The sequence below is a fragment of the Eleutherodactylus coqui genome, chromosome 3 (genome assembly GCF_035609145.1).
Source record: "Eleutherodactylus coqui strain aEleCoq1 chromosome 3, aEleCoq1.hap1, whole genome shotgun sequence".
Lineage (NCBI taxonomy): Eukaryota > Metazoa > Chordata > Amphibia > Anura > Eleutherodactylidae > Eleutherodactylus > Eleutherodactylus coqui.
Window position 1 is genome coordinate 137,867,724 of NC_089839.1, and position 72,089 is coordinate 137,939,812.

Sequence of the window (72,089 nt, forward strand, 5' to 3'; positions counted from 1 at the left end):
GGACAGGTCTTCAGAGGGGGAGGCAAGTGCAGCAGCAGGGCAGGTTGGAAGAGGCAGTGCGGTGGCCAGGGATAGAGGCAGGGCCAGACCGAATAATCCACCAACTGTTTCCCAAAGCACCCCCTCGCGCCATGCCACCCTGCAGAGGCCGAGGTGCTCAAAGGTGTGGCAGTTTTTCACTGAGAGTGCAGACGACCGATGAACAGTGGTGTGCAACCTTTGTCGCGCCAAGATCAGCCGGGGAGCCACCACCACCAGCCTCACCACCACCAGCATGCGCTGGGATATGATGGCCAAGCACTCCACAAGGTGGGACAAAGGCCGTTCGCCGCCTCCGGTTTGCACCGCTGCCTCTCCCCCTGTGCCCCAACCTGCCACTGAGATCCAACCCCCCTCTCAGGACACAGGCACTACCGTCTCCTGGCCTGCACCCACACCCTTACCTCCGCTGTGCTTGGCCCCATCCACCAATGTCTCTCAGCGCACCGTCCAGCCGTTGCTAGCGCAAGTGTTGGAGCGCAAGCGCAAGTACGCCGCCACGCACCCGCACGCTCAAGCGTTAAACGTGCACATAGCCAAATTTATCAGCATGGAGATGCTGCCGTATAGGGTTGTGGAAACGGAGGCTTTCAAAGGTATGATGGCGGCGGCCCCGCGCTACTCAGTTCCCAGTCGCCACTACTTTTTCCGATGTGCCGTCCCAGCCCTGCACGACCACATCTCCCGCAACATTGTATGCGCCCTCACCAACGCGGTTACTGGCAAGGTCCACTTAACAACGGACACGTGGACAAGCACAGGCGGGCAGGGCCACTATATCTCCCTGACGGCACATTGGTTGAATTTAGTGAAGGCTGGGACAGAGTCAGAGCCTGGGACCGCTCACGTCCTACCCACCCCCAGAATTGCGGGCCCCAGCTCAGTGGTGGTATCTGCGGCGGTGTATGCTTCCTCCACTAAACCACCCTCCTCCTCCTCCTCCTATGCTACCTCTGTCTCGCAATCAAGATGTGTCAGCAGCAGCACGTCGCCAGCAGTCGGTGTCGCGCGGCACGGCAGCACAGCGGTGGGCAAGCGTCATCAGGCCGTGCTGAAACTACTCAGCTTAGGAGAGAAGAGGCACATGTCCCACGAACTGCTGCAGGGTCTGACAGAGCAGACCGACCGCTGGCTTGCGCCGCTGAGCCTCCAACCGGGCATGGTCGTGTGTGACAACGGCCGTAACCTGGTGGCGGCTCTGCAGCTCGGCAGCCTCATGCACGTGCCATGCCTGGCCCACGTCTTTAATTTGGTGGTTCAGTGCTTTCTGAAAAGCTACCCACACTTGTCAGACCTGCTTGGAAAGGTGCGCCGGCTCTGCGCACATTTCCGCAAGTCCCACACGGACGCTGCCACCCTGCGCACCCTGCAACATCGGTTTCATCTGCCAGTGCACCGACTGCTGTGCGACGTGCCACACGGTGGAACTCTACGCTCCACATGTTGGCCAGGCTCTATGAGCAGCGTAGAGCTATAGTGGAATACCAACTCCAACATGGGCGGCGTAGTGGGAGTCAGCCTCCTCAATTCTTTACAGAAGAGTGGGCCTGGTTGGCAGACATCTGCCAGGTCCTTGGAAACTTTGAGGAGTCTACCCAGATGGTGAGCGGCGATGCTGCAATCATTAGCGTCACCATTCCTCTGCTATGCCTCTTGAGAAGTTCCCTGCAAAGCATAAAGGCAGACGCTTTGCGCTCAGAAACAGAGGCGGGGGAAGACAGTATGTCGCTGGATAGTCAGAGCACCCTCCTGTCTATATCTCAGCGTGTTGAGGAGGAGGAGCATGAGGAGGATGAGGAGGAGGGGGAAGAGACAGCTTGGCCCACTGCTGAGGGTACCCATGCTGCTTGCCTGTCATCCTTTCAGCGTGTATGGCCTGAGGAGGAGGAGGATCCTGAAAGTGATCTTCCTAGTGAGGACAGCCATGTGTTGCGTACAGGTACCCTGGCACACATGGCTGACTTCATGTTAGGATGTCTATCTTGTGACCCTCGCGTTACACGCATTCTGGCCACTACGGATTACTGGGTGTACACACTGCTCGACCCACGGTATAAGGAGAACCTTTCCACTCTCATACCCGAAGAGGAAAGGGGTTCGAGAGTGATGCTATACCACAGGACCCTGGCGGACAAACAGATGGTAAAATTTCCATCCGACAGCGCTAGTGGCCGAAGGCGCAGTTCCGAGAGCCAGGTAGCAGGGGAGGCGCGGAGATCAGGCAGCATGTACAGCACAGGCAGGGGAACACTCTCTAAGGCCTTTGACAGCTTTCTGGCTCCCCAGCAAGACTGTGTCACCGCTCCCCAGTCAAGGCTGAGTCGGCGGGAGCACTGTAAAAGGATGGTGAGGGAGTACGTAGCCAATCGCACGACCGTCCTCCGTGACGCCTCTGCTCCCTACAACTACTGGGTGTCGAAGCTGGACACGTGGCCTGAACTCGCGCTGTATGCCCTGGAGGTACTTGCTTGTCCTGCGGCTAGCGTCTTGTCAGAGAGGGTGTTTAGTGCGGCTGGGGGAATCATCACAGATAAGCGTACCCGCCTGTCAACCGACAGTGCCGACAGGCTTACACTCATCAAGATGAACAAAGCCTGGATTTCCCCAGACTTCTCTTCTCCACCAGCGGACAGCAGCGATACCTAAACAATACGTAGGCTGCACCCGCGGATGGAAGCATTGTTCTCTATCACCATCAAAAACGTGGACCTTTTAGCTTCATCAATCTGTGTATAATATTCATCCTCCTCCTCCTGAAACCTGACGTAATCACGCCGACCGGGCAATTTTTCTTAGGCCCACAAGGCTCAGTCATATAATTTTTGTAAACAATTTTTATACGTTTCAATGCTCATTAAAGCATTGAAACTTGCACCTGAACCAATTTTTATTTTAACTGGGCTGCCTCCAGGCCTAGTTACAAATTAAGCCACATTAACCAAAGCGATTAATGGGTTTCATCTGCCCTCTTGGTTGGGCATGGGCAATTTTTCTGACGTACATTAGTACTGTTGGTACACCAATTTTTTGGGGCCCTCGCCTACAGTGTAATCCAATAAATTTTTTGCCCACCTGCATTAAAGCTGACGTTACATCAGCTGTGCTGGGCACTGCAATGGGATATATTTATGTACCGCCGGTGGCTTCCTGGCACCCACCCATGCTGTCGGTCCACACGGAGTTGTAACTGCATGTGTCCACTTCTAAAGAACCCCAGTCTGACTGGGGCATGCAGTGTGGGCCGAAGCCCACCTACATTAAACATGACATTACCTCAGCTGTGATGGGCAATGCAATGGGATATATTTATGTACCGCCGGTGGGTTCCAGGGAGCCACCCATGCTGTCGGTCCACACGGAGTTGTAACTGCATGTGTCCACTTCTAAAGAACCACAGTCTGACTGGGGCATGCAGTGTGGGCCGAAGCCCACCTGCATTAAACATGACATTACCTCAGCTGTGCTGGGCACTGCAATGGGATATATTTATGTACCGTCGGTGGGTTCCAGGGAGCCACCCATGCTGTCGGTCCACACGGAGTTGTAACTGCATGTGTTCACTTCTGAAGAACCCCAGTGTGACTGGGGCATGCAGTGTGGGCCGAAGCCCACCTGCATTAAACATGACATTACCTCAGCTGTGATGGGCAATGCAATGGGATATATTTATGTACCGCCGGTGGGTTCCAGGGAGCCACCCATGCTGTCGGTCCACACGGAGTTGTAACTGCATGTGTCCACTTCTAAAGAACCCCAGTCTGACTGGGGCATGCAGTTTGGGCCGAAGCCCACCTGCGTTAAACATGACATTACCTCAGCTGTGCTGGGCAATGCAATGGGATTTATTTATGTACCGCCTGTGGCTTCCTGGTACCCTCCCATGCTGTCGGTCCACACGGACTTCACAATAGGGAGTTGTACCTGCCTGTGTCTACTTATAAAGAACCCCAGTCTGACTGGGGCATGCAGTGTGGGCCGAAGCCCACCTGCATTAAACATGACATTACCTCAGCTGTGATGGGTAATGCAATGGGATATATTTATGTACCGCCGGTGGCTTCCTGGCACCCACCCATGCTGTCGGTCCACAGGGACTTTACAATAGGGAGTTGTACCTGCCTGTGTCTATGAATTAAAAACCCCGGTCAGGTTGGGGCATGCAGTGTGGGCCGAAGCCCACCTGCATTTAATCTGACGTTAGCTCTGCTGTCCAGGGCACTGCAATGGGATACATTTATGTACAGCCGGTGGGTTCCAGGGAGCCACCCATGCTGTGGGTGCACACGGAATTCCCATTGCGGAGTTGTACCTGCCTGTGACTATTTATAAAAAAAACGCGGTCTGACTGAGGCATGCAGACACCTTGACAGAATGAATAGTGTGTGGCACATAGGTTCCCCATTGCTATGCCCACGTGTGCAGCTCCTGATGGCGGTGGCACAGGATTATATTTCTTATTGCTTCTGTACAGCATTGTGTATATCGCCCCGCCCCTTTTAAAGAGGGTCGCTGCCCAGCCGTGCCAACCCTCTGCAGTGTGTGCCTGCGGTCCCTCCTCATGGCAGACGCACTTATAAATAGACATGAGGGTGGTGTGGCATGAGGGCAGCTGAAGGCAGCGCAGGGACACTTTGGTGTGCGCTGTGGACACTGGGTCATGCGCGGGGGGGGGGGGGGGGTTGGGCAGCATGTAACCCAGGAGAAGTGGCAGCGGAGTGTCATGCAGGCAGTGATTGTGCTTTGTTGGAGGTAGTGTGGTGCTTAGCTAAGGTATGCATTGCTAATGAGGGGTTTTCAGCCGCTATTGTGGCCTAATAGTGGGACCTGGGAACTTGAGATGCAGCCCAACATGTAGCCCCTCGCCTGCCCTATCCGTTGCTGTGTCGTTCCCATCACTTTCTTGAATTGCCCAGATTTTCACAAATGGAAACCTTAGCGAGCATCGGCGATATACAAAAATGCTCGGGTCGCCCATTGACTTCAAACGAAACTAAACGAAACATCGAGCATCGCGAAAATTTCGTCCCGAGTAACGAGCACCCGAGCATTTTGGTGCTCACTCATCTCTACTAAAGACATTATGATTTAAGGCTCTACAGCTCCGATGTTGGAACACACCCGTCAGGGTTCTCTTACTGTATATTGCAAGCCTCTCTGCTGTTGTAGCCTATCCAACGTGTCACCTCATGCAGTACTGGCTTTAGCCAGCATATAGCGCTGTTGTATAACATCAGAAAAAGAGTAAGACCCCCTAGCAAAACCAGGATACAAATTGGATTAGAAAGGGTTAAAAATTATAAATATGAATACCCCCTAAGGGCTTACTAGTATAGCAAGTCCCCCTGGTCTTTTAGAAGTTTTAATAATTACAGCTTTACGTGATTTCTTGGTCAGCCCAGAGAAAATATCTAATAACTGTATCAAATGTCAAAAAGAAAATAGGAGATCCATATTTGACTTGTGGGAACTAAACCACAAAACTAAACAAAATAGTTCTGACTGCAATCCAGAGACGAAAGCAACTCCAACTATTAATCAGAATCACGGTAGAGAACCTACCAAAAATACCAAACCTACCAAAATAGTAATTTAAAAATGTATTTTTAATAATATTAGTTAAAAAGTATTGGACCTACTGACTTAAACACAGACAAAACATAACCTAACAACTCTAGGCACACATCAGAATTGGAAATAAAGGAAACATACAATTTTGGTGCATAAGACTTGAGAAATTATCAACGGCTGACTTTAGTTTCCTCAGATCCCTTTTTCATTATCTATGTATGACATCTAACTCTATATTTATAATGAGCATTGAAACTATTTTATAACTGACGCCTATTTTGGTTATACAATATAACTGAGTATCCACCGCCTCAGCAAGGATAGTTTTTGCTAAGATACCATCCACATCTTATTGATATATATATATATATATTGTTTTTGACCAAAAGTCTATTACAAATTGGTTCTATATTATGAGTATCGCTATATTGACGGAGGCTAACGAAAATTTGGGACTAACACTAGTATGACATCTATAAGATATCAACCTGGGGTTTGATGCCAAACCAGGTTTCCATTTATGTTTTGTCTGTGTTTAAGTCAGTAGGTCCAATACTTTTTAACTAATATTATGAAAAGTTAATTTTTAAATTACTATTTTTGGTAGGTTCTCTACAGTGATTTTGTTTACACAGAGGAACCGATCTGCCTCTGTGATTCAACTATTAATCAGTGTTCATGAACTAGCCTATATCTTTTTTTTTTTTCTTTTTTAATAGTGGGACTATATTAAGTATAAAATAATTCAATAGTGATGTAGAAATAAAGACCCTCCGATACATAATAGTTGGGGTGACTGGACAAAAAAAAAGTCACTTAAGGGAAGAATTGATTTCCCACAGTTCATTTTAATTATGGGCTAATAAAAAAAGATATGATCTGCATATGATATTAATTTTTATTTTCCTTTGCTGCATCTTTTATATTTTCAAGTTTTTAAATGCTGCTTCTTACAAGGCAAAAGGTTCCAACACAAACCGCAAAGAACACAATGGACAGTCTCTCCTGGTTCCCCTTGTTAGAGTAAAGTCCCTTGAAGCAGCCCTATTTATATTTAATTTGACACGTGCATCCAACTACAGAATACCAATCCATTTCTTAAGTCTTGGGCAAAATACAAAGCTAGTGAGCACAGTTAAAATAGGTTAATTATCTTGTTCAGTAAGGTTAGCCAAGTTGGGTTGATTTTATAAAGCTGAAAGCCAAGATATTACATGTGAAAAATGTCATTGACTGAAGTCGAAGTGACTGACAGTAGCTCAGCATCTCTATTAGTGTGTGGAGGAAGCATAGAGAACTCCCACCACTCTATTACAAAAGATACCTCCATTTGACCAATTATAGCTTTATAGCTAATAGCTTCATAGTTTGGAGATAGTTGACAGTCTAGTTTTTGAAGATATTGAATGGTAATTTAAATCCACAGGTTTTTGCTCTTCTGACTTGTAAGGCATGCAGCATATTTTTTTTAACTTTTTTTTAAATTTCATTTATTTATGTATTTAATAGTTTTTCTACAATTCAAAGAAAAATATTCTGTGGCAAAGATACTGTGCTGTAACAATCACCTAGATATTTTTTTAGGTCAAAGTTTCTATTTCTGTCTGAGAAATAGAAAGCAATACAAACAGTAGTATAAATAGATGCCTGAATAGTTTGACTTGTCAAACTGCTCATTTGTCTAGGGGAAAGTCATTGGGGAATTAAAATGGTCAGTAAACACAGAACCCATGCTACTAGGACGGATTACATCAAGACTGAGAGCTGAGCCTTCCTTTATGCTCTGAAATCAGTAATGATTTCCTGCAGTACTAACCTCTCTAAAAGAGAAATACGACAGCAGTACGTGTATATATCACTGCTGAAGTTATCTCAGCTGTGTCTGTAAGCCGGGGGAATGGAGCTTTTACACATATGCAAAGAGGCAGAGGCATTAGGCGCAGCAGCGTGGAAATCTTAAATTGTCAGTGTTCAACATGGTGGCCATTTTGAAAGCCAACATCTTGGAACCAAGTCAATATTTTCAAAGGGAATGGTTGCCTGTGGCATATGTATCTGATAGATAATTTGATGACAAATCTAAATCTGAACTTAAACGTCATGTACCTTTATTTCTGCTAAAGTTATTAACACTTTTTCAGTGACATGGAACACAACAACGATTTACTACAGAATATGTTTTGAATCATTGAAGCTATCCTCTTCTCTTAAAGGGGTAGTCCCGCGATGACCAGTTAAGTTAAACACTTCTGTATGGCCATATACATGCACTTTGTAATATACATCGTACATGAAATATGTGCCATACAGAAGTTATATACTCACCTTCCCAGCGCTGGAGTCCCCGTCTCCATGGTGCCGTCTAATTTCAGCATCTAATCGCCCCATTAGACGCGCTTGCGCAGAAGGGTCTTCTCCCTTCTGGTCGGTCCGGGCATGAGCGGCGTTCTGGCTCCGCCCCCTTCTATGCATCATCGCGTAGCTCCACCCCATCACGTGTGCCGATTCCAGCCAATCAGGAGGCTGGAATCGGCAATGGACCGCACAGAGCCCACGGTGCACCATGGGAGAAGACAACCCCTTTAATCACAATACACTGAAAGCAACATCTCAGCAGAAATGCTTGCACAAGCATCAAGGATCCGCGGTTACATGTGCATCACACTCTGGACTTCATTGTGTAAACTCTGGACATGATATCACCCCATAGGTAGAAGTCCAAGGGGGTAAGATACAATGAATCTGGGGGCCACTTCACTAGGCCGCAATGCCCAACCCACCTCTGGGAAACCACTGATCCAAAAACTCAGACATGATGTCCATAAGGTGAGGAAGCACCGTGCTGCTGGAAGAACAATGGTAATGTGCCATCTGCGTTGCACAGTGACAGGAACACCTCATTCCATAACAATTTCAGACACTTGGCAGCAGAAAGGTTATCATTGATGAAGAATGGGCCCACTATCTTTGAACCCCACACACTGCACCACACCATGGCTTTCTGTGCACCAACCATCTTGGAGTGATCTGTTCAATTCAAGTTTGTGTCAGATCAGTAGTGAAGGTTTTGCTTGTTCACCTCCCTGTTCATGTGTGTTTACATCCCCTTTTTGGCAGGTCCAACACAGAATCTGTTTGGCATAATTTGGCAAGCAATTTGCCAACTGTTCCATGGTGGATGGGTAACCTATTAGGGTGCTGACTAAAATCTGCTGCAAGACTTGTGTACTGCTCCCCCTGGAGATCAGCACAATCTCTGTGCTCTCCTCGCGTGTTACTCTTGCAGCTATATCTATGTGTGTACTATGGAGAAATTTGATAACATCTTTAGCAGAAATAGTGCTATGTTACATTTAAGCAAAAATTTGCATTCCTTATCAAATGCTCTATCAGATACATATGTGACATGCACCCCTTCCCACTTGGAAATACTGACTTGGTTCCAAGATTGTGACTTTCAAAATGGCCGCTGTGTTGGATACTGCCCCTCAGAGCTTTGCTTCCTACCCCTTAGCAACATGCCACACATAGGATGGCATTCCCAACCACAGTTTTCTATATCTTTTGACTAACTCACATATATATACACACACACATATATGTTGTTGTTGTTAGCCGTTTAGTCGTTCACGACCCTCGGCGACCCTAAATTCAAGCTGCCTCTACGCTTTTTGGTTTTGCACTGCTTCTTTCTGTTGTGTGATATCCATGCCAGTATCCCCTTTGACAGTATCATGCCATTGTGTTTTTTGGCAGCCATGTCTTTTTTTGTCACTGATTGCTACCATGAGGACGATCAGGGACCACGGATGGCAGTGGCATGGTTCGCCGCGGCTTTCTAGGATGGTGTTGTGCCCACGTTCGGGTTGGCAAGTGGCGGCGCCGTGTTTCGGTGTGCGGGTGCAGCGTGTGGCGCGCGCGCATGTGCTATGAGAGGCGCGCGTGCCTACTATGAGAGGCGCACGTGCTCTTTCTCTGAGTTATAGTGACTGGCTGGGAGCTCCAGTCAGCCGGCGTGATTGGTCTCCGCCCAAGGGGCGGAGACTCCCGAGTATATTCTGTCAGCTGCTGATGGCAGTTGCCAGTTATTGGTTCCATTTCCTGTGTGTCTGACTTCGGTCCTGCTCCAGTGACAGTTACCTTGTCTCGATCCAGCTCTTCGTGTTGGTTTGTTCAATCGGCCTAGCCTGTCAGTACTCGTAAGTTGTCATCTGCATAGGTACGGCAGTTCCTTCCTGTCCTGCCACTAGGCAGCGTAGGGTCAGTGTTGGCGGCCTGGACCTGTCCACCTTTGCGGCTACCTCCAGGAAGAAACATTGGCGTGGGGGAGGGTCAGGGAGTCCCGTGCGTACCTGTGCACCCTAGCACTGTAATATAATAACTGGCCCAGAAAGAATTTTCCTGCAGCTTTTTGAGGTGGGATTCATGGTGTGAATGGAGTCCTACAACACGATTATCGGTCAGATTCGTGACCTGGCCGGGATGGTTCAGGACCTGTCGTGGCGTCTCAGTCACCATGAGCAGCGGTTGGTTGTGCCCGCTGATCCAGTACCTGAACCTAAATGCCCATCATCCGAGGTGTTCTTGGGAGACCAAAAAATTTTTTTGTCTTCCGGGAGGCTTGTAAGTTGTTTTTTCGCTTGCGGCCTCGTTACTCTGGGTCCGATCCCCAATGGATGGGGATTGTTATTTCTCTGGTCAGAGAAGGGCCTCAGTCGTGGGCCTATTTACCGGCTGATTCCACTTGTCTGCAGTCGGTAAACTCTTTTTTTTTCATTGAGCTCCGAAATATTTTTGATGAACTCGATCGTGCAGGTTATGCAGTCAGTAAGTTGTTGGCCCTATGCCAGGAGCATCAGTCGGCAGAAGAATATTGTTTTAGTTTCAGGCAGTATTCAGGTGAATCTGCATGGAACGACTGTGCGCTCAAAGACTTGTTTTTGGTAGGCCTGTCTGAGGCAATAAAAGATCTATTGCTGTCCCATCCGTCACCCTCTATGTTGAATCAGGCTATGGAATTGGCAGTCAGAGCTGATCGTAGACTCAGGTCTAGAAGGAAAGCTAAGCTAGAGTACCATCAAGAACATGGTGCTAAGTCTCTGGCAACTTCTACAGCCTGTACCCCATTGTCAACCCCTAGAGTTGATGGTATGGAAGTGGACCGGTTGAGTCCTGAAGAACAGAGGCGGTTCCGGGTTTCAAACCAACTCAGTTTCTACTGCGGCAAGGCTGTTCATCGCATCGCGTCCTGCCAGGAAAGGCGGATACGAAAGCAGCAAGAAAACTTCAGCTCCTAGGTGACTCTCGGGAGAGTCATCTAGGAGGTCAGGTACTCCCTAAATTACTGGTGCCTTGTAGTGTGTCTTACAAGGCTTTTCATTTATTCTGGGTCGGCCGCGAACCTTATCCATTTGCAGTTTATAAGACCACTGTTATCAAGTTTTACCGCGTTAGGTTTGCCGATCCACTTTATCAGTATCAATGCAACCCCTCTGTCCGCGTTGGAGGACACCAGAACTTCGGTTCATGGTGGGCGCATTACATTCGGAGGTTATTTCATTTCTGGTCATGGAGAAGATGTCCGTAGATATCGTTCTGGGATTGCCATCGCTAAGGACGCACAATCCTCAGTTCGATTGGACTACTCTGGAGCTAGTTCGGTGGGGAGGGTCCTGTCAGGATCATCTAGTGCCTGTTAGATTGTGCTCCACCGTTACTATTAATATTGCGGAATATTTACAGGATTTTCAAGATGTGTTCTCTAAAAAGCTTTCTGAGATATTACCCCCACATCGCAAATGGGACTGAAGGATTGATCTGGTCTCGGATAGTCCCATCCCTAAGGGGGCCATATTTAGTCTGTCAGGTCGGGAGCATGAGGCTCTTAAAACCTATATTTCAGAGGCTTTCGCCAAGGAACATATCAGACCACCAAAGTCAGCAGCTGGAGCAGGCCTATTTTTTTGTTGAAAAGAAAGATGGGTCTTTGCGATTTAATTTTATAGTCACCTGCCAGGAGATAAAAATGTAAAAGCTAACACCCTCTCCCGCAGTTTCGGGAGTCCGAAGGTTAAGGACTCTTGTCCAAAAGGCATCCTCCCACCCAGTGTCGTGGTGGCAGCCCTAACACGGAACCTTCCGGCTCAGCTTCAGGAATATCAACAAGAAGCCCCGGAGGGGGCCCGGCAGGGAAGTTATTTGTACCAATGTCTCTGCGGTTGTTGGTTCTGGAAGAGTCTCATTCCTCCATTTTTGCAGGGCATTCAGGGGTCCAGGGGACTCTTGAACTATGTTCCTGATTCTACTGGTGGCCCGACATGGCACAGGAGGTCCAGGAGTTTGTAAATCGGTGTTCAGCTTGTGCATGAGGTAAGAGTTGCCGTAAGAGCCCTGAGAGACTGTTAATGCTGCTTTCAGTACCTGGTAGACCATGGTCGCACGTGTCCATGGATTTTGTCACTGACCTGCCTCTGTCACAAGGTTGTTCCACCATTTTGGTAGTTGACAGGTTCTCGAAAATGGCCCATTTTGTTGCTTTGGAAAAATTACCATCTGCTGCTAAATTAACGAAGATTTTCATTAGAGAGATTAAAAGATTGTACGGAATACCAGTCAATATAGTTTCGGATCGGGGGGTGCAATTCGTGGCCCAATTTTGGAGGGCCTTCTGTCAAAACTTGGGAACATCTCTGTCTTTCTCATCAGCGTTTCATCCGCAGACGAATGGGCAAACATAACGTAAAATTCAAGACCTAGTACAATACTTGCGTCTTTTTGTGGGCAAGAGGGTCAGTCAGTGGGTAGAGTATTTACCGAATTTGCCATAAATAATCGTACCAGTTCTGCGACGGGGGTGTCACCTTTCTTCTGTGTGTTCGGTTGGCATCCCCAGTTTCTGACTTCCATTCCAGTACCTACAGCTTGTCCCGCTGTTGATGTTGTTACTAGTGAGTTGCTGGAGGTCTGGAATGGTGTGCACAGGAATCTGGAGGAAGCAAGTGGTCATATGCAACTACGTAGTTGTAAAAGATCCACTGTGTTGGAGCAATTTGAGGTCGATCATAAGGTCTATCTGTCCACAAAGAATTTAAAATTGAAGCTTCCCTCAGTAAAGCTTGCGCCGCGTTTTATTGGTCCCTTTTCCATAACGCCAGTCATTAATCCTCTAGCTTATGAGTTGGATTTACTGAGTTCTTGGAGGGTGCATAGAGTGTTTCATAAGTCCCTTTTGAAGTTATTTGAAGTTATTTATCCCTCTCGATCTAGCTCTGCCTGTGTTCTGTGGCTTTCCTGTCGTGTTGGTTTATTCTATCGGCCTAGCCTGTCGGTACTAGTAAGTTGTCATCTGCATGGGTACCGTTCCTTCCTGCCCTGCCATAAGGCAGGGTAGGGTCAGTGTTGGTGGCCTGGACCTGTCCACCTTTGGGGCTACCTCCTGGAAAGGACATTGGCGTGGGTGAGGGACAGGGAGTCCTGTGCCCTGCATACCTGTGCACCCTACTAGTACTGTAACACTGATCTCTCCAAGCATTATAGAATTTTCTAGTAACTCTGTTCACATTACATGGCCAAAATATGTGCGTCTAAATCTGGTCATCTTGCCCTCCAGTAATATATCGGGTCTTATACAAATTAGGACTTCTCTGTTTGTTGCTCTTGCTGTCCAGGGTATTCACAGCAGCTTTCACCAGCACCACAGCTCAAACGCATCAATCCTCCTTCTCTCAGCTTTTTTCCCAGTCCAGCTTTCCCATCCATACATGGATATGGTAAAAACGGTGGGTTGTACTAACCTGCGTTTAGTTGCTATACCGATATTCCTACTTTTCCAGATTATATTCATGTTTACCATTGCGCTTCGCCCCAATGCTATCCTACGTTTTATCTCTGACATAGATTCCACAGCCTGTTTAATTTTTGAGCCAAGAAAGATGAAGTCTTACATGCATTCCACGACCTCATTGTCAATTTTGATTTGAATTTGGCCATTTTTTTGCAGTTGTCATAATTTTAGTCTTTAAATTCAGCTAAAGGCCCATTTTTTAACGTTTAGTTTTAATCTTACATATCAGCTGCTTCAGACCAGCTTCTGTTTCTGCAAGCAGAATAGTATCAACCGCATAATGGAGATTGTTGATGTTTCTTCCACCTGTTTTCTCTCTGATTTCCAATTCATCTAGGTTCATTTTACGCATGATCACTTCCTTATATAGGTAAAACAAGAAGGGTGAGAGGATGCAGCCTGGTCAGGTGCCTTTGCCAGACCCAAACCAATCTGTGTCCCCATTTTGTGTTCTCACAGTGGCTTCTTGATTGATATAAAGTGATCTAATTAGCTTGACTAGATGTGCCAATCAGGGAGTGCCGCTTCAACTGCCGATCTCAGTCTTTCCTGTATAATTTTGAGAAGGATCTTGCTTGCATGTGGAATGAGGGCTATTGTTCGGTAGTTGGAACAATTGTGGGAGTCTCCTTTCTTTGGTAGAGGTATGAAGACATATGTTTTTCCAGCTCTGCCGTTATGTTATCTATGCCTGGTGCTTTATTTTTGGCTAGTTGTTTTATTACCATAACCACTTCTGACTCCATAATGGAAGGCTCCAAGTCGACAGACTCCAACTCATGCAATGGTCCAGGTATGTGGTTGCAGGCATACAGTTTCTGAGTATTCTCTCCACCTATTCTAGATACTCTGTTGGTCATTCAGTTCCTTCCCATTTTTGCCTTTGATTGTGCTTTTGCGTGCGAAGAAAGGTTTTCTGGCCATCTTGACCTGTGAGAGTAGGCCTTGCACATGGCCTTTCGTAGTTTCTGCTTCGACTTGTTTGTAATGCTCATTCCAGTCCATTTCCTTATCTTTCCTTGCTGCTTGTTGAAAATTGGTATTTAGTTGCAGAACTTTACCTTTGTTGCCAGACACCTTTGCTGCTTTTCTTTTATCAGCTATTGTAAGGGTTTGCTCAGACAACCAATAGCATTGTTTTTACTGCTTCTTATAGGTGAGGTGCTTACTGGCTGTTTCCATAACTGTGGGCTGTACATTGTGCCATAGTTCCTCTGGATGCCTTTTTGATGTGTCAAGTAGTTTGAATATGTTTACTACCTCAATAGTGTATGATTCGAGGATTTTAGAGGTGTCAAATTTTCTCAATTGAGTACCTTTCTTAATTCTATGGAATTTGATCTTGATCTTAGCTGCAAGGAGTTCATGATCAGAGCCGCAGTCGGCGCCAGGAAAGGTTTTTATTGCAACGACTGAACTTTGCCAACGATAATTTCACAGGATGTAATCAATCTGATTTCAATGGAGGCCATTGGGAGATGTCCATTTGTACAGTCAGCGTTTGGATTACATAAACCATGTGTTTGCTCTCTTGAGCCGATTTTCTTGGCAGAACTGCACCAGGCAATCACCAGCTTCAATTCTTTCACCAAGCCCAAAATCTTCCTGTGATGGTTGCTTCTGGCTGGCTGCCGACTATGGAATTGAAGCCGCCCATAATGCCATAATGTAAATGATGTCCTTTTTTGGCACTTCTTTCTGGATGTCGGCATAGAAATCTTCAATGATTTCCTCATCAGCATCATATATATATATATATATATATATATATATATATATATATATATATATTTATTTTTTCGTGGAAAGCTGCAGATTGCAGATTGCCGGCCTCTCGGTCCAGAAATGAGTAGCACACGTGTATACAGATGCTCCAGAGACAGGATTTCTTTAAAACTGGCACCTGCCAGTATTTATTGCACACAGCACGGTAAATTAAATACAGTCCAGCATATGTAGCATGTCACACAATGCTCATTTTTCAGGGTTCAGAACCCATAGGGTCACCATCACAAGCCCTGCCTGGGGTGTCTAGAAGGTGTTCTCCTCTTTCAGACTCGGCGTGATGGTCCCAGACTGGTCCACACTGGACCTCAGGCTCCAAGTTCTGACGCGGCATCTCCACACCGATTTTCTGGCTAACATGTGCAAACACACTGTACAAATTTTTGATAATCTATATATTTCCATCCGTTTACTGTATTACCGTATATACCGGCGTATAAGGCGACGGGGCGTATAAGACGACCCCCCAACTTTCACCTTATATGCCGGTAATACAGTGGAGAAAAAAAAAAATCAGTACTCACCTCCCCCAGCGTTCTGTCGCGCTCCGGCAGGCTGTCGCTCCCTCCTGATCCCCGGCAGAGCATTGCTTTCTGAATGCGGGGCTTGAAAGCCCCGCCTCCAGAAAGCTAATACACACGCCGTCAGCCAGTTACAGCCATTCAATGGCATCATTGAATGGCTGTGATTGGCTAAAACACACGTGGCTTCAGCCAATCACACTATTCAATGACATCATTGAATGGGTGTGATTGCTAACACACGTGCGCCTTCAGCCAATCACAGCCATTCAATGATGTCATTGAATGGCTGTAACTGGCTGACGGCGTGTGTATTAGCCTTCTGGAGGCGGGGATTTCAAGCCCCGCATTCAGAAAGCAATGCTCTGCCGGGGACCAGGAGGGAGCGACAGCCTGCCGGAGCGCGACAGAACGCTGGGGGAGGTGAGCAATGATTTTTTTTTTTTTTGACACTTTTTTTTTTGTATTACCGGCGTATAAGACGACCCCCGACTTCAGAGTAGATTTTTCGGGGTTCAAAAGTCATCTTATACGCCGGTATATACGGTAGCTTTTTTTAACCATTTAGGAAAAAAAATTAACATTAATTATTAACATTTTGAGAAACAGTTTGTTTCCTACACCAAGCCAAGATTGCAAAGACTCATAGGTGTCGGAATGATAGATACCCCCACAAATGACCCCATTTTAAAAAATAAACCCTGTAATGTATTCACTGAGGGGTTTCCTGAGTATTTTGACGCCACAGTTTTTTTTCAGGAGTTAATGCAATTTAGAGAAGACAAAATAAAATTTCATATTTTTGCAAATATGTCATTTTAAAGACAGTATTTTTTTTCTTAAGTGCACATTAAAATGAGGATTTGCACCCCAAAATGGATACCCCTGTTTATCCTGTTTTCAAAAACATACCCATTGTGGCCCTAATATTATGTTCATATGCACAGGACCGAAAACGAAAGGAGCAGCCAGTGGCTTTCAGAAGAGACATTTTGCTTGAAGGTGTTTTAGGCCCCATTGCCCACTTGCAGGGCACTTGAGCTGTTAAAACCCCCACAAATGACCCTATTTTGAAAATTACACCCCTTAACAAATCCATCTAGGGGTGTACTGCGTATTTTGACCCCATAGTTTGTGAATGAATCTAAGTAAAGCAGAAGGAAAAAATTATGATTTTCATTTTTTTTGCAATTGTGTCATTTTAAAAACAGTTTTTGTTTGTATAGCACACATATGAATGAAGACTTGCACCCCAAAATGGGTCCCTCTGTTTGTCCTGTGTTCAGAAACATACACATTGCAGCCCCAATCTGCTTACTTGACACATGACTAAGCTTGCAATGGAGGGAACACCCTTTGTCTTTCATTGCAGAACTGAATAAATTAAAGGACCCATTGCTCACTTGTAGAGCCATCAAGGTGCCAAAACTATAGAACGCCCCCACAAGTGGCTTCATTTTGATATCTAGCCCCCTAAGCACATTTTATCTATGAGTGTACTGAGCATTCTAACCTCAGAGTTATTTGTAAAAATTATAATAAAGCATGTAAAAAATAAATAAAATGTAATCTATATGTAAAGGCAAAAGCCCCCACTGACTGACTGACTCGCCACTAATTCTCTAACTTCCCGATGTCGTACAAACATGAAATTTGGCACGACTATTCTCTAGGCCCTAGATAGGAAAAGTAAAGACCTCACAACTCGATTATTCAATGCTAAGTGCAAAAGTAAAAATGCACCCTATGTTGTGTAACTTACGGGTGTTGTCCAAACTTGAAATTTAGCACGATTATTCCTCAGGTCCTAAACAGGAAAAGTAAAGGGGTCACAACTCGATTATTCAGTGCTAAGTGCAAAAGTATGTGCACCCTTATGTAATGTACGTAATCTAATTCTCTAACTTCCCGGTGTCGTACAAACTTGAAAGTTGGTACAACCATTCCTTAGGTCCTAAATAGGACATGTAAAGTGGTCAATACTTGATTATTCAATGCTAAGTGCAAAAGTAAGTGCAAGTGGATTATGTAATTCCGACTCACTAATGTGAGCAGAATTGTGAATACAATGCATTTGATTGAATCGCCGATCAAATGTATGCAGAATCTACAATTTCTATCCAGTCATGTGAGACAAGTCTAAGGTATATTTCTACCTTTTTATCATGTGACCAGGGACCGCTCATTGAGGCCACCAGTCACTACTCCAGGCTCTCGGCTACCGTTAGTAGCCAGAAGCACGGAGATGTTAAATTTGCCAGGCCCTCTCCAGCTTCTTCGCTTGCATCCACCATTTTGCAATTGGGCACATGTGCAGAAGTCAGGTAAAAGGTCACCGGATAATGATCCCATCGGGGGTCATCGCCGGAGGCCTTAGTTAAAGGGGTTGTCTCGCGAAAGCAAGTGGGTCTATACACTTCTGTATGGCCATATTAATGCACTTTGTAATATACATCGTGCATTAAATATGAGCCATACAGAAGTTATTCACTTACCTGCTCCGTTGCTAGCGTCCCCGTTGCCATGGTTCCGTCTAACTTCGGTGTCTTCTTGCTTTTTTAGACGCGCTTGCGCAGATGCATCTTCTTCCTTCGGCTGGTCTTGGAAGCATCGGCGTTTTGGCTCCGCCCCCTTGTACGCATCATCGCGTAGCTCCGCCCCATGACGTGTGACGGTTCCAGCCTCCTGATTGGCTGGAATCGGCACATGACGGGGGCGGAGCTACGCGATGACGCGAAAAAGGGGGCGGAGCCAAAACGTCGATGCTTCCAAGACCAGCCGAAGGAAGAAGATGCATCTGCGCAAGCGCGTCTAAAAAAGCAAGAAGACACCGAAGTTAGACGGAACCATGGCAACGAGGACGCCAGCAACGGAGCAGGTAAGTGAATAACTTCTGTATGGCTCATATTTAATGCACGATGTATATTACAAAGTGCATTAATATGGCCATACAGAAGTGTATAACCCCACTTGCTGCCGCGAGACAACCCCTTTAAGTGATTTCACCTCTCCTTATGGATCTTATCCATGACGGGTAGTGAAACTTTCACTTTTTTTAACTTTTACATGATCACTGGTATCCAATGGATAACATGACCAAGAATCGCATACTGCAGCCCCCCGTTAAATCTCCAGGCTCTTGGCTACCTTTGGAAGCCAGGAGCTGGGAGATTTTAAATTTCCTGGGCTTTCTGGCCTTCTGCGCATGAGTCTGACATTTTACATCTGACACTCTTACGCAGAAGATGGCGTCAGGTCCTTGCAGGACTATATCCTCACGGGACATTGTGGATGCCAGAGGTGAGTAGTTTCATCTCCATTGTGGATCCAATCTGTGAGGAGAGATAAAACTTTAACTTTTTTACTTTTATGCAATTCCCATTATCCATTGGAAAACAGCAATTGTGTGACTGGGCGTCACACACCACAGCCCTCGGTGACAGCTCCAAGCTCTCGGCTCTCTGGTAGCCGATAGCAGGGAGCTGCCACACACAGAGACACCATGGCTTTACTCTACAAGGCTGGTGTGTTTTTAGGGCCCTGTGGATTAAAGCCCAGACACCCAGAATGTGAAAACACATATGAGTGGTCACTCAGGGGTTAAAGTGTTGTGCTAGCCTATCCAATACGGAACAGGATCAGGAAGTCTGTAGAGTATCAATAGATGCTTGTAAAATAGAGGGGAAATAGGGTGGTTGATAGGAGGCAAAGAAGTGGCACATTCAGGGATAGAAAGATAGATAGAAAATTGTGTTGCATTTTATTTATGTCAGAATTGCTCTGTAATTGTTTTAAAGAGATAAGAGAAAGATCTGCAATACAAAATAAAATACAGGTTTTGTTAATTAAATGTTATATAAACAGAAATGATCACATATAGATGGCTCTGGGCATTTTAGTGCTGGAAGAAAGATTTTTTTTAATTATTATTTCATTTTCAGTGCACTACTTATGGACGATGATATAGCTAAACAGGAGGTATTGCCATGGTCCCTACATGAACCGCTCACACAGGGATGTATTCATACAGTTCCAATGTGAGCTGTACATGGCTTTGTTTCTGCATTTCTGACTTTGTGTTATGCTGCCAAAGTTTTAGGGCTTGAAGGTCCTTAACTTGGCAGCTGCCATTTTTCCCACAACAAGCCCCAGCAATAGGGAGATCCATTGAACAGCACTGCTTTGTTTGATAGGCTTCACTGTTCCTTTGAAAAGCTGTCACATGTGCTGTCATGGTGTAAAATGCACTTTCCAGACATTTACATTGGATGAAACTCTTGTCCCCAACATCGTGCACTCTGCAGACAAGAGTAACGCATGCACTTGTGGTAATTGCAATACCTCCTCTTTAGCTAGAAAAAGGACCCATTCTCACTAAGGAAGCAGGAAGTTGGTGACAGTGACTAGAGTCATGACCTGCCAGACCTCAATCTGTCTGGTGTAACACAATCCCCTGGCAGTTGTGAGAAGAAAGGGAAAAAGATCCTAACCCTTGCTCCGCAAATCATGGATTGTGATGACAAGCAAAACCTAGTAAAAATCAGCACCTTGGCCTTTACCATCCAATAAGTCATCTGCACAGTGATTTACAACTGGTTGATCATATGTCCTCAGACTATTGTAGCAGTGTGGTGCGACCTCAGTGACTTTCCTTATATGTGGAGTGCAAAGATAAGAGCCACCTGCTGTTATGTCATATGTAAAGATACACTGTATATCACAAGTGGCATTCTGCTGTATCAGTTCATAAACAGCTGTCTCTAGGAATGTCTCTTGCCATGTGAATGTAATGTCATAATACGGGAAATTATATCTTAAAGAAATAGCTAATAACATGTTAAGAAAAGGATGAGTAAACCAGAGTCTTCAGAGTAGACCTAACTGCACGTCTTTTTTATTGCATAAAGACTACAGTCATTACAATAGTGCAATTAAGGGCGTATGCCCACGACCGGGTCGGATTCCGCCTGCGAAATATCGCAGAGGAATCAGACCCGGCACCCTCCAGAAACCCTATACTCATCTCTCTGCGCCAGCGCTGGGCGGTGACGTGATTCTCGCGGTACTTCTTTTGTGCTCACAGCGGAAGTATCGCAGGACGGATGGCTTCCATTGACTGCAATGTCTGAAGTGGTCTGCACGATTTTCCGCATAGAATAGAACATGCTGCGATTCTCCCCTGTGAGTGGAAAATCGCAATTGATTTCTGCTCATGGGCATGGGAAATTTGTTTACCACAGCATGTCTATTTACAGACATTGCTGCAGAATTCGCGGCGGGTGTCTAACTGCAAATTCTGCAGTGATAATCCGTCTGTGGGCATTAGCCCTAAAGGGAATCTGTTATCATTTATAAGCACCGTATCCTAAGTTATGGTGCTTATAGTTTAGGTGATGGGGAGTCTGGGCAGCTGATTCTCATACTCACCCAGTCCCTGGTTCCTGCATTGTCACCCCGCAAGTCATCAGGTGCACAGCAGCATAAGTCTTTTCAGAAGGCTGTGCACATGCTGACTTTGTCAGGGGACACTGCAGCAGTTGGGGAAGTGTATGAGCTATAGCATCCCGGGATTCATGTCACCTAAACTATAAGCACTATAAATGTAAATTATGGCGCTTATAACATTTGAAGGGCTTCTGGCTATATGTTAATAAAGCTTCATGTTACGCCCCCGCCTCTATGATCATATACTCAAAAACTGAAAGTAGCCAGCAGCACTACAATCGTTATCACACAGTGAGGAAGAAATGCAGCTATGGTGCCTGCTCCACAGCGACCCTTGACCCCCGGTCATTAGTAATAGATCCAATAGCATATAATAGTGCCGAACTCAGGAACTCATTGCAGATCCAAGTTGTTTGAAAAAATCCAAGACGTTTATTTCACTCCATAATGTACAGAAAGGTGACATTTCGACCTTAAAGCTTGGCAAAGACCACTTTAAGGTCGAAACGTCACATGTTTCTGTACATTATAGGGGGAAATAAACGTCTTGGATTTTTTCATACAACTTGGATCTGCAATGAGTTCCTGAGTGTTGCCCCATTATATGTTATTGTATCTATGATCATATACTGTCTTCAGATGGGTGATACTAGAATACCTCAGTCTAGGTTCAAACTAGGTTCTCTTGAGTAACATAGTATGTTGGGCTGAAAAAAGACATGTCCATCCAGTTCAGCCAGTTATCCCAAATGTTGATTCAGAGGAAGGCAAAAAACCTGTTGCGTCCTCCGGACGAGCAACCACTAAAACACAAACAAAAGGCACAACTGTGCAAAAGGAAACAAAAACTAAGGGGAATTCTCTCCCTATCGTCCCCTAACCCGGGAGGGGGCCCTGCCTACTCGGCGGACCGATCGCTCTGACAAGTGCGAGCCCGCACGCGTGCCTGGGCCACTGACCAGTCCCTGTCAGGGAGCCCTAGCACAAAAGAAAGGTAAAAACAGAAAACCAAACAAAGCATAAAAGAACTTAGCTAGGTGCTTCAGCCAAGGTGTGTTCCTCCGTCACTGTCCAGGGGAACTGAAGGATTGACCAGCACAGGAGATCATGCTGGCCCTGTTTAAGTAGGAGCCAAGCTACTCAGCACCAGGTGCTGACTGACGTTACTCCTGCAACTACCACACCCCTCTGCTCCAGGAGAAGCAAGGGCACACCCAAAACCTGGTCTGGCCTGCAAACAAAGTGCAGGTCTCAGAACGGCTGCAACAAAACCCCAATGAGGTTGAAGCCAATTTTCCTCATTTAAAAATAAAATCCTTCCCGATTATAATCTGGCAATGGGAATAATCCTTGGATCACTGACCTTTCTGAAGTAATCAATGATTTAACATGTAATATTGTAATGTTCAAGAAAAGCGTCCAGGCCCCTCTAAAACCCTTTTATCGAATTTGCCATAACCAAGTCCTCAAGCAGAGAGCTCCATAGGCTTACAGTAAAGAACCCCATTCTATGTCGGTGTAGAAACCTTCTTTCCTCTAGATGTAAAAGGCCCCCTTGTTACAGTCACAGTCCAGGGTATAAATAGATGATGGGAGAGATCTTTGTATTGACCCCTTATATATCTATACATAGTTATTAGAATGCCTCCTGCTTACAGTCCTGGGTATAAATAGATGATGGGAGAGATCTCTGTATTGGCCCTTGATATATTATACATAGTTATTTCAGTGCCCCTGATCTATATATTATACATAGTTCTTAGAGCGCCCCCTTGTTACAATCCTGTGTATAAATAGATCATGGAAGAGATCTCTGTACTGACCCCTGATATATCTAGATATAGTTATTAGAGCGCCCCCTTGTTACAGGCCTTGGTACAAATAGGTGATGGGAGAGATCTCTGCATTGTCCCCTGATCTATATGTTACACATAGTTATTGGAGCACCCCCTTAGAATCCTGTGTAAAACTAAATGATGGGAGAGATCTCTGTTTTGTTTCCTGATATACATAGTTATTAGAGTGCCCCATTGTTACAGCCCTGGGTATAAATAGATGATGAGAGAGATCTCTGTATTGTCCCCTGATATATCTATACATAGTTATTAGAGCACCCCCTTGTTACAGTCCTTGGTATAAATATATGATGGGAGAGATCTCTGTACTGACCACTGATACATCTATACATAGTATTAAAGTACCCCATTGTTACAGTCCTGGGTATAAATAGATGACGGGAGAGATCACTATACTGATTCCTGATATATCTATACCTAGTGTGACAAGTTGGGGTCTGCTTGCCACAGGATCGCCCACCTTGGAATACCAGAATGGTCACCTCACACGAAATATGCTCCAGAGACGTGGATTCTCTTTGGTTCAGGCTCCTGCCAGCCTTTATTTCACAGCACACAACAACGTAAATTATATACAGTCCACAAAGCTTGGGGTTTACAACCCCCAGGGTTCTGTCACTAACCCCTCCTGGGGCGTCTGGAGGGTGTCTCTTCCTCCTTCAGACCAGGTGACAGACCCAACTGGTCCACACTGGACCTAAAGTTGCAGCCTGTCCTGCACTGCCAATCTGTAACTTCCCCCAGGGTTCTGACAGGAACAGGCTTTTATGCAACCAATTCCTGCTACACCCATCAGGTGTTAACCCATTATTTATTTTTGCAGGTGTCAGAATGCCTATCTAGCTAGTCTGACACTGCCCTGCTACAATAGTTATTAGAGCACCCACTTGTTACAGTTCTGGGTATAATAGATGATGGAGAGATCTCTGTACTGATCCCTGATATATCTATACATAGTTATTACACCGCCCTCTTGTTACAGTCCTGGGTGTAAATAGATAATGAGAAAGATCTCTGTATTGTCCCTTGATATATTTATACATAGTTATTACAGTGCCCTCTTGTTACAATGATACATTGTAGACTGAGTTAGCCAAGCCTGCTTTAAAGCGCTCTTGGGCACTGACTGTAATGAATATATTTTAAAAAATCAGGAAACTGGGATTAATGGGTTAGGAAAATGGAATCGTAATGGAATGTACCTAAAGGGGGTAATGTGGTCAATATGAACATTTACTAGTAATTATTAGAAAATGATAGACTCAGCTCTGCTACATGCATGTCACACACACATAACTTTGGTACATGCATGTCACACACACTCAGCTCTGCTACATGCACGCGGCTGAAAACGTTTGGGAACCACTGCATTAGAGCATTACAAAAGCTTCGTGACACATTACATCATCTTTACACTTCTTCCTGAACTATACCACAACTATTCACCTGCTGAGAGCATTGACTTCAATTGCCTGCTACTGACTCAGCTACCTGTAGCTTAAACCTATAAGATTAATCTTGCCACGTAGGGGCTATGTCCTTATTCATAAGATACACAAGTCATAGATGTCGATTTACAGAAGGTCTACCCTGTTTTGACATACTGCTTGCTACGCTTATAGAACTGCTCTTTGCAGTAGGGTGTAATCCACAGAAAATCTGCATACATGCAAGTAAGACACACACATTTTTTGGTGTATCTATGGCATAAAATATGCCACATCTCTGGCTCTTAAAGGTTTGATGTATTTTGTACAGTGCAGTTGAGGTGTGTTAAAAACTGCAACATGAAAACCACATGTTTTTGCCATATTTTGATGCGGTTTTCGATGCACTTGCTGTTGTTCTACCTTAAATAGTTGTTTTTTGCTGCTGTTTTTTCACCTGATGCAACGTAGTAGAATCATAGAATGGTAGAGTTGAAAGAGACCTCGAGGGTCATTGGGTCCAACCCTCTGTTCAGTGCAGGATTATTAAAGGGGTTGTCCCGCGGCAGCAAGTGGGTCTATACACTTCTGTATGGCCATAATAATGCACTTTGTAATGTACATTGTGCATTAATTATGAGCCATACAGAAGTTATAAAAAGTTTTTCACTTACCTGCTCCGCTGCTGGCGTCCTCGTCTCCATGGTTGCCGTCTAATTTTCGCCGTCTAAAATGGCCTAATGGCCAAATTAGACGCGCTTGCGCAGTCCAGGTCTTCTCCTGTTCTCTATGGGGCTCCGTGTAGCTCCGTGTAGCTCCGCCCCATCACGTGCCGATTCCAGCCAATCAGGAGGCTGGAATCGGCAATGGACCGCACAGAAGAGCTGCGGTCCATGGAGGTAGAGGATCCCGGCGGCCATCTTCACCGGTAAGTATAGAAGTCACCAGAGCGCGGGGATTCAGGTAAGCACTGTGCTGTTCTTTTTTTCAGTCCCTGCATCGGGGTTGTCTCGCGCCGAACAGGGGGGGGGGGGGGGGGTTGAAAAAAAAAAACCCGTTTCGGCGCGGGACAACCCCTTTAAATTATCCCAGACAGATGTCTGTCCAGCCTCTGTTTAAAGACTTTTATTGAAGTAGAATTCAACAATTCCCATGACAATCTCATTGATCACTCTCACTGTCAGAAAGGCTATTTCTAATATCTAATCTGTCTTATTCCTTTCAGTTTCATCCCATTGCTTCTAGTCTTTCCTTGTGCAGATGAGAATGGAGGTGATCTCTCTGCACTGTGACAGCCCTTCAGATATTTGTTGACAGCTATTAAGTCTCCTCTCAGCCTTCTGAAGCTAAACATTCCCAGATCCCTAAACCGTTCCTCATAGGACATGATTTGCAGACCGCTCACCATCCTTGTAACTCTTCTCTGAACTTGCTCCAGTTTGTTGTTGTGTTTTTTTTTAAATTGGGGTGCCCAGAACTGGTCACAGTATTCTAGATGAAATCACAGAAAGGGAAATCTTCAAACAGACAAAAAAGTCACAGAGCAGCCATACACTTACTGATAAACTGATGCAAGAGTGCAGGTATAGACACCATGTCCCAAACATGCAGACAGCCAGACTGCTAAATAAGTGAGTGACTCATCAGTGTCCTGCACATGTGTAACCTGCTCCTCTATTTAGCATTCTGGTTGTCTGCAGCTTGATCGTTATGTGGTTTATATGCCTGCCTTCTTGTATCAGTTTAAGTGTATGGCCGCTTTCTGTGACTTTTTTGTCTGTTTGAAGATTTCCCTTTCTGTGATTTCCACTATGTTAGTGTAGGGACCCACAATAAGCAAGGACCCATGATGAGGGTTGTGGGCTCACGTATTTTGGCCAAAATATCAGCTAATATATCAGTATTTATCAATAACATGCTGTGCAGTTTTGAATGCTGGGGGAGTCGGCTGCTAGTGTTGGTGAGGTTCACCTGTGGGGTGCAGGGCAACCTGCTAGATTCAAATATGGCATACTAATATGTTGTAAGCCTGCATTGGTGCACTGCATGTATCATATGGCCTGATACCCTGTATATACTTTTGTATGCAGGAATAAACAATAGGCAGCCACCCTCCTCTGTATAAGGAGCACTTGTGAGTGGCTGACTGATCAGTGTCCTGCACATGTGTAAGCTGCTCCTCCATTTAGCATTCTGGCTGTCTGCAGATTGGGGGTTGCGTGGTTTATATGCCTCCCCTCTTGTATCAGTTTATCAGTAAGTGTATTGCCGGTATTCCAGATGAGGTCTAATACATCCCAGTATTGTGTTTGCTTTTTTTGCTACTGCATCACACTGTTGACTCATATTCAGTCTATGATCTATTAGTATACCCAAGTGTTTTTCATATGTGCTGTTGCATAGTCCAATTCCTCCCATTCTGTATGTGTTTTTTTTTTTCATTTTTCTTGCTCAGATGTAGGACTTTGCACTTCTCCTTGTTAAATACCATTCTGTTAGTCGCTGCCGACTGTTCAAGTTTGTCTAGATATTTTTGAATCTTCCTCTTTGCTCTTGTGTTGCTAATCTTCCTAGCTTTGTGTCATCGACAAATTTGATCAGTTTTCCATTAGTCCCTTCATCTAGATTATTTATAAAACTGTTGAACAACACTGGGCCTAGGACAGAGCCTTGTGGTACCCCACTTGATACATTCTTCCACTTGGATGTACACCCATTTATGACCACTCTTTGAATATGATCACTCAGCCAGTTGTAAATACACCTAACTGTTGCCTTGTCAATCCCATATTTGGTCATTTTTTTTATAAGTATGGCATGAGATTATTTGTCAAATGCTTTACTAAAATCAAGATAAACTATATCTACTGCATTTCCATGATCAATCCAATCAGTGATTCTGTCTTAGAATGACATTAGATCAGTCTGGCATGACTTCAGCTATCACAACTATCAGAATTCTTGCAAGTCTCTTCTAGGCTTCATCACACTTGTACAATATGCGTACCATCACTTGTAACTCATTGCACCCTTAGAGCTCTCTCATATGAGTAGTTTTTCCTGCATAACATGGGTGTATCTCCTGTGCGGAAGCACAGTACACAACGCATTGTGTTTTTGCGACAAGCCCCCATACATTATCTTGGCGTGTATGCATGCGTAATAAACTAAAATGTTTCTACACAAATCCACAAAGAATTGGAAACAAAAGAGAATTCTATCTCCTAACACATGAAATAGAACTAAGCTATACACTAAGCTGAAACTTTGCAGAACTTCATACAGGTGGTGTATGAACATTCTGTAAACATTTTTAACAAAACTGAAGGTGGTCGAGCAGGGACCCTATCCTAAATTAGGCCAATTGTCATGAAATGAGCCATGAATAGTATAACTGTGTATTATTAGTTTAGTTAGTTTATGTTTATATATAATTGTAAATTGGCTAATAATCATACCACATTTTATCAGTAATTAGTGCAAAAATTTAGGCAATTCCTAAAGGTGCATTTACACACACAGATGATTGCTCAAAACTGTCAGTTTCTGATGATTTTTTAGAGATCATAGGTACTAATAGGCTAATCAGCCCTTTAGTACTTCATTGCATATATTTAAAAAACAGTGGGTGATCTGTTCTCTAAATACATAGTGATTGTTCTCCAGCAGGACAGCAGCTGTTAACAGCTGTTAAAGAATGTAATCGGCTGTATCAGCGCTATCGGAGAACGCAGTGTGCAGTCTGTCTTATCTTATTGTCCTGAGGGAGGAGGATTTCATGCGGACCTGAAATCAGCAATGGACGAAAAGTGCATGGTAAGTGCATGATGGGCATACATTTTTACACAATGACTATTGCTCAAAAGATGGCTTTTCAGCTAATTTTGAGTGATAATCGTTGTGTGTAGAAGTGCCTTAAGGGTTCCCGCTACTTTTTCTTTTACAAGTGTATGTTGAAATGTCTTACATTATTCTATATGCTTCATGTCATGTAACCTGCACAATTATATGGGTATGCGGCGATGTTGGTTCTTGGATCTGTACTCCAATGGGGAGGCAGCTGTAGTCAGATATGAGCAGATTTTTGTACACAAGATTGAAAAGCAGGCACAGTCAGGTATAAACAGAGTTTAGTACCCAGGGTTTGGAGATCAGGCATATTCAGATATGAGCAGGTATGAACAGAGTTTGGCACACAGAGACTGGAGATGAGATTAAAGGTGAGCACAATGCACTAAACAACCAGAATCCTCAGGCACAGAAAGTCCAAGTCTGAGGATTTAAATAGAATAGCAAACTGATTTTCCACATAGCATAGCAGGAGGAGTCTAATTAATCGCAGGATACATGAAGCACATATTGTGACAAAACAAGGCTCAGAACAACAAGACTTCAGATACTATGATAGTAAGGCTACAGACTACGAAGGGATAGATCAGGGTTCAAGTTCTGGCATGTTCAATTCCAGACAGGGCAAAACTATGTGACGGGTGACAATAGAATGGGTAATTACTATTATTTACTTTAAAATGGCAGAAATTCTAGAGTGAAAGAAAAGGGTATCAGTACATAGCAAGACAAAAACAAGTAGTAAATTTCCCATAATGCCTGCTGCAGAGGTCAGCGTGCAGCCAATCAGCAGCCAAGAGGCCTTGCCGATGTCACCAAATGTGTCCTCCACCTTGAATATATGCAAAATAAAAAATTAATTAATTAAAAGGAAACATGAAGAAAGCAAGGGGGAGGGGACATGTTGGTAGTAGTGGAGCTGGTAGAGGATGGGCTAAGTTGGCACTTCAAGCAGCTTTGACTAATGGAACAGCTCTACATGCTACAGGAAGCCCACTGCCATTCCTCAAAAGAGATTCTGCCCGCGCGTTACATCGGCAGCATGCAGAACTGGTCGTAGAGTGGAGTGGATGAAACAACATGTCTCAAGTACTACCACCTTCTCTTCCTCCCAGTCACAGGCACACAGCAGTCAGTCTACACCAGTCGGCCACAGCATTCCCCTCTACTTCACCCCATGCTAAATTCCTTGTACCCTCTGAAGCAGTCCATATGAATCAGTGTGAGGAGCTGTTTGATCATTCAGTGTCATGGATGTTAATTGGGAAGCCTAAGCAACCAGTGGGAGAAGACTATGATGTATTTTTTCCTTCAAAGAAGATGATACGGGTGGGTCAGTGCATGCAGTCAGCCTTCCACAGGCAATGTGTACTCAGGGTGCTATGGAAATGGTGGTGCCAGTTCTCCGTGCCCATTGTGACATACAGTCCAATGAGAAGGGAAACGATGACAAAGGAAGAAGAGGTGGAAGGTAATGAGTCACTGGACCTGACATGGACAAACCAGGAGTCATGATAGCAGCTCACAGTGTAGGGAGGAAGAGGCGGACATTGCAGGGCAGTACCCTGCCAGGGCAATGAGTAGGGTGTCACAGAAAAATATAAGGGCAGTGCCACTACTCTCAGTTACTACTATTTGCAGCAGCAGCATCACACCCACAGCTAGGTCTGGTCACAGGACTTGTGCAGCCTGGGCATTTTTTGAGATCGCACATGATGAAGCGGTCATCTGTAAGCTTTGCAGTACGTGTTAGTAAAGTGGCAAGAACATAAACAACATCAACAGAATGTATATGAACAGTCACATGAACTCCAACCACCCGCTTCCTTGTTGAGGTCCAAAGGGCAAAGAGTCAGCCTCATCCTGCACCCTCTTCCACTGCCTCTTCCTCTATCTCACTCGTTATTCATGCAGTAGCTTCTTTGCACACAGAGACAGTCTTGTGTATGGGCAGTAGCCTGCCTAGTTCAGGCCTCTCCTTCGTAACTGGCAATCAGGCTGCAGTCTTCAAAGCCAGGAATGGGAAATGGAGAGCAGAAGTGAAGCTGCCATCATCTTCACTGACATTGACATCTACCCCATATTCCAGCATGTCCCTGATCAGCAGACAGCCTTCCTTCCTCCAGCTATGAGAACGTAAAAAAATACCACCCCAACCATCCACAAGAACAAAGCCTTAATGCAAGCATTGCACAGCTACTTACAATGGAAATGCTGCCCTTCACGTAAGTGGACACAGATGCTTTCCACAATATGATGCTCCATGCTAACCCACAGTACCACATGAACAAAAAAGCTGTCCCTGTCCTGCACTGCCATGTGAGTGATAATGTGTCCCTGGCATTGAAGAATGCTGGCAGTGGCAGGCTGCACCTGATCATGGACACATGGTCCAGTAAGCATGGCCAGGGGAGTTACATATCCTTAATGGTACACTGGGTCAATGTCCTGTAGATGGGGCATGAAGCCGAAAGTGGTGGTCCACGTTTCATGGTGCCCTCAAGAGTTGTGGGACATTCATCCTTGCCGTCCCCTCCTTCTCTTCCTCTACGTCTTCATACCACCTTTCAACTCCTTTGCAGGCCCAGGCTGACAAATGGCTTAACCCATACAATCTCTAATTTACCTGCTTCTGCCATATTTCTTCCTCCTACTTCTCCAAAAATGACACCAACACAAATCGATTATTCCACTAATCACTCATTACTATTTACTAGAAGAGACAATCCGCATATAGTAATTATGTGGCCCTAACATTGGAAGAGTCTGCTGAATGCATTGCCATTTGAAATGATTTAGGGGCATTACTGGCCTCATTATCTCTCAGGCTAAGAATATTATGGCATCGTTAGCATCTGCAGCTCTAGACTCTCAAGCTGGGAACATATGATTGTTTTGAGGAAATTACTAGACTTGTTTTGAAGTTGCAGAAAGGATATTGAGGAATGAGTTTAGGATGTGGCACATATCTGAAACATTTGTTTTGGCACTTGCATCTATGTTTTCAAAATTGTGGCTCCTAAGATTGCTTAGCTAACAACTCCTGGCATGTAGGGTCACAGTAAGCTATGAACAGAAGGTAGCTAGTGCTGTTTTTATTGTTGTATAAAAAAAAAGCAGTTTACTGGAAAATGAAGGATAGCAATAATGCATTTTGTTTTCATGTACATTTTAATAAACTTTGGATTTTGGAGACTCTAAGGATGGTTTTACACCTGTGTTCAGGGTTCTGTTTTGCTACTCCGTTCAGAAAGGAGAAAAGAGCAATCACCATAGCTGAATGGCTCCGTCTTAGGACGGAATCGAACGGTGCAAAACTGACCCCATTAACTATAATGGGGTCTGTTCGGTTTCCGCTCAGCTGCCCGGCTTTTTAGCATGCAGCGCTTTTTCTTACAGTATTTTCAAAACACTGATCACACCAAGTATCTGCACACATACAGACAGACACTGAACAAGATGCTGTTCACACCAGGTGTCTGCATGCCTACAGACAGACACTGAACAAGACAATGATCCATACAGACCCATCGTGATTGGCTGGCTGGAGAAATCCACACCATCAGCCAGCCAAATCAACCACACCTGCAGCAGTGTGCTCCTAGAAACCCATAGAACTAAAAGTCCCAGGAGCACAAACATGACAGTAACAATGTGAAATATTAGGCAAGAACTGGTTTGTAACTAGAGAAGGTCAAAAAGTTGCTTGTTTTTTTCACTGATTTACAAGATTTTTTCAGCAAGAAACTGATATATCTATACATATTTATTAAAGCACCCCCTTGTTACGGTCACAGCCCTGGATATAAATAGATGATGGAGGAGATCTCTGTACTGACCCCTGATATATCTATACATAGTTATTGGAGCATTCCCTTATTACAGTCCTGGGTATAAATAGATGATGGGAGAGATCTCTGTAATATAGTGATATAGTATGTTGGGCTGATTACCCTCAATGCTAATCCAGAGGAAGGCAAAAGACCTGAATGAGGTAGAAGCCAATTTTGCTCATTTAAAGGAAAAAAAATTCCTTCCTGACTCCAAGTCTAGCAATTGGAATAATCCCCGGATCGCTGACCCTTCTGAACTAATTAGTGACTATAATGTAATATTGTACTGATCAAGGAAGCCATCCAGGCCCCTCTTAAAGTTTGTTATCGAATTAACCATAACCACGTCCTCAAGCACAAAGTTCCATAGTATCACTGCTCTTAATGTAAAGAACCCCCTTCTATGTCGGTGTAGAAACCTTCCTTCCTCTAGACGTAGAGAGCGCCCCCATGTTACAGTTACAGTCCTGGGTAAAAGTAGATCATGGAAGAGATCCCTGTATTGACCACTGATATATTTATCCATAGTTATTAGAGCGCCTCCTTGTTACAGTCCTGGGTATAATAGATGGTAGGAGACATCTCTGTACTGACCACTGATATATTTACACATAGTTATTAGTTCGCCCCTCAGCCATCTGCTTTCTAAACTTAATAACCTCAATTGTGATAACCTCTCTGGGTATTGTAGTCCACCCATTCTATTTATTACCGTATTTTCATCATTGAATGGCTGCAATTGGTTAACGCAGCGCTGGTTTTCATTGGCTGATGCCACGCTGAGTTAGCCAATCAGAGCATTAGCTTTCTGGCGGTGCGGCATTCAAGCCCCACATCCAGAAAGCAATGCTCTGTTGGCGTGGAGGAGGGAGCGACAGCCTGCAGCAGTGCCACGGGAGGTGAGTATTGATTTTTTTTTTACAGCGTATTCCCGCCGTATAAGTCGACATTTTGGGGTCATCTTACATGCCGGAAAATACGATACTTTAGTTGCCCATCTTTGTATTCCTTCAAGCTCTGATATATCCTTCTTGAGTACCAGTGCCCAAAACTGTACACAATATTCCATGTGTGGTCTGACCAGTGACTTGTAAAGAGGAAGAACAATGTTCTCATTATGTGCCCCTAGACCTCTTTTGATGCACCCCATGATCCTATTCTCCTTGGCAGCAGCTGCCTGACACTGATTTTTCCAGTAAAATTTACAGTTAACTAAAATGCCCAAGTCCTTTCCCATGCCAATGTTACCCAGCGGTTTCCCATTTAGTGTGTGATGGTGACATGTATTTCCTCTACCTATGTACATTACTTTACATTTTCAACAGTGTTGAACCTCATTTGCCATTTTTCTGCCCCCAACTTATTCAGATCCATTTTCAACCACATTCTATTCTCTCGTGTTAATTACTTTACATAGTTTTGTATGTTTTGCAAATGTTGATATTTTACTGCACAATCCTTTTACCACGTCATTATTAAATATATTAAAAAGAATAGGGCCCAATGTTGTGCCCTAACAGACCGCACTAGTAATACCGCCCCCTGTGGTATCCCACTAGTATTGTTGACCCAGTCACAGTATATACCATTTATAACCCCCCTCTGCTTTCTATCACTGAGCCAGTTACTTACCTACTTACACACATTCTCGCCCAGACCAAGCATTCTCATTTTATATACCAACTTTTTATGCGGCACAGTATTAAACGCTTAGGAAAAGTCCAGATACACAAGATCCAATGACTCTCCTCAGTCCAGTCTAGAACTTATCTCCTCGTAGAAGCTAATCAGTTTGGTTTGGTTTGACAGGGCTGGAGGCTATATTACTCTCTCTATCTATCTAGCGTAATGGGGTATTGTCCCGTTTCTGCGTCTGCTCTCACCTTAGATAGCTCAGTATTTTGGCTATCATAGATAGCGTAGGCTCTAGCTAGTATTCTATCAAGCAATCTAGACCTAGTTTTAAGCTTTTTGGTTGAGGAGTTCAGATCTGGTTCATATTAAGCTACCTCTATGCGATCTATAGGGATCTCAGAGCTAGCTATATGATAATATGCAAGGAATATAGGAGCTCTGTCCAACCTCATTGATAGAGCTACCTTTTATATCATACCTCAGGGTCGCATCATTTAGACCCTCAGGCATCTATCCTTTCCATAGTAATAAGGATTCACCAAGCAATTATCCTGGTGCTTGAAAGTATATGTCTATTGGTATTCATTAGGCCTTAGTCAGACGGGCGATTTTTCACGCGATTTGCAGATCGCATGACGGATGCGCATCCGCAAATCGCATGACCGGTGCACGCAAGTCGCCCGCAAATCGCCCGAAAATCTGCTCCTAGCCGCGTTTCATTAGAAACGGGCCGGAGCTGTCCAGCGCATTGCATTCAATGGAGACGGCAATACAGCCGTCTCCATTGAAAGCAATGCGCTGCGGGCGAGCCCGGGATGAATTGTCGGTAAGGGCTTAAATATATAAGCCCTTCCCTGCAATCCATCCTAAAATGTGTTAAAATTAAAAAAAATTGTATACTCACCTTCTCCCGGCAGCCGGAGCTCCGTGTGGCCGTCCTGCAGTGGGTGTGAAGGGGGTGTGAGTCAGACCTGCCCCCTGATTGGCTCAGCGCTGAGCCAATCAGAGGCATGCCTCACTCACACCCATTCATGAATTCATGAATGGATGTGAGTCAGACCTGCCCCTGATTGGCTCAGCGCTGAGAGGCAGCAGTCACTCACCCATTCATGAATTCATGAATGGGTGTGTGAGTGTTTTCAGCCTCTGATTGGTCAGGGCTGTGACCAATCAGAGGCAGATCATTCAGCAGGCAGGGATTTTAAAGCCCCGCCGGCTGAATAGTGCCAAGAAGCAGTTCAGGAGAACTGACAGCGTCCGCGGCTGGACTCCGACTGCAGCGGAAAGGTGAGTATACAATTTTTTTTTATTTTAACACATTTTAGAATGAATTGCAGGGAAGGGCTTATATATTTAAGCCCTTCCCGACAATTCACCCCGCGCACGCCGGCAGCCCATTGCTTTCAATGGAGCGGCTGTATTGCCGCTCCATTGAATTCAATGGGCAAACATCGTTCTTCTCTGTCACAGCTGTTACAGCTGTGGCAGAGAAGAATGATTTGTCTTCTATATGTTCTCAATGGGGTCGGCGCTGCTGCCGCCGGCCCCATTGAGCGCATATAGAGAAGAGAACAGGAATCACAGATCGCAGATAGGTGCGATCTGCGATTTTTTGTTCTATAATTTATCGGACGAGCGCATAAAAAGCGCTCATGTGTCCGATACCATTGCAAAGCAATGGTTTCATAAAATCGCCGGACGCATGCGCATGCGCAAATCGCGCGAAAAATCGCCCGTCTGACTAAGGCCTCACAGTAACATTCAGACACTAAAATCTCTGTCTGGAACTGGGGGGAGCATTTTGGGCCCTCTCCTATTCATTTCTAATATCTCTGACCACCTGGTTCCTGAAGAGTTGCAGGTCCAACTGAAATGCATTGAACCACATGAATTACATCTGAAAAACCACATGAATTACATCTGAATCTTTTTCTATCTAGTTCAGTAGACCTCCCTTGTAGGAGGCCGACCTTTACCGTACCGCATTTACACTAGCGATCATCAGGATATGATTCTTCCTCTCGTTTATTTAGGCTAAATTCATATCTATTATAGATGGTTTGTCAAGTAAATCAGCCCAGAACACTGTAATCTAAAAAGGGGGTGGACTATTGGACCATACTATACCTACAGTCAGTTTGATTATCACGAACCCCATATATTTTGGGACTAATCTCAGACATTACTGGAAGCTCTCTATTGTTTTCCATGGGATGTTTATTCTAAAAACAAAAACAAAATAAAATAAATTTTGATATCTGAAACGAATTAATATAGTCTCGCATAGAATTTTCCCCATTGGAATATTGTGACACGCACGAGTATATTTGTTTCTTTTCTTTTTTGTCCTTATCATTTATGATTTGTTCCAAGCCCAGTGTTTTTAATATATATCAATAAAGATTTGATTTTAGGGATCTTCTGTTAATGGAAAGTTTACTTTATAACTCTGCATTTCACCTGACATTTCATTTTACTGAGTAAATACACAGGCAAAAAAAAAACTATTAAATAGTTTTGCTTTCTCCTCACTTTTTCTTAAAGGGCCACCACTTTCAGTATAAATCTTTTTGCTATTTATATAGATGAAGAACATTAAGTCTCTCTGGCTCCACCTTTGCTGCTTTTATCTGCTTTTTAAAATAGGACATGGGGCGTATTTTTTCACATAACCGAGTTACATAAAAAATCTGCATGTGTGAATGAACCCATTAAAATCAATGCACTCTATTCACTATGTATTATGTACATAAAAAGCACATGCACAATATGCAGCGTAAATATGCCCATGTGAATGAGCGCTAAGGGTAAATTCACACAAGCAATTTTTGCATGTGATGTTTGGACATAAAAAGCCGGTCTGAAATCGGATGGAAATAGGACACATTCATTACAATAGGAATATTCATGTGGGCTTTCTATTACTCGGACATTACATCATGTGCTATTTCGGTGCAATTTTCAGTAATGGGTGTGTAAAAAAAATAGATTGTACTTGCATGATGCGAATGTAATCCAATTTAATGCATGTAACTATGGGCACCAAAGAAAATTAAGAAAGTAAGAGCTCTAGGAAATGCAGAGCTTGTACATTTTTGCATTTTTTATGCACTTAAAAAGCAGATGCAAGACAGATGCTATATGCTTGGGAAAATCACAAGAAAAATAGAAAAAAATCACTTACGTGTATACAGCCTTAGGCTAACTATGCTAGACCAATAATTGCACTGTCATGAACATTATGTCTCTGAAAATAGTGCCAGACTCACTCTACAAAAATGAAAGTACTAGTGTCATAATAATAGTGTCACACATAGATTACCCAAAAATAGCGCCATTAACATTGCTTCACCATTCCCATTAATAAAGAAAAATAATAGTGTCATGTGCAGTGCTCCAAAATAGTGGCATATTCCAGGCTCCAAAAAGAATGCCACACTTAGTGCCCCCACAACAAATATCTACATTTATTTTCAAATCACATTCCTGCAGGCATCTAAGGCCGCTCTCACGCAGGCGTTTTTTTTTTTACAAAAATCTATCACAGAAGGCCTGAAGGTCCAATAACAATTAATAGACAAAATCTCAGAGTTGGACCAAAACGAAAAGAAAAATTACATTTTCTGAAAATATAACTTTTATTATTATTAATAAAATCAAAGCACTTCAAACAAAATGATTAATAAATAACTGGGATGTGAGGCTACAAGACCATGTAGTATCTCACAATGTGAACCAGCTACTACAATAATGAAGATATGATGAGTTGATATCTACTCCTTGTCACATGAGATTTAGCTGTATCTTGTTTTAATAAAGACTCAACGTGTCTCTGTGTCGATGTAGTGACACGTCATCAAGAATTGTTTAAATAACCTGTCACCTAGTAGATATGGTGGACAGTAAAGATGGCGGCCGGCAGAAAAGATTGGACCTATAGACAAACCAGCTAAAAAGAACTATCAGCTTGCACCATAGTCCTTTTCGCCATACAGCCCTAGTGACAGGCTGATAGCCCTTTAGGAATGCCCTGGCAGAGTATTCGTAAAGGTGGGTTTTCCAAACACTGTTGTAGATATCTGACCTTCATTTCTTTTCCGGATTTCAAGATCAAGAAAGGTCATCCTGTCTTTTTGCATATCTACTGTCAGTATCAAACCTAGGCTATTGTGATTCAAGTATCTTACAAGCTTATGAAACACAATTGGTGTATTTGACCGCAAAATTAGGATATCGTCAATGTAACATATCCATAAGGTGATATGCTTTGTCCCCTTCTCATTCTCCTTTGTGAATATACATTGCTCCTGCCACCAGTCCAGAATAAGTGGAAAAGCATAAGTGGTGGCACAAGGAGTCCCCATCACTGGACTCCTGAGCTGGTGGAAGATCTTTTTTATTAAAGAGGAAGATGTTATGTTCCAATGTAAGGGGACAGTAGTTGCATGACTAGATCACTATGTGGCTTTAGATGGGACCCTCTTTAAATGAGGAAGTATCTCACGGCTCTACAGCCTCCATCATGTGGGATGGAGCTGTAGAGTGCTTCCACATCTAGACTAGCTATCCACATATTAGGTGCTACAGAAAAAGACTTACACTCGAGTCTTTTTCAGAACATCTGAGTTCGAGAAACAAGGTACAGCTAAATCTGATGTGACGGGGAGTAGATATCAACTCATCATATCTTAATCCTTACTATTATATTAGCTGGTTCAAATTTTGTGAGATACTGCATGATCATATAGCCTCACATCCCAGTTATCTATTGATCATTTTGTTTGGAGTGCCTTGATGTTAATAATATTAATAAAAGTTATATTTTTTAAAATGTAATTTTTATTTTCCTTTTGGTCCAACTCTGAGATTTTAGCGTTTTTTACAGTGTTTAGCACTAAACACTGTAATATGCCTCTAATGATTTCAATGGGGCATCTCGGACGAGAGTTTGAACGTGACGTTTCTAATGAAATGGTGCCAAACAGCCCCCTGATTAAGTACAATGGGGGTCTGTTTGTTTTCCGGCTAGCAGTTTGGGATTGTGTCAGAATTTACAGGACAAAATTGTTACCATGCAGCGCGGCGCGGGGTCCCGCGGTCGGCGCGCGCCGCTCTGGCTTCGGCGTCCCGGAGCTGTGACGTCAGGGCTCTCCCGGCGACGTCGGGCGGCCGGTGTGCGGCGGCGTGGGTGAGTCCGCCCGTAGGGTGCCGCCCGCACCACTTCCTCTCTCTTGTATTGTGAGTGGGTGAGTTGGCTCCTCCCCCTCTCCGCCCATGGGGGGAGGTTTGCAGTTATAAGGCTGGCAGTGCCCTGAGCTCACTGCCAGTTATTGGTTCTGTCAGCTACTAGTCAGTCCTGTCTGCAGTTCTGCTCAGTCAGTTCCCTAGCTTGCTTGTCAGTTTCCTTTCCCAGCTTTGCCTTGCTCTGTATTTCCTGTTTGGTCTTTCCATCTGCCTTTTCTGTCGGCACCCTGTCCCTCGATTAGTTAGATTCTTTCTTGCAGTCGCCAGGTCCCTAGCCAGAGTAGGGACCGCCGTCCAGTTGTCCGCCTGGGGTTAGCCAGGGCCGAGGGAAGTAGGCAGGGACAGTGGGGTGCTGGAAGTTCAGGGCACCCCACCTGGCGTTCGGGGAGTCAGAGTGCCGTAACAAAAATAGTGCTCCTTTATATTGTAAATCAGTGATGGAGGTTCAGAATAGAATCTCCAAAGCTGATGTTAACGAACCGCTTATCCAGATATTGCCAGCTGAACACGGTTTGCATTCCTTAAGGAATGCAAAATATTCTTACCTGCCCAGTGCCTCTCTAAGAGAAAAACTTCACCTTATAATAGTTGATAAAATGGCTTTAAAATGTCTCATTGCATAATTTCGTAGAAATATGTAGCATCACCCGTGGTTTGTAAGTTCACTTCATACAAAAGCAGGGGAGTCCACCATTGTTGGTGAAGTCTACTGTCAACCTCTGGGGCTAATGAACATTGATACCCCCCCCCCCTCCCAGATTGCTGCGTAATATGAGTGCTAAGTATAATTGTATCTTTTTATCTTACATGTCCCTTTTCATGATGTCTTTCTTGATATCTTGTATATCTTTTATGGATGCCAACTTTTTATCACTCTAAGTAAACTCAATTAACATATGGCCTCTGTGTACATGAACCCAGTTTTTCTCGACGTGAAATTCACTATAAGACAGCCTAATACTTGAACAAGAGATTAATGGAGTAGCATGCATGTGCTGCTGCAGTTCCTTTCAGCGGAGGGTGTCTTTCTCATGAATAGTGAGGGTCCCAGTGGTTGGACCCCCACCGATCAGTTAGTTGTCCCTTGTCCTATAGATAGAGTATCACTTTAAATCTTGGCACACCTCCTTTAAATAGTGAAAGTGAAAAGTTGATACACACACTTAGGCTGGGTTCCCACGGGGCGGATTCCCGATGGAAATCCTGCGGTTTGGCCTCAGCGAAAAATGGCGAGATTTCCGCCGGGAGAACCGCTGCTTCAAAACCCGCTGTGGTTTTGAAGTGGCCTGGCCGCTCGCTCTTCCGCTGCGGCCGGCGCTCCCATAGAGGAGAGCGCGGCCGCAGCAGAAAAAAAAGGACATTCTGCGGTCGGCAAATCCGCGCCACAGCAGCGGCTTCTGCCAGCTTAGCTGCAGCGGATTTGCCGTCCCGTGTGGACAAGATTTCTGAGAAATCTCGTCCACATGGCTGGCTAATCTCGGGATTAGCAGCCACAGGCGGATTTGCCGTGGCGAAATTCCGCACGGAATTTCCGTGGCAAATCCGCCCCGTGTGAACCCAGCCATAGGCCTCTCTCACATAGGGCGTTTGCAAAAACGCACAGCTGAAAATGCTGCCCATTCATTTCAATGGGAGACACACAGCTGAAAACGCCCAAGAATAGAACATGCAACGCTTTCAAAATGCAGCGTTTTCAGCCTTGTGTGAGCAGCCCCATGGAAATGAATGGAAGCCTTGTACAGCGTTTAGCACGGCGCTAAAAATGCTGTACTAAACGCTTTACAAAAAACGCCTGTGTGAGAGAGGCCTTAAGGATGAGCTCATATACTATGAACTTGTGGGAGCAGAGTATAACTTAGAGCACACCACAAAGAACACTAAAGCACCCAAGAGAGATTCCCTGTTCTTCCATAGGCCAAGTACTAGGTATAATGCTGTGTATTAGTTTTCTTAAAGTCTTCCTTTTATCATCTACATTGGCCTTTGTGTGCGGGCACAGCAGTCTGAAAAGAGTTAGATTTTTAGACCGCACGCTGACTTCACTACTGGACAACACGGTAATGGGGAGCAGGTGAGTATAAAAAGTACAGCCCTCGGCTCCCCATCACCTCACCGAGCATCACCATAACTTCGTTTCTGGTGCTATTTGGAGATCACATGTTTCCTTTGAAGCCTGAAATATGTCCATTAAAAAAATAGAAACATTTTTTAATAGTATAAAAAACTGAAAGAAAAAATATATACAATAACTAAAATAGTAATAATTGTAGAATTTCTCGCTTTGTTTCTTCTTAGCAGTTTTGTCAGATCAATAAAGTATTTTTTTCACTAGCTACAATAGTAAACAGGTTTACACTTTGGTACCAAATGAAGCAAGTTGAATGCTATTTTAATTCCCTCCTTTAGTTCTTTTGTTTTGTTTACAATAAATTTGGGTTGACGACAACTTCTACTACCCGTTGTAAAACCAGCTCAGGCACAGCTGTTACTTTCTGTGCAACTCTGTGGAACTCATCACTTATATATTTACAAGAAGGCGAAGAAACCAGGTCAGAGGTTACAGAACCATTCTGAAGAGGCTAAATGTTTTTACTACTGTGAATTTGCAGCGTCCGAGGAGAAAGTGGGGTAGAGTTTTAGGGCTTGTCTCGGTGGCTCTACTGTCTCCCACCCGGAGGGTTTCCAGGGACATGTCCAAGGGGCTGAGGGCAGGCTATTAAATATGTTAGCCTACTGCTGGTTTACCCTCGACAGTGAATTCTTGATGATGAAATAAAAAGAGTCCATACACGTAGAGTTGAGTTTAAAGGCAGAACCAGGAATGGTCGGTAAAGCCGCTTACTTGTAACACAACTTGAAACAGTCCATCAGTAGTAGAGATGAGCGAGCATACTCGTCCGAGCTTGATACTCGTTCGAGTATTAGGGTGTTCGAGATGCTCGTTACTCATAACGAGCACCACGCGGTGTTCGGGTTACTTTCATTTTCTTCCCTGACAAATTTGCGCGCTTTTCTGGCCAATAGAAAGACAGGGAAGGCATTACAACTTCCCCCTGCAACGTTCAAGCCCTATACCACCCCCCTGCAGTGAGTGGCTGGCGAGATTAGGTGTCACCCGAGTATTAAAATCTGCCCCTCCCGCGGCTCGCCACAGATGCATTCTGACATAGTTCAGGGAAAGTGTTGTTGATGCCGGAGCTGCTATAGGGAGAGCGTTAGGAGTGATTTTAGGCTTCAAGAACCCCAACGGTCCTTCTTAGGCCATAGAAATCGCAGATCGCACCTATGTGCGATCTGCGATTTCTGTTCTCTTCTCTATATGCGCTCAATGGGGCCGGCGGCAGCAGCGCCGACCCCATTGAGAACATATAGAAGACAAATCATTCTTCTCTGCCACAGCTGTAACAGCTGTGGCAGAGAAGAACGATGTTTGCCCATTGAATTCAATGGAGCCAGCAATACAGCAGGTTCCACTGAAAGCAATGGGCTGCCGGCGATCGCGGGATGAATTGTCGGGAAGGGCTTAAATATATAAGCCCTTCCCTGCAATTCATCCAGAAATGTGTTACAATAAAAATATATACCGGCGTATAAGGCGACGGGGCGTATAAGACGACCCCCCAACTGTCACCTTATACGCCGGGAATACAGTGGAGCAAAGAATAAAAATCCTTACTCACTTCACCGGTGCTTCTGCGGTGCTCCTGCAGGCTGTCACTCCCTCCTGGTCCCCGGCAGAGCATTGCTTTCTGGACGCAGTGGTTGAAATCCCCGCCTCCAGAAACACACGTACCTTCAGCCAATCACAGCCATTCAATGACATCATTGTCATTGGCTGTGATTGGCTGAAGGCACGTGTGTTTCTGGAGGCGGGGATTTAAAGCCCTTCGTAGAGAAAGCAATGCTTTGCCGGGAACTAGGAGGGAGCGACAGCCTGCAGCAGCGGCGCAGAACACCAGGAGAAGTGAGTAATGATTTTTATTCTTTGCTCCACTGTATTCCCGGCGTATAAGGTGACAGTTGGGGGGTCATCTTATACGCCCCGTCGCCTTATACGCCGGTATATATTTTTATTGTAACAGATTTCTGGATGAATTGCAGGGAAGGGCTTATATATTTAAGCCCTTCCCGACAATTCATCCCGCGATCGCCAGCAGCCCATTGCTTTCAGTGGAACCTGCTGTATTGCTGGCTCCATTGAATTCAATGGGCAAACATCGTTCTTCTCTGCCACAGCTGTTACAGCTATGGCAGAGGAGAACGATCTTTATGCTGACAGTGGGGGGGGGGGGGGGGGCACTCTTGCCGCTATTGTGGCTTAATAGTGGAACCTGGGAACTTGAGATGCAGCCCAACCTGTAGCCCCTCGCCTGCCCTATCCGTTGCTGTGTTGTTCCCATCACTTTCTTGAATTGCCCCGATTTTCACAAATGAAAACCTTAGCGAGCATCGGCGATATACAAAAATGCTCGGGTCGCCCATTGACTTCAATGGGGTTCGTTACTTGAAACGAACCCTCGAGCATTGCGAAAATTTCGTCCCGAGTAACAAGCACCCGAGCATTTTGGTGCTCGCTCATCTCTAATCAGTAGTTTTGTCAGGACAGTGTCCGGGATATGGGGGTCCCTGAGATATCCCGCAACCCCTGTCCCTGCCTACTTGCCCCCCTGGGCTAACCCCCAGGGCGACAACTGGGCGACGGTCCCTACCCTCACTAGGGAAGCGGGACGCGGGAGACAAACAGACACTGAGACAAGCAACGGTAGAATGGTCAGACAATCCGGGTAGGCAACAAGAGGGTACGCAGTACGGAGGGGTCAGGCAAAAACGTAGTCAAGTCCAAAAGCAGGTGTCAGAAAAGCCGAGGTCACAAGAGCAGTCAGGATAAACGCGGGTGCAGCTGGAGAACCAAACTAACACTGGCAAGGCCTGAGAGGAAAACACACCTATTTAAATGCTGTCAGCGCTCCCGCCCCAGAAGCTGATTGGGGCGGGGAGCCTGACAGCAGCAGGGCTAATCAGGGCGGTGCTGGGGGCACGCCCCCAGTCTCACTGCACAGACAGTTACTAGGGAAGCCAGCCTGGTAGTCAAGCGACTAGAAGCACCAGCTGCCTCCCTAGCAACCCGGCGGCGACCAGTATTACAGCGGCCCGGGGAGATCACAAGAACCGGGGTACCTCTGCGCCGCGCTCCTGTACCCCGGGTGGCCGGACCGGTGGTGCGGGCACGGCGGCCCCGAGAGTTGCCGGTTCTGACAGTACCCCCCCTTCTACGGGGGTACACCGGACCCCCATGGCCAGGTGCGGGCTTAAGCGGGAAAGCCCTGTGGAATGCCTGGACTAGGCGTGGCGCATGAACGTCCCTGGCAGGGACCCACGTCCTATCCTCAGGGCCAAATCCTCTCCAGTGGACCAGGTACTGCAGCCCACCTCTAACCCGTCGGGCATCCACAAGCCTTTCTACTTCATACTCCAGTTCCCCCTGTACCAGAGAGGGAGGAGGCGGGTTCTGGGTGGGGAGAACTGGAGTCACATACTTCTTAAGCAAGTTCTTGTGAAAAACCTTGTGGACCTTCCAGGGGTCAGGAAGTGCCAACTTATATGACACCGGGTTGATAACCTGAGAAACCGTAAATGGGCCAATGAACCGAGGAGCAAGTTTCAGGGAGGGAACCTTAAGTCTCAGATTCTTAGATGATAATAAAACCTGCTCCCCGACCACAAAAGGTGCAGAGATAGTACGTCTTTTATTTGCGTATTTACGCAGTTTCTCTTGGGAACCCTGAAGGTTCTTACGAACCTGGGCCCAAACTGTGCACAGTTCTTCGGCGGATATGTCGGCGGCCGGATTGTTCGAGACCAAAGGAGTAGAAAGCGAGAACCGGGGATGGAACCCATAGTTACAAAAAAAAGGTGACAGTTGGGTCGACGAGTTACCATGGTTGTTAATAGCAAATTCGGCGAGAGGTAAGTAGTTGGCCCACTGATGCTGGTTATCAGAGACAAACAGTCGCAGATACTGGATAAGTTCTTGGTTCATCCGTTCCGTTTGTCCGTTACTCTCGGGATGGAAAGCGGAGGAAAAGGACAAATTAACGTTTAGATTTTTACAGAAGGCTCGCCAGAAGCGAGCGACGAACTGAACCCCTCTATCAGACACAATATCCTCGGGGATCCCATGTAACCGAACAATCTCCTTGATGAACATCTCAGACAAAAGTTTGGCGTTAGGCAACTTGCCAAGTGGAACAAAATGAGACATTTTGGAGAAACGGTCAACTATTACCCAAATGACCGTATTCCCCAGCGAGGATGGCAGATCAGTAATAAAATCCATGGACAAATGGGACCATGGCCTGGACGGAATGGGCAAGGGCAGAAGAGGCCCCTCAGGACGTCTCCTGAGGTTCTTCCCCCTTGCGCAAACCGGGCACGCGGACACAAATACCCGTACATCCTTGGCCATGTGCGGCCACCAATAGAGTCTGGCCGCTAACTCCAGAGTACCCCTGATACCGGGGTGTCCAGCTAGGACTGAAGCTGTGTCTCCTCTAACACTTTCAATCTCAGTGACAACGGGACAAATAATTTGCCTTCCGGAAGGGCTTCAGGAGCAGATTGTTGAGCGGCGTGAATGAGAGGTGAAAGGTCGGAGGAGACAGCAGCGAGGACCACCCCAGGGGAGAGAATGCTCTCAGGCTCCGGCTCGGAAGGTTCCGGAGAACCAAAACTCCTAGACAGGGCATCAGCCTTGACATTCTTAGAACCGGGTCTATAGGTAACAACAAAATTGAACCGAGAGAAAAACAAGGCCCAGCGGGCTTGCCGAGCATTTAACCTCTTAGCGGAATCTAGATAAGTGAGGTTTTTATGGTCAGTGAGTACAGTAATCTGGTGATGGGCTCCTTCCAAAAAATGCCTCCACTCTTCGAAAGCCCACTTAATCGCCAGCAATTCCCGGTTGCCTATATCATAGTTCCGTTCGGTGGACGAAAACTTCCTAGAAAAATAGGCACACGGTCTAAGGTTGGTGAGAGTGGAGGGACCTTGGGACAGTACCGCTCCCACACCAAACTCAGAGGCATCTACCTCCACCACAAAAGGACTGGACAGATCCGGTTGTACTAGGACAGGTGCAGACGAGAACGCCGCCTTTAGGGTATTGAAGGCCCTCAGAGCCTCAGAAGACCAGGTCCTCACATCTGCCCCCTTTCTGGTGAGGTCCGTTAGAGGTTTAGCCACCACGGAGAAGTCTTTAATGAATTTGCGATAGTAGTTGGCGAAGCCGAGGAAGCGTTGAAGGGCTTTCAACGACCCTGGCTGGGCCCACTCCGTGATGGCCTTCACCTTTTCAGGATCCATCTGGAAGTCGCATGGCGTGATGATATACCCCAAAAATGATATCTTTTGTACCCCGAAAACACATTTCTCGAGTTTAGCAAACAGCTTGTTATGTCTGAGTCGAGCTAGCACAGTCTGAACGTGAGTATGGTGACTCGGCAAGTCGGAGGAAAAAATCAAAATGTCGTCTAGATATACAACCACGAACACCCCCATGATATCCTGAAACACTGAGTTCATGTACCCCTGAAAAATGGCGGGGGCGTTACACAATCCAAAAGGCATAACTAGGTATTCAAAATGCCCGAGGGGCGTATTGAAGGCGGTTTTCCACTCATCCCCCTCCCGAATGCGGATGAGGTTGTATGCTCCCCTGAGATCAAGTTTAGAAAACCATCGGGCACCAGCGACCTGGTTGAGGAGGTCAGGAATGAGTGGAAGAGCATACTGGTTTCGGACTGTGATTTTATTTAGCTCTCTATAGTCAATACAGGGCCGGAGACCCCCATCCTTCTTCTCAACGAAGAAAAACCCGGCACCCACCGGGGATTCTGAGGGCCGGATGTGCCCCTTGGCCAGGCTGTCCTGGATGTAGTCCCTCATGGATTCTCTCTCTGGAACCGTAACGTTATAAATGCGGCCCTTAGGAAGTTTGGCCCCAGGAATCAAGTCTATTTTACAGTCCCATTCCCTATGAGGGGGCAGAGCTTCAGATAATTGTTTGGAGAACACGTCAGAAAACTCGGAGAGGTATTCTGGTAGGGGGCTCCCCTCGCAGGTGGAGATTCCCACCTTCACCGCACAAAGGTGATTGGCACAGCGGGGACCCCACTTTACCAGTTCCAACGTGTCCCAATTTACTACCGGGTTGTGCTCCCGGAGCCAGGGGAGGCCTAGGACGACGTCCACAGACAAATCTCTCATCACTAGAAAGGTGCAGGTTTCCACGTGTAAGGCTCCTATAGTAAACCTTACTTCAGGGGTCACCAGATTAACCACCCCTGCTTGCAAAGGAGTGGAGTCCACTCCTGAAACCAGAATCGGAGTTTCTAAACGTAACAAAACCCCGGACAGTTGAGCAACGAAATTAAAGTTAACGAAATTAGCCGCAGCCCCCGAATCAACAAAGGCTTGCCCAGTACGGTGGAAAGCATGAAATTCTAGGGTGCAAGGCACTAACATTTTGGACAACACAGGGAGTACCTTGGCTCCTAGACAGTCCCCCCGACAACTGCCTAGGAGCGGGAGTTCTTCCTGCCGTGGCTTCTTAGCGCAGGTAGCAATGCGGTGACCCGGCTCCCCACAGTAGAAGCAGAGGTTCTTCTTCAGGCGGTGTTCCCGTCGTTGCTCGGGGTTCACGGCTCCCAGCTCTATGGCCTCGGTGGTGGGAGGGTAAAAGGTCGGGTCAGTCGAAGAAGTAGACGTGGGGAGTGGGGTGGTCCGAGCGGCGTGTCTGGCCCTCAAACGTCGGTCGGCTCGAATAGCCAGCGACATGGCTTGCTCCAGGGTTCTAGGCTCTGGGTGGGCCACAAGTAGGTCCTTGAGACCCTCAGACAGACCGGTCAAAAATAAGTCTTTTAGGGCGGCATCGTTCCACCGGGATTCCGTACAATGTTGACGGAATTGGGAACAGTAGTCCTCCGCCATCTTACAACCCTGGCGCAGGGCCAGAAGTTTGGAGACTGCGTAGCCCGCCCGGTCGGGTTCGTCATAAATTTGACCCAGGGCGGAAAAAAAAGCGTCCAGGGATAGTCGGGCTGGAGAGCCAGCTGGTAGCGAGAAAGCCCAATTTTGGGGCTCTCCCCTCAGGCGGGTAATTACGATTCCCACTTTCTGGTATTCAGTACCAGAGGAGTGGGGGCGGAGATCAAAGTAGAGCTTGCAGCTCTCTCTAAATGCAAAAAACTGATCTCTCTCTCCGGAGAAGCAATCCGGAAGCGTGGCTCGAGGTTCTGACATCGTTCCTGGAGCGGACGAGGGCTGCATGGGACCTGCAGCTGCCACTTGTTCCCGTGGCTGCAAGCGGGCTGTTAGGTCCTGGGCAAGGGTCGTAAGGACCTGGACCTGGTTCGCTACAGCCGCCACGGCCTCCATCGAGGGGCTCAAAGTTGCCGGGCGGATGCAAGGGTCTGACCTTAGTTCGGCCAGTGTTACTGTCAGGACAGTGTCCGGGATATGGGGGTCCCTGAGATATCCCGCAACCCCTGTCCCTGCCTACTTGCCCCCCTGGGCTAACCCCCAGGGCGACAACTGGGCGACGGTCCCTACCCTCACTAGGGAAGCGGGACGCGGGAGACAAACAGACACTGAGACAAGCAACGGTAGAATGGTCAGACAATCCGGGTAGGCAACAAGAGGGTACGCAGTACGGAGGGGTCAGGCAAAAACGTAGTCAAGTCCAAAAGCAGGTGTCAGAAAAGCCGAGGTCACAAGAGCAGTCAGGATAAACGCGGGTGCAGCTGGAGAACCAAACTAACACTGGCAAGGCCTGAGAGGAAAACACACCTATTTAAATGCTGTCAGCGCTCCCGCCCCAGAAGCTGATTGGGGCGGGGAGCCTGACAGCAGCAGGGCTAATCAGGGCGGTGCTGGGGGCACGCCCCCAGTCTCACTGCACAGACAGTTACTAGGGAAGCCAGCCTGGTAGTCAAGCGACTAGAAGCACCAGCTGCCTCCCTAGCAACCCGGCGGCGACCAGTATTACAGCGGCCCGGGGAGATCACAAGAACCGGGGTACCTCTGCGCCGCGCTCCTGTACCCCGGGTGGCCGGACCGGTGGTGCGGGCACGGCGGCCCCGAGAGTTGCCGGTTCTGACAAGTTTTATATCCACCAGCTAGACACTGGTGCAGGAGGACACATGGTGTGACAGAGAGGAAACACGGGAGGACAGAGGGACTTCCACACTCTCTTACTCTCTACCAGTACTCTCTACACTCATGGAGCAGGAACATACACGAAGCGCTGCACTGTGGGAACTCACAATCCTTGCGGCTTCTCTCTCTTTTAATTCTGCAGATAGGGAAGAAGAAGGGATCCAAACACACATACAGGCTATCCTTTTAGCCTCCTCCATCTTCCCTGCACTCAGACTGAAGGTGTCTGTCTACAGACAGAATCCACGCTTGCAAGCAGGATGCTCACTGCAAGTCCAACAGGAAAGACAGACCTAGGAAGACAGCCCACTCATGCACCTTTCAATCATATATATAAAACAAGGTCACATGACTTACAAACAATACATTTCCAGACATAACCCAGACAGTAACCCATTCAGTACTGCAGCTATGCATTGCACGTCATATTCATACAACGCAGAGACACTGACAATACAGTAATCACGAGACAAATACATTCACACTTATGGAGGGGCCTCTCTAACTCTGGGCCACTACATATTCTCTTCCCATGAGTTTTTTTTTTTACTCATGTAACCCCCTACAATGAAGTAATTAGACAGTAGTAGTAGTAGGAAGCTGGTGATAAAATGAGCATAGGAGACCCGTGTATGTGTATTAAAATACTATTTCAGATGGTTCTGGAGCCAATGTTGATGTGCCGAGGTTTAAGGGGTTGTACCAAAATACAGTTTTATCACCAGTCTAAAGTATAGGTGATAAAAGTTGGATCAGTAGGTGTCTTACTGCTCAGACCCCTTCTGATTCCTAGAACGGTACTCCCATGTACCCCTCTTCTCATCACTGTGCAGTTGTTACACCCTTTAACAGTGAAATGCAGATTAAATGGAGCCGCGGTCACAAATGCACAGTGGTACTACATTCATTTCAGTGGGGTTGATGAAAATAGTCGAGTTCAAGTGCTCGGCTATATCTAGCAGACCTACTGTCGATGAATGGAGTGGTATCGCACATGTGCAACCGCTACTCCATTCAGCCTCCTTCCAGCCACCCCCACCAATCAGACTGATACAAGTCTATTTTGGTTTAACCCTTCAAAAAATAATATACTAAGGGTTTGGGGAAAGAATGAGCAAAGTCCACTTTCACTGAAAATTGCTAATTTTCAATTTGAAAGTTTCATAACTTGTAAAGCCTAAAGTGTGCAATGAAATGTAATTTTGAACACTGTAATACAACTGTGGAACATTTTTAAAGCTGAAAACTTGGCTGAAAGTTTTATAATAAAAATAAAACGTTTTTATCACTCCTTTAATCATCATCTGGGACATTACCCAAGTATGACAAATTGTCATAATATTCATGGCATCCCATTGGCACATGTTGATTTGGAGTTAGATTACATTGGTCCACATGGAATGAGCTATGGAATGAGCTATGATTGGTGTTTTGCCCTACACTGTTTGAGTACCTTCAGGTTGGGGTGAGATGGTAGGCAATAGCACTTGGCAGTTCTAACATGTTCTTCTCTTAGAAGTTGGCTCTATGGCAGCCTGGGCTTTGTTGGAGCTTGTAGTCAAAACAAATGGAGGTGGTTTTGGTACTAGAATGTGGAATGTGGGAGAGCCTGTTGTTGACCTATGGGACTAATGGTAAACTTTAAGCAAGAGAGATCTTGTTCACCTGGATAGACATTGGTGGGCTGGAGGCTGGAGTGGCTTGTCCATTACAGGAGAGGAAGTTGGCTAAAGACCGAAGGCCCTTTTACACACTATGATTATCGCTCAAAATTCGTTCAAACGGCTGAAATTGCACGATAATTGTTACATGTAAATGCGGGCAGTTGTGCAATATTAATCCACTTGTCATTAGCTAAGGTTTTTAAGTCAGCATAAAAATCCTTGTTTGGCCACTATGCTGGGATTGTGGAAAACAATGTCAGTCAGGAGGGAACCAATGAGAAATGAGCAGTATGGAAGACTATAACTAAGTGTGGTTGAGGCAGTGAGAAATATCAACTTTAAGGGGTCAAACAAATTGCAGCAATGAGGTCTGGTTGTGCACTCAGGCCTGTGGTGTGGCCTGGTTGGTCAGATCTGAAGTGTCCTAGTCCAGAGGTGTATCTTGGAGCTTCTGGGCCCCAGTGCAAAATCTGTAATGGAGCCCACAACTATAATGCTTTATTCATAATACTAGGCTCACTATATGGAGAAGATAGGCCTTATGGGCGCCCTAAGAGTCCTAGGCCTGGGAGCAACCATATCCACTGCATCCCCTATAGTTATGTCTCTGTCTTAGTCAGTTTGGTTCTGAAAGTGAAACAGACTGAGCAGTACCAGTAATAGGGTAGAGATCGTGAGACCCTTCTGTTACCGTGCGGTGGCTGCGGGTCCCCCCGGCTTGTTGTCCGGCTGCAGGGGGCATGGGTGGCTGGTCAGCGTGGTGCTGCTGGTGCGTGGCGCGGTGCGTGCGCTCGCGGGTCCGGGTGGCGCCGTGTGCGCACGCACCTGTAGTCAGCCCCGTGTATTAGCACCTTTTAAATTGGTGCTGTGGGAGTGAGTGTCTTCCTCTCTCCGCCCCTGGGCGGAGGCTTGTGTTTTAAGGCTGGCAGTGACCTGCATTCACTGCGAGTTATTTGGTTTCCTTCAGCGTGCTAGCATCCTGCCTTTGTTGGTCTCCAGCATTGTCAGCTTGTTCTGTCATATCTGCCAGGTTCTCCCATCTGCCTTGGTTTGCTTTTATTTTTCTGTTGGTTGTATCATCTGCCCATCCTGTCGATATTCTACCTTGTTACATCTCTGTACGCCCGTGTCCCCTCTCGGTCCCTAGTGAGAGTAGGGACCACTGCCCAGTTGCCCGCCTGGGGTTAGCCAGGAGTGGAGGCAAGTAGGCAGGGACAGGGGGTTGCGGGTAAGTTCTAGGGCAACCCAGGCTGGTGTACCAGTGGGTAGGATACCGTAACATAACTGGCCCTTAAATTACCCTGTGGGTTTTGTTTGGCTCTCCAATGGAGACTATGAGTGTCCTTGCTAGTCAGTTGCAGGATCTATTGGGTGTGATCCAAGACCTGTCCGGTCGTATGGTGGCCCAGGAGCAGCGAGCGTTGGCGCAGGTTTCGTGTCCTCTCCCCAAGTATTTTCAGGGGAGAGAAGCAAGTTTTTTGTTTTTTAGCAGGCATGTAGACTGTATTCTTGGATGCGGCCCTGTCCCTCTGGCTTAGAGTCCCAGAAAGTGGGATTAATTATGTCCCTACTGCGGGGTCCGCCCAAAACATGGGCCTACTCCTTACCTGAGAGTTCGGCTTGGCTGCAGTCAGTGGATTCATTTTTTCGGGAACTAGGAGGTATTTTTGATGAGCCGGATCGGGCGGGGTGGGTGGGGTCACAGCTCATGTCTCTACGTCAGGGGCAGCAGTGGGTAGAGGACTATTGCTCTAAGTTTAGACAGTATACTGGTAAAACTTCCTGGAATGATAGTGCGCTCAAAGATGTGTTTTTGTTGGGTCTTTCTGATGATGTCAAGGATCTATTTATTTCTCATCTGCTCCCGTAACACTCAATGAGGTGATGGAATTGGCAGTAAAAGCTGACAGGAGGCTGAGATCTAGAACAGAGGAATGTCAGGCCTGTAAAACTAGGCAATCTTCCAGACCCGTTTCCACTTCTTCCAAGCCAACTCCTGGTGCTGAGCCTATGGAAGTGGACCAGCTAAGGCCCGAGGAATGGCGATGATTCCGGATGAGTCACCGTCTTTGCTTCTACTGTGGGAAGGTCGGACATCGTGTAGCGACCTGTCCTCAGAGACATCTGTGACAACAGTCTGGACCAGCAGAAAACTACAGATCCTAGGCGATTGTCGGGAGGATCGCCTAGGATCACAGGTACTCCCTAAGTGGTTGGTGACTTGTCAAGTTGGCTTCCGGAATTTCAGTTGATCCGGGGAAAGCCTTCATTGATTCGAGTGCTGCCGCCAATTTGATTAATTTAAATTTTGTCAGACCTCTGACTGAATTCTCAGCGCTAAACTCCCCGATACACTTCACTAGCATTGACTCTACCCTTCTGTCTACAGGTATTGTCCAATGGAGGACTCCCATTCTGCAGTTCACAGAGAATCTGTCCTTACTGGTTGTGGACAGGATGTCCGTAGATGTGGTACTTGGTATGCCCTGGTTGGCATTGCACAACCCCCAAATTGATTGGTCCAGCAGGGGATTGACACGTTGGGGTTGTCCTGTCGTAATCATGTAACTACTGTATCCATGTGCTCAGCAGATACCGTACTTATCCCAAAATATTTGTCTGATTTTCAGGACGTATTCTCCAAGAAACTGTCTGAGACTTTGCCTCCTCATAGAGAGTGGGACTGTGGTATTGATTTGATCCTTGACAGTCCCATCCCTAAGAAAGCCATTTTCAATTTGTCTGGGCATGAGCACAAAGTCTTTAAGTCCTATATCTCAGAGTCCCTGGCTAAACGACACATCAGGCCATCCTGGTCCCCTGCCGGGGCAGGTCTCTTCTTTGTGGAGAAGAAGGATGGGACATTGAGGCCTTGTGTGGATTATCGAGCTTTGAATAAAATTACAGTGAAGAACCAGTTCTCCTTGCCCCTGATTCCTGACTTATTGAATTAGGTTGTAGGAGCCCACTTGTTTTCCAAATTGGACTTAAGGGGCGCTTACAATTCGCATTCGAGAGGAAGATGAGTGGAAGACTGCGTTCAACAACCAGTTAGGACATTTTGAATGTCTGGTCATGCCCTTTGGACTTTGTAATGCCCCTGCTGTATTCCAGGGATTTATGAACACGGTCTTTCACGACTTTCTGGGGGTAATTATGGTCATATATCTGGATGACATTCTGGTGTACTCCCCGGACTGGGATTCCCATGTGCAGCACCCAAGGTTGGTTCTGACCCATTTGCGTGAATACCAACTTTTTGTCCAGTTGGAAAAATGCATATTTGGTACTAAACAAGTGTCGTTCCTGGGTTATGTGATTTCACCCACGGAGATTCAAATGGAATCTGATAAAGTGGCTGCAATCTCCCAATGGGTCAGACCAGACAACCTAAAAGCTCATCACCCATCGGTTTTCACAGGCCATCCGGGAGTTCAGTGTACTCTGGATCTTTGTTCTAGACACTTCTGGTGGCCAGACATGTCTCAGGAGATCCGCGACTTTGTTAAGGGATGCACTGTCTGTGCACGCAGTAAAAGTCGTCGGCGTTGTCCGGAGGGGCCTCTGAGACCGTTACTAGTACCTTCTCATCCGTGGTCGCAGTTATCAGTAGATTTTATCACCAATCTACCTGAATCTCAGAAGTACACTACTATTTTAGTGGTTGTAGACCGTTTCTCAAAAATGGCACATTTTGGGGCGTGGCTTGGAGAGGCACCGGAACGGCAGCAAATCTTTAGGCTCCGTTTGGAAACAGGCACTTCTAGCCATAAAAAGCACTGTTGGAGGTGGAAAACCGCAAAAGCAGATAAACGAACCTACCAGGACAGCATGTCAGCAAGAAGGAGAGGCTCGAAACCAGTGCCGACAAAGCTGGAGTCCTTCTTTGTGGCACGTGGGTCTCCCTCTGTAATGGCCGCACAGGAGATCGTGCCCTGCCGGGAGCAAGTGACTGACAGCTGCTCTGCACTAGAAACCACAGCAGAGGAGACTGCATCTGACAGCTCTGCCGGAGCGACCGGAGGCTCTCAGCACACATCAGCTATACCGAAAGGCACAAGAGAAAGGTCAGTGAATGGGGGGAAAAACATTGCCAAGGGACCCCCTGCACCCAAAATGGCGCTGACCACGTTGCCACACATAATGAGAACCCCCACAAGCAGCCCAGAAAAGCAGAAGCTGAGAATATCTCAGACTGCTGAGAGTGATCCGGAGGCTGAACACTTATATGTGATAGCGGAGGAGAGAGAAACAGATAACCCTGCTGAGGCAGCCGGAGGCTCACAGTATAACACAGCCACAATGGGAGGCTCAAAAGACAGAGCAGTGAATGGGGGGAAAAACAATGCCAAGGGGGCCCTTACACACACACTAAGAACCCCCACAAGCAGCCCAGAAAAACAGAGGCAGAAGATGTCTCAAAATGCTGAAAGTGTTTCAGGAGCTGATTATCTCCATGAAAAAGGAGACCACAAAGAATTAGATAACCTCACTGCATCAAACAAACCGGTGACTGAGCTGTATATAAAGGAAATAGTGTTGGCGCTGAGAAACACCATACAAGCAGACATTTCAATGTTAACCTCGACAGTAAACTCCTCCATTCGGGACATTAACAACAAAATAGAAAAACATGATAAAAAACTGGAGGAAGTGGTGGGCTCGCATAACTCATTAATTGACTCCCACTACGATCTAGAAGAAAAAGTTAACAAACTGCAACTCAAACTATCCGATTTAGAGGATAGAAATCGACGCAACAACGTCAAAATAAGAGGGATACCCGAAAATGTCTCCAATGCGGAAATCGTAAACTACATTACACGATTTATGCAGACCATGCTTCCCAACACGCCAATGCAAGAATTCAAGATAGATAGGGCCCACAGATTACCGCGCCCAAAATTCCTTAAAGAGGAATACCCCAGAGACGTTATAGCTCGAATTCATTATTTTGGCGCAAAAGAAGCCCTAATGAACGCAACAAGAAAGCTCCAACCCCTGCCAAACCCATACTCTGAATTGCGAATATTCGCTGACCTATCGCAATCCACCTTGGAAGCGAGGAGAAGCTTCGCAGCGATCACTGCCTCCTTAAGAAAAGCCAATATCCAGTACAAATGGGGATTTCCCACAAAAATTATAGTTACAAAAGAAGGAAGGACCCATATCCTCCAAGACCCTAAATCTGCGACAGACACCCTAAACTCTTGGGGAATTACACTGCAAAATTTATCCTATACAAACGCCAACACAGAAAAAAACAGACGCCAGCATCACACCAGCCGGAGCTCCTCACCCCCGGAATGATTCAGAAGACCTCACCTCCAATAGATACAAAACAACGTCTCATGAAGTGCCTGCTCAAGACAGCTGAACTTTTTCTCCCCCCACCGAAAAATGCAAGTTCTAACTTGCCCTGTATTTGTCAGTTTAATCCTCAACATTCTGACTCTCACGCCAAACGCATCCGTGTGTTCTGGCCCTATACAAAATGAGGATATTGTTTGGTTCTCTTTTTTTTGTTATTTTGTTTCCTCAGGCATTCGCGCATCACAGGAATTCCCAAGTCTCCAACTTTGCCGCCACCCACCATCCACATGGCGGTGAAAGTCCTATCGCTTAACGCCAACGGCTTGAACTCGCCATTCAAGAGAAGATCTGCGTGGAAAGAGGCAATTATGCAAAATGTTGACATTATGTGTATCCAGGAGACCCACTTGTTAGAAGTAGATAAAAGCAGAATGTCCCATAGAATGTTTCCGCAGGTCTTATTTGCTTGTGCCCCAAAAAAACAGGCGGGTGTGATGGTGGCATTCCGAGACAGAGCTCCGTTCACCATCGATAAACAGATTGGTGACCCGAAGGGTCGCTATTTAATCTTAGTAGGTTCCCTTAGGAATACAAAAATAACCTTAGTAAACACATATGTAACAAATTCAAAGCAAATTAATTTTCTTAACAAACTCAAAAAAAAAATTAACCAAGTAGCGGAAGGTCCAATAATGATAAATGGTGACTTCAACCTAGTACCTGATAGAGAACTCGACAGTACAAACCCAAAACTTAAAAGAAATGCCACCCTGGGAGAATGGCTACACAAAAATGCGCTTTATGATACGTTCCGGTGCTCCAACGCCTCTGCAAAAGAATACTCACACTATTCAAATAGACACAGATCCTTCTCGCGCATAGACTTATGTCTAGTTGAGAGGAAACTCTTAGCATCAATACAAAAAGCGGAGGTTGGGACGGCTACTTGGTCTGACCACGCACCAATCATAACAACACTGAATGTAAGGGGCCTTGGAGCACCGACTAAATCATGGAAGAACAACACTTATTTAATGAGCATTCCCAAATACAGGGAAAAAATACAAGAAGCATTAACTGAATACTTTAAATTCAATGCCATCCCACAAACAGACCCAGCAATGGTGTGGACCGCCCATAAGGCATACATAAGAGGAATTTTAATAAAACTAGGCTCCAAATACAAAAGAGATAAAACAAAAAAAACAGATGAAATTCTAACCCAAATACAACTGAAGGAATCCCTTTTAAAAGTTTCCCCAGACCAAAACACACATACCGAATTACATAAATTGAGACTGGCCCTACGGAAAACATTACTAGGGGATTTTGACAGAGAAATTACTGCTCAACGAGCGGACAGCTATTCAGCAATTAATAGGCCATCCAAATGGATGGCAAATCTGATTAAAAGAAAAACAATAAAAGCAAATATTCCCTACATTTGGAATTTCCAGGACAAAAAACAAAAACTATCGAACCCCAAACATATTGCAGACAATTTTTGCTCTTTCTACAGCAAACTTTATAACTTAAAAAATGATCCCCAAACAAAACAACCAGACAAGGAATCAATCAATGCTTTCTTGCAAAAGGTTAACCTACCGAAGCTATCATCCTTACAAACGGACCTCTTGGACGCCCCGTTCTCCGTCTCGGAAATAATAGACACCATAGCATCCCTAAAGAACCAGAAAGCCCCTGGGCCGGACGGGTATTCAGCAGAGTACTATAAAAACTTCTTACCTCAACTTTCAACCCATATCACTAACACATTTAACAAGATCAAAGAAAGAGGCTTCTTCCCACAAGAGATGCTGCAGGCCACAATTGTAGTCCTACCAAAACCTGGAAAGGAACCAAATACACCAACTAACTTCCGTCCTATATCATTACTTAATACCGATACTAAGATCTACGCTAAAACGTTGGCCCGTAGAATGGTGGACATACTCCCAGACATAATACACTCTGACCAAATGGGGTTTGTAAAGGGGAGACAGGCCTCGGACGGCACACGGAAAATTCTAAATCTAATACATTCAATAGAAACATCTAAGGTGCCGTCAATAATGCTGGCCCTGGACGCCGAAAAGGCATTTGACCGAGTCCATTGGGAGTACATCTTTGAGACAATGAAAAAATTTGGTTTTGGAGAAAACACGATAAGTGCCGTCCGGGCCCTGTATTCAGCCCCCACAGCCACTGTTTTGGTGGATGGTACCCTGTCGGTCCCCCTATCAATCTCGAATGGCACAAGGCAGGGTTGCCCATTGTCTCCTATTTTGTACGTGCTGGCTATAGAGCCACTAGCAGAACTAATTCGCACCTCCTCTGAAATAAAGGGAATTCCAATAAATCACAGACAATACAAAATAGGATTATTCGCTGACGATGTCATTTTGACACTGACCCGCCCCCTAGAATCTTTAAGAATGGCATGTAAAATAATCAACCAATTTAGTAATGTATCTCTATACAAGTTGAATATAGACAAGTCCCTTATTCTAGGTCTGGGGGTATCTACAAACCTAGAAAATGCAATACGGGCGGAATTTCCCTTTGAGTGGAAAAAAAAAGGCATACCCTACTTGGGAATAACGTTGACACCATCCACCAGAGACATAGAACTAGAAAATTACCCCAAACTGCTTAACTCCACCCAGAAAGTAATTGACCATTTATCAGGTTTAAAACTGTCGTGGATGGGCAAGATCACATCCTACAAAATGAAAGTCCTCCCACTAGTCCTGTACCATTTTAGAACCTTACCACTTATTATCTCCAAGCTTACAATTTCTAAACTCCAAAAACAACTAAACAACTTTTTATGGAGTGGAAAGAAACCACGTTTAGCCCTGTCAATATTAGCACTCCACCGGAAAAAGGGAGGAGCGGGAGTACCAAATCTAAGGGCATACTACGAAGCTAATATACTAAACCAAACTAGACAATTAATCAGGACCAACAACACAGTAGGCTGGCCCAATGTAGAAAAAAGCTATATAAATGATCTACCTGGACAGGCACTAATGCTTGCTACTTCAATAGACGGTTTAATATTCCCAAAAAGCATAGACACCCAACTTAAAAACATTCCCCCTACATTACAAGCCGCGATCCAAACATGGAAAGAACTTACTAAAAAAATAAGCATATCCGATGAAACGGAATTTCCTCGCATACCTATCGAGACACTCAATCTATTTTTACCTAACTGTGATATGAAACCGTGGAGCGTTAGAGGAGTCAGATACGTAGAGGACTTAACATCCAAGAGAGAAATTAAAAGCTTTACAGAAATAAGTACTGTCTATGGCCTCCCGCAGAGCGAAAAATTTACATACTTTAGAATCTGCTCTCTCTTAAGAGAGAAACCCTTACACAAAGTAAAACTCCCGACCACAATCATTAAGAAAATTCTCACAAACCCTCTCGAAGGTAAATCGGAGACAAGAGACTATTATGACATACTAACCAACAACAAAGCAATGACGAAAAAAACATACATGTCGAACTGGGAACTAGAACTCAAAGAAAAGATACCTCTGGATCAATGGTCCAGCTCGAATACGTTAATGACAAAATCCACTATGGGACTTAACATACTAGAAGTACAAACCAAAATTAACCTAAGATGGTACTACAACCCATCACTTTTATACAATAGATCGAACCTGGGAGATGGTTTGTGCTGGAGAGGCTGCGGCCAAAAAGGCACATTATCACACATTTTTTGGTCCTGCCCAACACTAAAAGTATATTGGGAAAACATAACCATGTTCTTACAAAGCACATTGAAGTGCTACATACCTAAAGACGCCAAAATGTATATATTGCTGATGGGCTTGGAAACGTTTCCTAAACAGATAAGATATGTACTTGCTCACTCCCTAATGACCGCCAAATCCATAATAGCAAGACACTGGAAAAATCCATTACCCCCAGACATAGAAGAATTTAAAAGACGTATGGACGAACAATATATTTTTGAAAAATGGTTGGCGTTCCGGAATAAGAACACCAAAAAATTTAATGAGACCTGGGAGACTTGGAGAATATCCTTAAAAAAGTAACAGTTGAATCACACAGATGCGTGAAGCCTTGTTACTGAGTTTGTTCATATGTTATATGTTCGTTGCAAAATATGTGTGGAATACAGGTTGTCAGAGGAACACAACGATTACGCTAAGTGTAAGTTATAGAAAATAGTACATGACTATACCATAACCACAATATAAGAATGTGCAATAAAATCTCAATAGAGTACTACCCTATATAGCACAGAGTGGTTACCATACCAGTTACATATTTTGATTGTAAAGTTGTGGAATGTTACCAATTGTTGTAGTAAAGTAACTTAATCAAAATACTAACGCAAATAGCACAGTCTGAATCTGATACTAAATATTCGTTGATTATGTGCAAATCTCTTATGCTACTATGTACCAATGACTTGTATGTTTGTTAAAATTAATAAAAAAATCTAATGTTTAAAAAAAAAAAAATGGCACATTTTGTGGCTTTAAAAAAACTACTTTCGGCCATAGAATTTTTCTAGATTTTTGTGAAAGAAATCATTCGTCTACATGGGGTTCCCGAGAACATTGTATCGGATCGCGGGGTTCAGTTTGTGGCACAGTTTTGGCGAGCCTTCTGCAAAGACCTGGGAAAGTCGCTGTCCTTCTCGTCAGAATTCCACCCGCAAACTAATCGTCAGACTGAGGGCAAGAACCAGGATTTAGTACAATATTTACGGTTGTTTGCCAGTTAAAAAGCTCATCAGTGGGCAGAATTTTTGCCGTTGGCAGAGTTTGCGCTAAACAATAGCACTTGTTTTCTACTGGGGTGTCTCCATTCAGCATCCTTGCTTACTTACGGCTATTCCTACTCCATCTGCCTGTCCTGCAGCTGATGTTGCCACAGATGCGCTGCAGCGAGTATGGAAGGAAGTACAGGAAAACTTGGAAGGGACGGTGGCTCATATGCAGTTGCGTAGTGGGAAGAGTCTGTCAGTGTCTGAACCTTACAGGGTGGGACAGAAGGTATACCTGTCTTCTAAAAATCTCAAATTGAAGCCTCCGTCTTTAAAACTGGCACCGTGTTATGTGGGGCCCCTTGTCATCATGCAGGTAGTGAATCCTCTGGCTTATGAACTTGATTTGCCAGCTACATGGAGGGTTCACAAGGTGTTTTTTTAAATGGTCTAATCATTTAATTTCAACTAATTTTGCAATCGAGTTCCAAGAGCCATAACTTTTTCATTTTTCCATTGACACAGCCATATGGGGGATTGTTTTTTGCGGGACAAGTTGTACTTTTTAATGGCATCATTTTTGGGTACATGTGATGTATTGCATAACTTTTGTAAAAAAAATTTGTAGGCAGATTAGGGGGAAAAAAAATTCTGCCACTTGTTTTTTGGATTTCATTTTTACGGCGTTCAGTGTGCAGAATAATGAATGTGATTACATTATTCTCTGAGTCAGCACGATTCTGGCAATAGAAAGTTTTTACAGTTTTTTTATGTTTTGCTATTTTTGTACATTTAAAACATTTTTTTCTTAAATGTTTGCTTTTGTGTACCACATTCCAAGAGCCGTATTCATTTTTTTCCATTGCCAGAGCTCTAGAAGGCCTTGTTTTTTGCGGGATGAACGCTAGTCTTCAATCTAATTTTTTGGAACATGTAAAATTTTGATTCCATTTTTTCTAGTGGCCAGATTAACAGAATCTGTAATTCTGGCATGTTTTTTCTTTTTATTTTTCACTGCATTCTCTGAGCAGTATGAAGAACATTTTTAAGTAATTCTACAGGCCTGTACGATTATGCCAATACCAAATTGTAATAGTTTTTTTCTTTTTCGCAAGTTTTTCACAGTTTAAAAAAAAAAAAAAGTAATAAAAGTTTAAATCACCCTCCTTTTGCCATATCTATAATAAAAAAATCTAAATCATAAAAGAAAAATACATATTTAGTATAGCCGCATCCTTAAAAGTCTGATCTATCAAAGTAGTGCATTATTTACTCCGCACGGTGACCGTAGTCCAAAAAAAAAAAGAATGCCACAAATGCACTTTTTCAGTCACCCTGTCTCACAGAAAAAATGCAATAAAAAGCGATTAAAAAGTCATATGTATTCCAAATTAGTACTAACGTAAACTACAGGACATCTCACAAAAAATGAGCCCTTGCTCAAGTACGTCGACGGAAAAATCTAAAAGTTATTGTGCACAGAAGATGCAGCAGTACTACAGCAAAAAAACTATACATGTTTGGTATCGTAGTAATCATACTGACCCATAGAATAAAGTTGTCATGTCATTTTTGTTGCAGTTTATGTGCCATAGAAACAAAACGCACTGAAAAATGGCGGAATGTCATTTTTTTTTATTTCACTCCACTTAGAATTTTGTAAAAGTTTTTCCGTACATTATATGGTACTTTAAATAGCACCATTAAAAAATACAATTCGTCCTGCAAAAAACAAGCCCTCATACAGCTACGTTGATGAATAAATAAGGAATTATGATTTTTTAAACAGGGGGGAGGAAAAAAAGGAAAAGGGGAAAAAAGAAAAAAAGGGGCCGTGTCATTAAGGGGTTAAATAATGTACTAACTTCCTCCTCTGGGTCATTACGATGCAGGGATACCACATGTGTAATTTTGTTTTTAATTTTTTCCAAAGTAAAGGGAGACAAGTGTTTTTATTTTTATTTTTTTAATAAATTTTAAATTATTTTTGTCCCTTTAGAGGACTTCCACAGAGACCCATCACCTTGATCACATTCAGGGGGTCCGATGGTGACAGCCCTTTACATGCTGCAGTCGCATAAACAGCAGCATTTAAAGGGTTAACACAGCAGAGATTGGAGGTTTTCTCCATTCTCTGCTGTGTAAGAGCTGGTGCTCGGCTATTCTCTGACAGAGGGAGCCCCCTCCCTCTGTCAGCCCTTTACATGCTGTGGTCCTATAGACCATGGCATGTAAAGGGTTAACACAGCAGAGTTTGGAGGTTTTCTCCATTCTCTGATGTGTAGAACTGGTGCCTGGCTATCCTTTGACAGCCAAGCACCAGCTCTCCCTGCCACAGAGACCATTGGCTGGCTTCTGACAAGCCGATGGTCTCTATGGCAACCTGTGAACAAAGCAGTGCAGGACTTCGAAAATAGAAGCAGGAGATTGCCGGCAGATTGGCAATATCTTCCTGCTTCTGTTTTTCAAAGTCCTGCACTGCTCTGTGTGGGTCTGTGCAGGCAGAGAACACTGCCACAGCGTATAGCAGTGTGCTCTGCAGCTCCCATAGTGAAACATAGCCTGGAAATTTTCCGGGCTATATCTCTATGGGCAGTGGAGCTCGTCCTGGAAAATTTCCGGGCATGCCACTCAAGGGGTTAAAGGGGTTGTCCCGCGATAGCAAGTGGGGTTATGCACTTCTGTATGGCCATATTAATGCACTTTGTAATATACATCGTGCATTAAATATGAGCCATACAGAAGTTATTCACTTACCTGCTCCGTTGCTGGCGTCCCCGTTGCCATGGTGCCGTCTAACTTCAGCGTCTAATCGCCCGATTAGACGCGCTTGCGCAGATGGTTCTTTTATCTTCGGCTTCCTCCGGCATCATCGGCGTTCTGGCTCCGCCCCCTTGCACGCGTCATCGCGTAGCTCCGCCCCCGTCACATGTGCCGATTCCAGCCAATCAGGAGGCTGGAATCGGCACATGTGACGGGGACGGAGCTACGCGATGACGCGTACAAGGGGGCGGAGCCAAAACGCCGATGATGCCGAGCCAAGCCGAAGAGAAAAGACCCATCTGCGCAAGCGCGTCTAATCCGATGATTAGGCGCTGAAGTTAGACGGCACCATGGCAACGGGGACGCCAGCAACGGAGCAGGTAAGTGAATAACTTCTGTATGGCTCATATTTAATGCACGATGTATATTACAAAGTGCATTAATATGGCCATACAGAAGTGTATAACCCCACTTGCTATCGCGGGACAACCCCTTTAAGTGAAGCAAACTGCAGCCATGGTTTAACGTACACCTGTATAGTTCTATTGGGAAATGCTGACCTATTTTATCCTTTTTTGGGGGCAGAATGGTCTGATGAGCAAAAGTGGTTTTGCGAAGCGGACAGGTGCAGAGATCCCATCATAGGTCAGCTGTTTTTCCTTTCTTTTTTGAACTAGATGGGCATTGTCTTCATTTAGCCTAACAAACTATGTTACTATGTCAGGGCCTAGAAAGAGGAGTCTAGTGTGAATCCGAAGAGAGGAGAAAATCCTAAGGGAAGACGTGTGAGGTATCATAGGCATGGGGTAGACCCTTGTAGAGTTAACTGGGGACTGAAATAGACTGATACATTGCAGTTGAATTCTGTTCAATTTGTGTTCTGCAATATTTTAGTCCATGCACATTGTGGCCTGATCACATGCTAGGTAGAGGGGTTAGAAGAGAAATTGAGAAAGTAGTAACTTACCTCTTGCATGTGTGCAGGAAGTTATGTCAGTGTGTGATGTTGAGTGTTGTGATTTGCATGAGTTGAGTTAAGTGGGTGCTGTGAAAGGAATACTGACCAGGGGGCTCTATAAAGCTACCCCATTTCCCTGGAAATAAGACAATGTCTTACAGAGTGACCTGTGTGTGCAAGCTGCTATGTGTGAGAGATTGCTTGAGTTGGGTTACAGAGTGCAAGTGACCTTATCATCATGTGTGAACAGCAATCATCAAGCTTAACAGTGCCACCTAGTGTGAACAGTAACTGCCATGCATATCATGCCCATTTAAAGTAAACTGTAAACATTATGCTTGTTGAGCCCCTGTAGTGCACCAACCACATGGAATTAGGGCACTTATTCTCCAGGACAGACGTTTGCATTACTGAATCACAGGAATATATGATGCAGCCTGCTAGGGGAGATTTCAAAAACATTTCTCTGTGGTATTTAACCCTCCTAGGACAAATATTACAGAGGTATTGTTGAGTTCAGACAAGGCTTTACTTATACTCTGAAGAGGCACCAATGTATAATGGTTACAGCTACTAAGAGGCACATACGCATATGCATTGTCACAAAGAGTCACAACTTGGAACTATCATTACAGTCACTGTGGTGATATTAGTGTTCCAATTGGGAAGTCCAAAGCACTAGGTGCAATTAAGGGTAGTCAAAGCAACTTCTTTGGGGCATCAGCTTTAGGCTTCATTCTCTATGGAAATCATAGCCTCCACCTCTTAGCTTCAGATAGAAGATGTAGAGAAACTACTCTTCACCAACAGAGACTGACCACATATGGATCCTCTACTCACACCCTCTTGACCTAGCTGCCAATATGATGAACTCAGTCTTTCTGTTGGGACCACAGAAATGTATAGGCCTGCTAGTGTAATTCTCAGCTATTCTTCAGATACGAGGGGTCTTGTTACCACACAGAGCCATCCACCACCATCTGTACTTTGGTGCCGACTGCTCCCTATTTAAATAAACATGCTGTATGCCCTTTGGCTTCCCTACACACAGCAACATCAGATTCACATGCACCTCCCTTGCAAAAGGCTGTGTCAGTGCCCTGAGCCACCAGTGTAATGCTTGAGGTTGCAGGGGGTCGCAATTGCAACCCAGCCCCTTAGGTAACAGGGATCCGTGGGCCTCCGTCCATATGCTGTTTCACCATTGCAGCCCACAAGCCAGCTGTAGGTGGCACTCAGGGAGGAGAGGGCCGTTACCCTGGGCGTCAGCAGCCAATTCCAGGCTGCAGACTCCCACAGCACACGCTCCTCCCTTCCACTGAGAGACTGCAGTAGTGATTGGTCACAACTGTAGTCTGTCAGTGAACTGCCGGACGTGTGATTGGTCTGGCTGGTAGTGCACGGAAAGGGAAAAGGAGAGCAGCTACCATGCAGTACAACGAGGTATGTACCACATGTAATTATTTAGATCAATGATTGATCAAGTTCTTGTGGTCCATTCAGTGTACAATAGGTACCCAAAATGGAAGTATCATTAGATCATCTGGTGCAATGCCATACATGTTCACATAAAAATGACTCATTAGGGCTAATCAGGGCATACTGTAGCTATAGGGTTTGCAGAGGCAGCAACCTATAACTTATATGTATAGCTGGTTTAAGTTATACCAACTGTACATACATAATTTTATAAGCAGATATCCAGATTATACCAGCATGGTGCATATCACTAAATATAAGGGGATGTACACCCTCCTGGACGATGCTGGTATAACCTGGGTGTCTCCTATATATAATTATATATGTACTTCTGGTATAAGCTATACATCCTGTATATAGTGATATGGACCATGCTGGTATATCACTATATCAGCTGTGCATATATAATTATATACAGAAGATACCTAGGTAAGGGTGATTTTACATCTGCATTGGGAATTCTGCTTTTCTGCTCCATTCGGGAAGCAGGAAAGAGGAATTCCCATGTCCGAACAGCCCTGGACAGACCCTATTGACTATAATGGGATCCACCTGCTTTCCGCTCAGCTGCCTGGCTTTCAGATGAAAGAGAAAGCCCTGCATGCAGTACTCTTTCTTTCGGCATTTTGTGCCAGATCTGTAACAGAACCTCCGATCGGAGGTCCGACACAGATGTGAAAACAGCTTTACACCAGTATGGTCAATATTACTATATACAGAAGATGCATTTACTTCTCCCTGTGTATAGTGATATCAACCATGTATATAGTGATATGGACCAGGCTGGTATAACCTGGGTATCTTCTGTATATACAGTAATTATATATGTACAGCTGGTACAAGTTATACATCTCTCTGTATATAGTGATATGCACCATGCTGGTATAACCTGGGTATCTCCTGTAAATGATTACACAATTTACACACAATGAAAAAATGCATCAAAAACCTGCATGCGGTTTTAAAAAAAATGCATGTATTGTTTAAATCCACATGCAGTTTTTAGCAATGTATGCAGTTTCTTAAGCCTAGGTTCACTCGGGGCGGAATAGCTGTGGTTTTGCTGCGTTTTGACGTAGCATATCCGCACGGCGGCTCAAACTCTGCGGATGCAGTGCAATGCAGTGCAAATGTATTTTAGCCAAAAGATGTTCTCACAGGGCGTAAATTTTATGCTCTGCGGTCATGGGATTTCTGCTGTTGCGGCGCGGTTATTTCAGACGCAGCATTTCCGCCACGCTTATTTGTCCATAGGCCCCCATGAACGCAGCTAAAACCGCTATTAAATCTGCAGTTGCTTTTTTTGTTGCGAATTTTAATAGCGGTTCCGCAGCAGATTGTTTGTCCTTGAAGCGAGACAATTACGTTTTGAAAACAGGAAATGCTAGTGTGACCATTTTAAGAGCAGAGGAAGGAGATTGGCGCCATTTGCACTGGGACAACGTCGTGGGAAGCAGCTTGGACCCAAAGCTCCTGAGCATCACCATCCAGCACCGCCACCACCTGCAGCCGCACTACCATCTTAAGCAGCAGTAGCACCACTACCATCATCCACTAGGCTGAAAAAGCAAATTTTTGGGACACAGGTAAATTACCAACATGCAGTGCGTTTGCTCCCTTCTGTCTCTCCTGATGTATGTTTGCCTCCTCCTCCTCTTTTTGATCCCCCCCTCTCTCTTTGCATTTCTCTCCCCAGCATTCAAAGTGAGATATGTAAGAACATTGTGATATGTGTCAGTTTTCCTGTGTCATTTGTTCGTTATAAATGACTTGCTTTAACACGATTCTGTAAAAAAATGTATTTTAGTAAAAGATGTGAAAAATCGGTGGCAGTCTATTCGTGACGGATTCAAAAAATTCATAAAGGAAATTGAGAAGAGTGATTCCTTGCCATCCAAGAAAAAGTGCGCCCATTATGGTGAGTTGCAGTTTTTTACGGGCAGGTTGAGAATGGCGCCCGTAAGTGCACTTCCAAAGTAACATGCTTCCACGGTGCCTTGTCTTGTGTTTGATGTTGTGATTACTATATCAAACACTTTCTACTTTTTCCTTCAACAGATCCGGTGGGAATATTCGACCGGTGCCAGTGTCTGAGGAGTCTGAAGTTTTGGAGAGTACCTCAACCTTGGATGACAGCCAGCTGTGTCCTACAGATTTGGAAGCCTCATCTGGTGTCCCAGAAGTGGTGGATTGTGTTGCGTCTTGCAGCAGCAGATCAGGGAGTAACTGTGATGTCAGTTCCGAGCAGTCAGGGAGCAGCATTTCTGCTAGACCGAAAAGGAAAAACAACCAACCCGATGCAGCGCAAGAACCGCTCGATATGTTGCCCTGCACTTACACCGAGGATCAGTGGGATACGATTTGAGCAGCAGTGGCGGCCGGCATCCGCGAGCTAACATCAGAGCGTAAGTGGGCAATTGTACCTGTCATTTTTGCAGTTCTGGAGGTATTCGCATCACCTATTGCAGACTCCTGTGACATAATTAAGGCTGTAAAAACAGCAGCCTTTGTGGTACAGGTGGCCCCACAAATGTTGTCTCCACCCCAATCTTTCCATGACCATCAAGAAAGGGTTTTTAGGACACCTGGCTATCCCACACAGTATGTGTCTCCTGATACTTGCTACACCGAGACTATGCCAGGCAGTTCCACAGCGCAATCCTCTTTTATGTCATTGATGAACAGCCCTTTGCCACAAAGAACACAAACAACATCCGCTGTTTTGTACTCCCCACCGCCAGGTTCTCAATCTGGAAGTGGGGATGGCTACACAACATTGTTGTTCAAAAGCTAGACGACATTGCAGTGATCCAAATTTAAAATCCTAATATCTTGGTCTGAATGCTGCGTACTCCATGGACACTGTATATAGCTGCATAGGATAGCTGCGTGTCCCAGAAATCTGCAATGATGGTCATGGGAAAGATTGGGAAAAAAACCTCTATGTATGTCTACGGATTCTCATTGCTCTGCTTCAAAAGACATATACAAACACATTCCTTCCCCTCCAGTTACATACCTTTGCTCGGTTCACACAGGGTGGATTTGCAGCGGACATTCCGTATGGAATTGCCCCGCGGAAAATCCACCTGCGGCTGCTAATCTCGGGATTAGCCAGCCATGTGGACGAGATTTGTCAGAAGTCTCATCCAAACAGGACAGCAAATCCATTGTCGCAAGGCCAGCAGAAGCCAGAGTTGTGCCACAGATACCTCAGCCGCAGCATGTCCATTTTTATTTTTTCCGTTGTGGCTGTGCTCTCCTTTACAGGAGCGCTGGCCACAAAGAAAAAACGTGCGACCAAGCCGCTCCAAAACCCGCAGCTAAGTGCCACATGTTTTGAAGCAGCACTTTCCTGGAGCCAACCTCGCGGTTTATTGCTGCGGCCAAGCCGCAAAATTGCCATCGGGAATACACCATCTGGGAACCTAGGAAAGTGGAAGGGAAGGAATATGTTTCAGTGCAGAAAAAACGTTTTAAAATACACAGCAAATAATGCGGCACAATTGTCCGCTCAGGTGCTAATTTGCCGCAGATGCAGTCTAGTTGCGGCAAATCCGCTACCGAAAAAATGCAAGATATCCGCAGTAAATCCGCCCTGTGTGAACCCAGCCTTAATCTATCTGTGGTTTTTGAATACCGCCTGCAGTTTGTGTTTTTTTTTTTTCCAACTGTGGTTCAAAAATGCAACAAAAAACATGAACGTAGTCTAAAGGGGCTACAAACAAATTTTCATGCAGTGCAGGAAATAAGTCATGTTTGGAAAGCTTTTGCCAAGTGGCTAGATAATGTATATAAATTTGTTTGTAAGCTGTTTGCAGCATAGTTTAGGTAGGGGTACAGGTGTGTGTGTGTGTGTGTGTGTGTGTGTGTGTGTGTGTGTGTGTGTGTGTGTGTGTGTGTGTGTGTGTGTGTGTGTGTGTGTGTGCGTGCGTGCGTGCGTGCGTGCGTGCGTGCGTGCGTGCGTGTTGAACCTATGCACCAAGGCCCCTGAGTCTTTAGTTACACCCTTGCCCTCAACTATATGATGTGATGGTCAGTTATCTTTGACATTATGCAGTATAACCCAAGGTAAAAGCACCACTAGTTAGCAACACATCTCAACAAAATAGACTGCAGACAATAAACAATTCAAACAATATTAATGAATATCCAGTGGGAAAGGTGAGGGAACAGTCCTGCACTTTCAAATGAAAAGGGAAGTAAAGACAGCTGTTGAATTGTACAGTCTGTGATCCTTACTTTAAAGGGAGAAACAATGAAAGAGACTGTCACTATCTTTTTACACCCCTATCTGAGGGCAGCACACGGTAGTGATAGTCACACTGATTGCAGTCATATGTCTGTTTTATGTATCTGTGCAGTAGTTTTGAAGAAACTTGCATTTTATCAGTAGCAGCACATGCATAGAGGACTACTTCAAGTAGTCCTGGATATTCATTGGTTGCATGAATAGGTTAGCTCCACCGAACCTGCCCTCCAGCTACTGATTGGTAGCTGTCTGCCTGTTACTGTGCATATATATAGAGAGAGAGCTGCCAATCATTGGCTGTAGGATGGGTGAGTGTAGCTAGCCTGCAGCGCATGAATATGCAAGACTAGTTTTGTGCCTGCCTGCTACTAACAAAACGGCAAGTTTCTCCAAAAATACTGCATAGATCCACACAGCAGACATATCAGTGTAATCACTGTGACAGGAGGCACTACCCTATCCAATCCAATGTCAGACCTTGTCCAACATTGAGATTTTCCTGCATAGTTCCCATGTTGGGCGAGGTCCAACACATGTTTTGAACGCTATGGAGAAGAGAGCCCTGATGTCAGAGCATTCCTCTATGTAGTGTAATATACATGGGACATCTGAGCTCTCTTCTGCTAAATGTAATATTCATGTATAATATTATATACACACACATATATATATATATATATATATATATTATTATACATATAGTGTAATATACAAATTAAAGGGGTTGTCCCGCGGCAGCAAGTGGGTCTATACACTTCTGTATGGCCATAATAATGCACTTTGTAATATACATTGTGCATTAATTATGAGCCATACAGAAGTTATAAAAAGTTTTATACTTACCTGCTCCGTTGCTGGCGTCCTCGTCTCCATGGTGCCGACTAATTTTCGCCCTCCGATGGCCAAATTAGCCGCGCTTGCGCAGTCCGGGTCTTCTGCAGTCTTCTATGGAGCCGCTCGTGCAGAATGCAGGCTCCGTGTAGCTCCGCCCCGTCACGTGCCGATTCCAGCCAATCAGGAGGCTGGAATCGGCAATGGACCGCACAGAAGAGCTGCGGTCCACGGAGACAGAGGATCCCGGCGGCCATCTTCAGCGGTAAGTATTGAAGTCACCGGAGCGCGGGGATTAAGGTAAGCGCTCCGGTAAGCTTTCTTTACCTCCCTGCATCGGGGTTGTCTCGCGCCGACCGGGGGGGGGGTTGAAAAAAAAAAAAACCCGTTTCGGCGCGGGACAACCCCTTTAACTCACGTTTAATTTTCAAAACATTGCTAATAAAATCATAAAAGTTCATTTTTATCTGTTTCTGTTGAGTAATTCCAAGGAATCTACAGCAAGCTTTACTGCCTGAAACAGATAAGTGCTGGGGAGCCTGTGGGGAAGGGGAATTGGGGGGTAGCAGGGAAATTGGGTCTGCTTATAGTTGAGAAACAAGTTAACAAGAATAATAGCTTCTAGCTTTAGGCTGCTTCCTTCATGGGCGACAATGATATTGCTGTAAGAAAATCAAAGCCATATTGCATCTGTGTTCTGTGCGGTATCGCTGCATTTTCTTGCAGTGATATCGTGATTTTGTGTCACTATGAGGGCTCAGTCACATGGGCGCCGATCCGCCTGCGTTTCTGTATCATAAGACTGCCGTACTG